This window comes from Camellia sinensis, chromosome 4 (genome assembly GCF_055761805.1).
Source record: "Camellia sinensis isolate YWXY chromosome 4, ASM5576180v1, whole genome shotgun sequence".
NCBI classification, from domain to species: Eukaryota; Viridiplantae; Streptophyta; class Magnoliopsida; order Ericales; family Theaceae; genus Camellia; species Camellia sinensis.
The window spans coordinates 124,898,314-124,970,402 of record NC_138964.1 but is presented as its reverse complement, the minus strand read 5'-3'; the positions used below and the strand labels follow the sequence as shown (position 1 = coordinate 124,970,402).

Genomic DNA, 72,089 nt, shown 5'->3' with positions numbered 1-72,089 from the left:
CACTTGCAGTCACCTCATTCACCGGTACGTCCGGTACCAGCTCATAAGCAGCCAGATATCCACTCCGAGGCTACATAAATAGTTGCAACAGAATCGGACAGCTGTCAGTCGGTTGTCGACGGTATGTGGTGGGAATACGACGACTTACGTCTTGTCCACACTGACGAAGATTGGGGACAGAACCAACCGGATGACACCTGATACGCTGAGGAGGTTGACCACATGACCAGGAGTGGGCGGTATTTCAAGTCCCCACACTTGGATCAACTAGAGGCGTCCGGAAAGGACAAAGAAGCGGAGAGGCAGGTGGAAAAACTGCTTGAGGAGGAGGTTGTGTTGAAACAGCTTAAGAAAATCCAAGCAGACATCTCCATCTGGGGACTGCTTATGGCCTCAAGAGTTCACAGACAAGCTATCTTTTCTGCAATGGACAGGGCCAAACTTTCAATCGATACCACGCCCGAACAGTTGGTAGGGTTGGTTTTCCCGTGAGGAGCTTCCCTGACCTTGACCTTCACTGACAAGGAACTGTCGCCTGAGGGCTCAGATCATAACAAACCGCTCTATATCTCTGTCGAGTGTAGAGAGAAATGGATACCGGTGGTCCTTGTTGGCACAGGATTTGTTATCAATGTGTGTCCGTCAAGAATGGCATATGCTATCAGGTTGAAGCCCGTGAATTATGTGCCTACCGCCCAGGTGATAAAGGCCTATGATAATACCAGCCGAGAGATGGTGGGGACTGTACAGATTCGGACTCAGGTTGGTCCAGGGTAACAAGATATTGATTTTCATGTCTTGGATGTTCCCGCAACCTTCAATCTACTCCTGGGGTGGTCGTGGCTACAACAGGTGAAGCCCGTCTCTTCCACCCTGCACCAAATGCTGAAGTACCCCCACGGGAAGGGGGTGACAATCGTTTTTGGGAATTCTTCAATCCATCCACTGCCAGAGGTTTCTACACCAGTTCTGGAGATTGAGCATCGCGTGGAGGATGTGTTTTTGTTAGGATTTACCCTAGCTAAGGCCCAGGTTGTACAAAATATCCTAGCTGTTGATGAGGGGCTATACGTCAGTGCACAGTCTATCTACCTTATGAACAAGCTTCAACACATCCCAGGGATGGGATTAGGGCGAAGTGGCCGGAAAGGCATTACAGTATTGGCCGAAGTGCAGCACAGCCCATATACCTTTGGCTTAGGTTATCTGCCTACCAAAGAGAATTAGGCGAAGAAAGGAAAAGAGATGGCCGGAAGAGCCAGAGCCAAGTAGGTCGGGAAGCATTATGAGTTGATGCACTGACATATCTAGGGCATCATGAACAGACGCTTTGTCTGGGAGAGGGAAGCCTTCCCGGTCTTCGGCTTTCCAGAGCCATGGCTAAATGCAGAGAGGCGGCGCTTGCTGGGATTTGAGATTTTCTTTGACTTGCAATTGTCCGGGGATGACGTTGCCAAAGAGTAGACAGACCCACCAGCTGAGGCTGAGCAGTGCAAGGAGGAGGATTCCAAGAGCACCGAAGTTGAGATAGGGGTAGCACTGGCTTGTCTACTCTCAGATCCTCAGATCATACAGGAGTGCTTGGGGAATAACTTCTCAGTTTCCATGATCGGGAATAAAGCTGCTGTGAGCCCATCTTCAAACATTCTGGATGCATCCATCGCACCCTGCCTCGTCTAGCAATACGAGGAGGGCTTTTTATCGGGCAGCATCGGGTCAGGTTGTGAGCCGGAATCTGATTCCACCGAGTCTGTGGAGTCGGAATCAGGTTCCAACTCGTCTAAGTCTGAGTCTGGTATTCTTGGAGGTGATAACCCGGATGCCACTGTCCTGTCCAGGTTGTCTTTTTCTTTTTCCTTTGAGTCTGTTGTAACAGAGGAATCAGGTGGACTGGATGTAATTAATGAGAATGGTACGGCTGTGGCTTCCGAGTGCTTTTCTGTGCCTTTAATTTATTGCATTAATCAGGATTTTCAAAATTTTGATGAAAACGATGAGGAAGAAATTCCTCCAGTTTTGCAATATTTGATTGATCAAGAGCATGAGAGGTTTGTAAAACCCTTGGTTAATGAAATCACCACAATTAATGTTGGTACTGAGAAGGATCCGCAGCTGGTCCAGATCGGGTCCACGTTGTTTTCGGAGGAGTGCGAGCGCTTAGTCGCTTTATTAAAAGATTTCAAAGATGTTTTCGCGTGGTCCTACAAAGACATGCCTGGAATCGATCCTGAGGTTGTACAGCATCGGATCCCTCTTGACCCAGAGGCCCGACCTGTTAGGTAGAAGCTCCGAAGAATTCACCCGGACTGGGCTCTGAAGATCAGAGAAGAGGTCACCAAGCCGATTGACGCAGGGTTCCTGTTGGTATCTGAATACCCTACTTGGTTGGCCAATATAGTTCCGGTGCCGAAGAAGGACGACAGAATTCGGGTATGTGTGGACTTCAGGGATTTGAATAAAGCCAGTCCGAAGGACGACTTTCCTTTGCCGCATATTGACGAATTAGTGGACTTTACCGCTGGGCATGCGTTGCTCTTGTTCATGGATGGGTTTTTAGGCTACAATCAGATATTGATGGCACCCGAAGACCAGGAGAAGACTACTTTCACCACCCCGTGGGGAATCTATTGTTATAGGGTGATGCCGTTTGGGCTGAAGAACGCTGGGGCTACGTATCAATGGGCTGCGACCACAATTTTGCATGATATGATCCATAAAGAGGTTGAGGTGTACGTGGATGACATGATTGTGAAGTCCAAGGAAAGAGAGGGCCACTACACCGCCTTGCAGAAATTCTTCCAACGGATTAGAGAGTATCGGTTGTGGCTGAATCCTCAGAAACGTACGTTTGGTGTTACAGTAGGGAAAATGTTGGGGTTCTTGATCACACAAAGAGGTATCGAGGTCGATCCTTCCAAAATCAAGGCCATCTTAGAAATACCACCACCGAGGACTGAAAAGAAGGTGCGAGGCTTTCTGGGTAAAGTGTAATTCATAAGACAGTTTATTACAAAATTAACCTTGACTTGTGAACCACTCTTTGGTCTCCCGAAGAAAGGAAAGAAATTTCAATGGGACGATCGATGCCAAGTTGCTTTCGAGCAGATCAAGCAATATTTATAGAACCCACCTGTGTTGTCACCGCTTGAGCCGAGGAAACCGTTGATTCTGTACCTATCAGTGACTGAAACTACAATGGGCTGCATGCTTGCACAGGAGTTTGAGGACAAAGTGGAGAAGGCTATCTATGACCTGAGCAAGAAAATGTTGGAATACAAGACCTGTTACACGCCGCTGGAGAAGGCTTGTCTGGCCTTGGTATGGGCTACCAGGAAGCTGAGGCACTACATGTTAGCTCACTCTGTAATACTGGTTTCAAGATTAGATCCCATCAAATATCTCTTCGAGAAACCAGCACTTACGGGTAGGCTAGCCCGTCGGTTGCTTTTGCTTTTCGAATTTGATCTAAAGTACATGACGCTCAAGTTAGTGAAAGGGAGAGCGGTAGCAGAGTTCCAAGCCGATCACCCAGTTGAAAGGGATGAAACAGTTGAGTATCTGTTCCCAGACGAGGCCATTCTGTATGTCGAAGAAGAGACTTGGACGATGTACTTTGACGGAGCATCAAACCAATACGGGTATGGGATAGGGGTGTTGCTAATAGGACTCGACAATTCCCATATACCTTTAGGATTCAAACTCTGGTTCAAAGTGTCGAACAATGAGGCAAAGTATGAGGCATGTATTGCTAGACTAGAAGCCGCCCTGGAACTAGGGGCAAAACGGTTGGATGTCATCGGGGACTCGAACCTTGTTGTATCTCAGGCTAAAGGAGATTGGAAAGTTAAAGAAGAAAATATGAGAATCTATCATCAGACCTTGGACATGCTGATTCCTCGGTTTGAAAAACTGAATTTCGCTCATCTGTTAAGAGAGAACAACAGGTTCGCTAATTCATTAGCAATTCTATCTTCTATGATAGACATTCCTTTTAGAGTCTGGATGCGTCCGATCATCATCGAATAGAAATTTGTGCTGGCCTACGAGCTGATTGCTTCCATAGATGAGGTACAAGATCAAAACCCTTAGTATTACGATATGTGGAACTTCTTAGAAAAAGAGGCGTATCCACCAGAGGCAAATGCCAAAGATAAGAGGGCAATTCGAAGAATGGCTGCTCAGTTCATCGTCTGTAGAGGTAAACTATACAAGAGGGGTCATCTCGGGATGCATAAGCTATGCGTTGATGTTGAAGAATCCAAGCGCCTGATGGAGGCCATCCATGGAGGAGAGTGCGGCGCGCACATGAGCGGGGTGATGCTAGCCCAGAAGATCCTTAGACAGGGTTATTACTGGTCTACCATGGAGGAGGATTGTATTGGCTTTGTCCAGAGATGCCACAAATGTCAGATCCATGCAAATCGCATGAACATTCCGCCGTCGAAGTTGTACAACATGACTTCGCCATGGCCGTTTTTAGTCTGGGGGATTGATGTAATTGGGGCTGTCACTCCGAAGGGGTCCAACAGGCATGAGTGTATTCTGGTAGCGATAGAATACTTCACGAAGTGGGTTGAGGCCCAATCTTACGCGGTGTTGAAGGCATCGCATGTTGCTAAGTTCATCAGAAACAACATCATCTGTCGCTATGGGGTCCCAAATGAAATTATTTTGGATAATAGTTCCCACTTCAAGAAGGAGGTGATCGACTTGTTGGAGAAATACAACATGGCTTTTCATAAGTCATCTACATATTGGCCGCAAGCCAATGGAGCAGTTGAGGCCGCCAGCAAGAACATTAAGCACATTTTACACAAGATGGTGGAAACCTACAGGGACTGGCCAGATAAGCTGCCATTTGCTCTTTGGGGCTATCGGTCTTCAATTCGAACTTCTACTGGAGCAACTCTGTATTCCTTGGTTTATGGGATAGAGGCTGTTTTGCCTATTGAAGTTGAGGTTCCGTCATTACGGGTATTGGCTGAGTGTTAGATAGCTGAGGCAGATTGGCAGCAAAGCAGGTTCGAAGAACTCATGCTGTTTGATGAAAGAAAGCTGAAAGCACTGTATCACGTCCAGGGTTATCAACGAAGAATTGCCAGGACTTTTAACAAGAAGGTTAAGTCTAGGAATTTGAAAGAAGGGGATCTAGTGCTCAAAGACAACCGAGCTCCCATCCACGACCCTAGGGGCAAGTTCAAACCCAATTGGACTGGCCCTTACATCATCAAGTCTATTTGGTCTGGTGGAGCTGTCGTTCTGATGGACCTAGATGGCCTAGAGTTCTCCCAGCTGATCAACATGGACAAGTTGAAGAAATATTATTCCTGAGTGGCTCGCTAGGCTGAAAACCCAAAAGGGCGACCTAGGCAAAAGTTAGAGCATGAAAAATTTAAAATAATAAAAACTGAGCTCGCAAGGTTGAAAACCCAAAAAGGGCGGCCTTGGCAAAAGTTAAAGCACAAAAGGAGAGTGTTAATACACGAGTGAACCAGAACCGAACTACGTAAGGCTTGATTCCCATCTTCGGGATATCTAGGCAACTTCATTCTGAAGTCCAGCTATAAACACTTCCAAATCAACTTTGTCCATGTGATCATGTTGGTCATCTTTGTCTATTCTGCATTTAAGAGCTCGGTTATGATCTCCAGTGCAGTGCTATTCAGACTAGGGGCAACTTTCCAGTTGCTAGATCCGGGGTTGTACATCTCAGTGATCGATCTCGGACGTGTCCAGTTGTGATCCATGTCGAAAATGGTTTTGAAAAGTTTTAATAAAAGTTGATTTTGCTCAAATTAATCTTTTTACGACTTAGACCATTTTTGGACCAAATGGAAATTCTTCAATACCCACAACCTTCAATTACATTGATTTCAGTACAGAGTTCTCCTACTCTTGAATACAAATTGAAGTTGCTTTTTATTACATTCATAAAGAAAATTTGAAAGTATTGATAAAACAATAAATTCGGGGCATAGTCAGGTGTTCCTGCACCCCCTCCCAGAGCTTGTGGAAGCCTCTGATGCCAAAGTAGGCATATCCTGCGCCTTTTCATCAAGCCAAGCTATGCACTCATCAAAGAGGGTACAACTGAAAATAGGAGCGGGGACCAGAAGCTCTCTCGTTCTCCATGCTGTGGCATACCGAGCTAGTTGTGCGCCTCGGATTGGAAATGCAGCAGGGTACTCTATCCCCTCTTCCGGGCAAGTTTGATCTTGTTCGAATTGGCACCGGATTCGAATTGGGAAATAAAAGACACAGTGTGTCAGGCCGATCAACTGAATCCCAGGCTGGCAAGTCATGTTGTAGCTCATTACCGGTAGATTAAGCCAAGGGTAGCACCAAGCAACGTTCACAGCGGACAGACTGCACATCCATTCGCACCACCATCCCTCATCAGGGGCATCGACTAGATGTCATGGAAAAAATAGCCGCGAGCTGAATATGCTGGGCATGAGTCTAGAACCTTCAATTTGTCCATCAACCATATCTGGGAAGGGATAAAAAAAATGAGAGATTAAAGAATAGAGAGGTGTACGTGGAGAGAAAAGTGAGAAAAGGGTTTTTGAGAGAAAAATCAAGTCTGAGGGCCGATGGTGGTGACTGTCGAAGACAGAACCGGGATGACTTTGGAGGTAGATGAGAATGTTGATTTAGAGCCTGAGGGGTCTAGGAGCTTTGCGTACAACCCGAGTGGTTATATCACATCAACAGATCAGGTTAAGCCGAGAGTAGAGTTGCCAACTAGCGCAGAAATCAGTGTGGTCCAAGAGGATGGACTTGGTCAGGGGCTAGATGACCTAGCAGAGCTGGAAGAGGACATTGCAAATCTGCAGTTCTTTGAAGAGCAGGACTCAGAGGATGTAAACATCAACTGGTTCGATTTGGATGGATCGGCAGAGAATACGGGGTGGCTAAGTGACCAGCCAGATGTTGTTGAAGAATCTCAGCCAAAACAGGGACGGTCAGAGACGGGAACATCAACAGTGGCCGAAATGGCCGAGAATGCAAGTATCGCCGGAGAGCACCGGTGCGAAGAATTTTGCTTGGGATTCGAGCAGTTTGAGTACAGTAGATAGTAAATGGGAGGCTGCATTGAAACGGCTTGAGCAAGAAAATATCGAGGATCTTAAGAGGGCTAGGAAGGCCAAAGCCCCTGCAGGGACGGAATGTGCTGTGAGCACAGAAACAGTTACCACGAAGCCGGACATCTATCTGTCAGTTGCCGACAAGATGTGGTGGGAAAATGACGACTTACGTCTTGCCCACACCGACGAAGACTGGGGGCAGAACCAAATAGATGACACCTGGTATATTGAGGAGGTCGACCATATGACCAGGAGTGGGCTATACTTCAAGCCCCTACACTTGGACCAGCCGGAGGCTTTTGGGAAGGACAAAAAAGCGGAGAGGCAGAAGGAAAAACTGCTAGAGGAGGAGACTGTACTGAAGCAGCTTAAGAAAATTCAAGCGGACATCTCCATCTGGGGACTGCTTATGGCCTCGAGGGTTCATAGACAAGACGTCCTTACAGCTATGGATAGGGCCAAGCTTTCAATCGATACAACTCCAGAGCAGTTGGTAGAGCTGGTTTTCTCGGGAGGAGCTTTCCCGACCTTGACCTTCACCGACAGAGAACTACCGCCGATGGCTCAGATCATAACAAACCACTCTACATCTCTGTGGAGTGTAGAGAGAAATGGATACCGGTGGTCCTGGTTGACACAGGGTCTGCAATCAATGTATGTCCGTCAAGAACGGCGTATGCTATCGGGTTGAAGCCCGCAGACTTTGTGCCTACGGCCCAGGTGATACGAGCCTATGATAATACCAGCCGGGAGGTGATGGGGACCATACAGATTAAGACTCAGGTTGGTCTGGGGCAACAGGACATTGAGTTTCATGTCTTGGATGTTCCTGCAACCTTCAATCTACTCATTTGGCGGCCGTGACTGCATCAAGTGAAAGCCGTCTCTTCCACCTTACACCAAATGCTGAAGTACCCCCACGGGAAGGGGGTGGCAATCGTTTTTGGAAATTCTTCAATACATCCACCGCCAAAGGTTTCTACACTGGTTCTGGAGATTGAGCATGGCACGGAGGATGTATTTTGTAAGGATTCACCCTAACTAAGGCCTGGGTCGTACAGGATATGTTAGCTGTTGATGAGGGGCTATACGTCAGTGCACAGTTTGTCTACCTTATGAACAAGCTTCAGCACATGCCCGGAATGGGATTAGGGTAAAGTGGCCGGAAGGGCATTGCAGCGTTGGCCGAAGTGCCGCATAACCCATATGCCTTTGGCTTAGGTTATCTACCTACCAAAGAAGATTGGGCGAGGAAAGGAAGAGAGATGGCCGGAAGAGCCAGGGCAAAGCAAGTCGGGAAGCATTATGAGTTGGTGCACCGACCTATCCAGGGGACCCTGAACGGACGCTTTGTCCGGGAGGGGAAAGACTTCCCATTCTACGGCTTTCTGGAGCCCTGGATGAATTCAAAGAAGCAGCGCTTGCCCAACTTCGAAATCTTTTTTGATCTTCAGTTGTCCGGGGATGAAGTTGCCGAAGAGCAGATAGACCCACCAGCTGAGGCTGAGTAGTGCAAGGAGGAGGATTCTGAGAGCACATAAATTGAGATGGGGATAGCACTGGCTTGTCTCCTCTCAGATCCTCAGATCGTACCGGAGTGCTTGGGGGATAACTTCTCAGTTTCCATGATCAATGATGAAACGGCTATAGGCCCATCTTCAGGCATTCTCGATACATCCATCGCATCCTTCCTTGTCTGGCAATACGATGAGGGCTTTTTATCGAGTAGTTCCGGGTCAGGTAGTGAACCGAAATCTGATTTCACTGAGTCTGTGGAGTCAGAATCAGATTCTAGCTCTTCTGAGTCTGAGTCCGGTATTCTTGGGGGTGATAACCCGGATACCACTGTCCTGTCCAGGTCGTCTTTTTCGTTTTCCTTTGAGTCTGTTGTAACCGAAGGATCAGACGGACTGGATGTTATTAATGAGAATGGTACGGCTGTGGCTTCCGCGTACTTTTCTGTGCCTTTAATTTATTGCATTAATCAAGACTTTCAAAATTTTGATGAAAATGACGAGGAAGAAATTCCTCTGGTTTTGAAATATTTGCTTGATCAAGAGCAAGAGAGGTTTGTAAAACCTTTGGTTGATGAAATCACCACAATTAATGTTGGTACTGAGAAGGACCCACGGCCACGTTATCTTCGGAGGAGCGCGAGCGCTTAGTCACTTTATTAAAAGATTTCAAAGATGTTTTTGCGTGGTCGTACGAAGACATGCCCGGAATCGATCCTGAGATTGTACAGCACCGAATTCTTTTTGACCCAGAGGCCCGACCTGTTAAGCAGAAGCTCTGAAGGATTCGCTCGGACTGGGCTCTGAAAATCAAAGAAGAGGTCGCAGGATTCCTGTTAGTATCTGAGTGTCCAACTTGGTTGGCCAATATAGTTCTTGTGCTGAAGAAGGACAGCAGAATTCGGGTATGTGTGGACTTTAGGGATTTGAACAAAGCCAGTCTGAAGGACGACTTTTCTCTGCCGCATATCGACGAATTAGTAGACTTCACTGCTGGGCATACGCTGCTCTTGTTCATGGATGGATTTTCAGGCTACAATCAGATTTTGATGGCACCCAAAGACAGGGAGAAGACTGCTTTCACCACCCTGTGGGGAACCTATTGTTATAGGGTGATGCTATTCGGCTTGAAGAACACTGGGGCTACGTATCAACGAGCTGCGACCACGATTTTGCACGATATGATCCATAAAGAGGTTGAGGTGTACGTAAACGACATGATTGTCAAGTCTAAGGAAAGAGAGGGCCACTACACCGCCTTGCAAAAATTCCTTCAACGGATCAGAGAGTATCGGTTGCGGCTGAATCCTCAAAAATATACATTCGGTGTTACAGTAGGGAAAATGCTAGGTTTCCTGATCACACAAAGGAGTATCGAGGTCGATCCTTCCAAAATCATGGCCATCTTAGAAATGCCACCACTAAGGACTGAAAATGAGGTGCGAGGCTTTCTGGGTAAAGTGCAATTCATAAGACGGTTTATTGCAAAATTAACCTTGACTTATGAACCACTCTTTGGTCTCCTGAAGAAAGGAAAAAAGTTCTAATAGGATGACCGATGCCAAGTTACTTTCAAGCAGATCAAGCAATATCTACAGAACCCACCTGTGTTGTCACCGCCTGAGCCAGGGAATCCATTGATTTTGTACCTATCAGTGACCAAAACAACAATGAGCTGCATGCTTGCACATCAGTCTAAGGACAAAGTGGAGAAGACTATCTACTACCTGAGCAAGAAAATGCTGGATTACGAGACCCACTACATGCCGCTGGAAAAGGCTTGTCTGGCCTTGGTATGGGCTACCAGGAAGTTGAGGCACTACCTGTTAGCTCACTCTGTAATACTGGTTTCGAGATTAGATCCCATCAAATATCTCTTCAAGAAACCAACACTTTCTGATTTTGATCTGAAGTACATGACGCGCAAGTCAGTGAAAGGGAGAGCAGTAGCGGAGTTCCTAGCTGACCACCCAGTGGAGGGAGATGAAGCAGTTGAATATCTGTTCCCAGACGAGGCCATTTTGCATGTCGAAGAAGAGACTTGGACGATGTACTTTGACAGAGCGTCAAACCAGTACGGGTACGGGATAGGGGTGTTGCTAATAGCACCCGACAATTCCCGCATACCCTTAGCATTCAAACTCCGGTTCAAAGTATCGAACAATGAGGCAGAGTATAAGGCATGTATTGCTGGATTAGAAGCCGCCCTGGAACTAGGGGCAAAACAATTGGATGTCATCGGGGACTCGAACCTTGTTGTGTCTCAAGCTAAAGGAGATTGGAAAATTAAAGAAGGAAAGAAAAGAATCTATCACCAGACCTTGGACGTTCTGATTCCTCGGTTTGAAAAACTGAACTTCGCTCATCTGTTAAGAGAGAACAACAGGTTCACTGATTCATTAGCAACTCTATCTTCTATGATAGACATCTCTTTTGGAGTCAGGATGCGTCTGATCATCATTGAACAGAAATTTGTGCCGGCCTACGAGTTGATTGCTGCCATAGATGAGGTACAAGATCAAAACCCCTGGTATTACGACATCTGGAACTTCTTGGAAAATGAGGCATATCCACCAGGGACAAATGCCAAAGATAAGAGGGCAATTCAAAGAATGGCTGCTCAGTTCATCGTCTGCGGGGGTAAACTGTACAAGACGGGTTATCTCGGGATGCATAAGCTATGCGTTAATGCTGAAGAATCCAAGCGCCTGATGGAGGCCATCCACGGAGAAGAGTGTAGAGCGCACATGAGCGGGGTGATGCTAGCCCGGAAGATCCTTAGGCAGGGTTATTATTATTCAACCATGGAGGAGGATTGTATTGGCTTTGTCCGACGATGCCACAAATGCCAGATCCATGCAAACCGCATGAACATTCCGCCATCGAAACTGTACAATATGACTTCACCATGGCCTTTTTTAGTCTGGGGGATTGATGTAATTGGGGCTGTCACTCCGAAGGGGTCCAACGGGCATGAGTACATTCTGGTAGCGATAGACTACTTCACGAAGTGGGTTGAAGCCCAATTTTACGCGGTGTTGAAGGCATCGCATGTCGCTAAGTTCATCAGGAACAACATTATCTGTCGCTACGGGGTCCCGAATGAGATTATTTCGGATAATGGTTCCCACTTCAAAAAGGAGGTGATCGACTTGTTGGAGAAATACAACGTGGCTTTTCATAAGTCATCTACATATTGGCCACAAACCAACAGACCTATTGAGGCCTCCAACAAGAACATCAAGCACATTCTGTAGAAGATGGTGGAAACCTACGGGGACTGGCCAGATAAGCTGCCATTTGCTCTTTGGGGCTACCAGACTTCAATTTGAACTTCTACTAGGGCAAGTCCGTACTCCTTGGTTTGTGGGATGGAGATTGTTCTGCCTATCGAAGTTGAGGTTCCGTCATTACGGGTATTGGCTGAGTGCCAGATAGCCGAGGTAGATTAGCAGCAAAGCAGGTTCAAAGAACTCATGCTGTTTGATGAACGAAGGCTGAAAGCACTGTATCACGTCCAGGGTTATCAACGAAGACTTGCCAGGGCTTTCAACAAGAAGCTTAAGTCCAGGAATTTGAAAGAGGGGGATCTAGTGCTCAAAGACAACCGAGCTCCCATCCACGACCCTAGGGGCAAGTTCAGACCCAATTGGACTGGCCCTTACGTCATCAAGTCTATCTGGTCGGGTGGAGCTGTCGTTCTGATGGATTTAGATGGCCTTGAGTTCTCCCAGCCAATCAACATGGACAAGTTGAAGAAATACTATCCCTGAGTGGCTCGCTAGGTTGAAAACCCAAAAGGGCGACCTAGGCAAAAGTAAAAGCACAGAAAATTTGAAATAATAAAAACTGAGCTCGCAAGGTTGAAAACTCAGAAAGGGCAGCCTTAACAAAAGTTAGAGTGCAAAAGGAGAGTGTTAATACACGAGTGAACCTTAACCGAACTACATAAGGCTTGATTCCCATCTTTGAGATACGTAGGCAACTTCATTCCGAAGTCTAGCCATAAACACTTCCAAATCAACTTTGTCCATGTGATCGTGTTGGTCATCTTTGTCTATTCTGCATTCAAGAGCTCAGTTGTGATCTCCAGTGCAGCGCTGTTCAAACTGGGGGCAACTTTCCAATTGTTCGAGATTCGACGTTGTACATCTCAGTGATAGATCTCGGGCGTGTCCAGTTTTGATCCATATCGAAAATGGTTTTGAAAATTTTTAATAAAAGTTGATTTTGCTCAAATTAATCTTTTTACAACTTAGACCATTTTTGGACCTAACGAAAAATTTTCAGTACCCACAACCTTCAATTACATTGATTTCAGTACAGAGTTCTCTTACTCTTGAATACAAATTGAAGTTGCTTTTTATTACATTCATAAAGAAAACTTGAAAGTACTGATAAAGCAATAAACTCGGGGCATGGATAAGTCAGGTGTTCCTGCGCCCCCTCACAGAGCTTGTGGAAGCCTCTAATGCCAAAATAGGCCCAACCTGCGTCTCTTCATTGAGCTAAGCTATGCACTCATCAGAGAGGGTGCAACTGAAAGTCAGAGCGGGGGCCAGAAACTCTCTCGTCCTCCATGTTGTGGCATACCAAGCTAGCTATGCGCCTCGGACTGGAAATGCAGTAGGGTACTCTATCCCCTCTTCCGGGCAAGTCTAATCATGGCTGAATTAGCGTCGGAATCGGAACGAGAAGTAAAAGATACAATGTGTCAGGCTGATCAACTGAATCCCGGGCTGGCAAGACATACTGTAGCTCATCGCCGGTAGATTAAGCCAAGGGCAGCGCCAAGCAATGTTGACAGCGAACAGGCTGCACATCCATTCGCACCACCACCCCTCATCTGGGGCATCAACTAGACATTGCCGGAAGAAATATCTGTGTGTTGAATATGTTGGGCATGAATCCGCTACTTTCAATTTGTCTATCAACCATATCTGGGGAGGGATGAAAAATTAGAGATTAAAGAATAGAGAGGTGTACGTGGAGAGAAAAGTAAGAAAAGGGTTTTGACAGAAAAATCGAGCCTGAGGGCCGAGTGATGTAAGAAATATATGTGAGATAGGGTGGGAAACATTACCTGCAGTAGTAGTGGACTCCCCGCGAATCTAGTAGTCTCCCGGCGATAGAAGGCATCCAAACCCATCAGTGTCTCAGCTAGTGTCATGGCAACACAGCTCTTGCCCTCTTTTAAACCTTGGGCAACCTCAATCAAACGGACGCTAGACCCTCCAGAGCCTGGGGCAAGCAAGAAATGAGACAACATGCACAAGCAAAACGCATGTCACCAAAAACCCTGCTAGTGATGATCGTCGAGGTCACCAGCATCAAAAAACGACGAATCAAGCTTGGAATGTTCAGTTCTCCATCGCGAATTCTCCGTCGCGAATTAAAGACCGAGCGTCATGCAAAGTGAGCCCGCACATCCGTCCTAAGGCTTGGATATGGCCGAAACGGAATTGGGGCAAGATCTCTTCCTCGCGTCGAGACTCCATCAAAGCTTGGAAATCTTCAAAAGTGGGACACATCTTTTGTCCGCCAAAGCTAAAAACATGAGTTACCGGATTCCAACACCTAGCCGCAGCATAGAGGAACAGAAAACGCAGCGGGGTGTGGCTCAGCGTGAATAGTGCGTTTATTCCGAAACCCCAAAAATTTAACATTTTCAAGCCATCCAAGCTTGCAATCTAATTTGTGAGGTTTTGGGCAAGAAATGCTTCCATTTGAGGCAAAAATGGAGTTAAAATGAAGGCACCACGAAGCTGGAACCTTCATAGAACATAAGGTCGTGAGTGGAGGACAGGTGTTGACGTTTCGGAGAGTCTGCCATCAATGGCCGGCACTTGCTTATTGATAGCCGGCAGTGGCTCATTAGTGGCCAGCAGTGGCACACTGATGGCCGGCAAGCCATACCCCATGGCTAGCAGCCTCTCCTTCAGACTCCCTGACCTCCTCGGTAAAGATCCAATTGTTTGCTGCAGTGGAATCCTGTTATTTGCACCTTTTAAGGTCTTGTTTTGATCCTTTTTCGGCTTAAGTTTGTTTGTTTAAGTTGTAATCATTTGGTGTTTGGGAGTTGTATTTTGTTACTGATCGAGTTGTTATAATTTGCTTATCGAGTTGTAAACTTGTTAAGGTTTTGCTTATTGAGTTGTGTTGTTTTTGTTTATTGTGTTGGTTCACTACCTGACTTGGCAATACACGGATGTTCAATATTCATCAATCTCACTTTTATGTAAAATAGTGCAATGCGATGCTTAGAATATAAAATCCAACACTTTTTTCAACAAAAAAGCTACTTTCATTCCATCCTGGATTCTATTTACAAAAGAGCACAAGTTTTAAAGAAAATAAAACTACCTGAGGCTATACAATGTGCTAAAACTACTAGTAAAAAGAGAATAAAGCAAAAACATCTGAATCGGTGCTATCTAGCTCAAGATCGGAAAGCCCTCTTCACCCTCTTCCTCAGCTGAGCAGACCCTGTACCCTCACCGTCGGCACCGCTGTCTGACCTGGATCCGTCGTCGTCTCCCTCCTCGGATGACTCGGACTGTCGAATCGCCGCCTCAGCCTCCTCATTCATCTCATCATCATCATCACTCGGCACGGGCTCTGAAGGGCCACTCTCATTGTGGATGCCTATGCCTCTACCTCGGCCGTATGTCTGAGCCTGTCTCCCTCTCCTCTCTACTGATGGAGGAGGTGCTGAAGGACCCGCCTCTACTCCTACTGGGGCATCTGGTGGGCCTGGCATCAGGAAGGGAATCTGAAAAAGGCAGTTCGCCAAAATGCATTAGTAATGAAATGTATCAGATGCAAAGAATAATGTGCTGTGAGCAGTGAGTGATCTGCAGTGTATGTATGCCATAAGTAGTGTATAGGAGCAATGTATCAGATTAGTGCAGTGTGGAACTGTGCAAATGCTAGTGTCTCAAGAGAAGACTTTGTGGCATGAAGTGTAGTTTGAAAGAACTCACCGGGGATCCTGTAGAGACTGAGCAGATCCAGACTCGTCTCTATCATCTCTATCAAGGAGGCCACTAGATCAATGGCCTGCCCTATGTACTCTATGGGTGCCTCCGAGTGCATCAAAAAGAGCAGTATCTGATGAAGCATAATTGAAATGAAGTAAATATGCAAAATGTGGGGTTTAGTACATACCGGAGTCGGGCCTCGAATCCCGGCGAATGCACGTGCAGCTGATGCTGGCGCAATGGGGATCTGATAAGTCTCCCCAGAATGTCTCTAATAAGTCAATGAAGTAGGCAGCTCTGGCCATCCAATCTCCTGCCTCTCCTCAGGATCTTTCCTCCTACGGGATCTGGTCACTCTACCTCTCCCTCTTATAACCGGAGCTCTTGCCCCCTCACCTCCACGAACACCAGTCAGAGACGGCATCAGATGCGTCTGAATGAAGGTCGCGTAGTCGCCCTCCATGCGAAAATAGTCCGCATCCAGTCCTACCATGAATTGAATCACCTGGTCGGCAGACAGCCTGTGTGTCTCCCTCATAGATGCAAGAGGTGCCATCGGTATGAACTAGGCAAGTGATCTCAAGGTCTGGTGTACGAAGTGCTCACTCAAAAACCAAGCGTGATAGATCGGGCCCTCGAAGAGGATGTGGTAGCGAGAGACAATCCGGGCAGCGTTGTACTGATCTCGGAGTCCTGACGGTATCGCATTCCACAGCTGCCACGTGATCTGAGGAATAGAGAATAAACAAGATGATCAGTCGTCAAATAACTAATGTGGGTGCATCAGGTGAATTGAAATAATTTCATTACAGAATTACCTCGCGCGCCGTGACCGAGTCGAAGTACTGCCGAAAGAACACAAAGCTCTCTCGAGTCCTACGACAGAGCTGGCCGTTGTATACATCAGAGAATGGGACTATCGCCAGCGTCTCCTCCACAGGCTCCGGAGCAAGTGTCGGGAAGTATGCGTACACCCACAGCTATAAGGAAGATGTAATCAATATAGTGTATGAACAGAGTATAGAACATGCAGAAAGCAGAATGCAGTACAATGCATAAGGAGTGTAGGTCTAGAGCAGAGATTAGACTTTGTATGTGCAGTGTATGGTATGCAGTGTGCAGTATGTATAGTGTACAAAAAATGCAAAGCAGAAAGCATACAATGCAAGAGTAGATACAAAGAATGTAGAAAGCACAAGTGTTGAACAAAGTGAAAGCAGAAAATGCTAAGCAAATAATGAAAAGGGGAAACTAAGCTGTGTACCTCCCGAGCTCGCCAGTAGCTGCCGACCAGGGTCCCGCACATCCGAGAGGTCGAGTTCATGTATCCATACAAAGTGGTAAGGCCGGCTACGCCCCAATCATAGAAATGGACCCGCTGGAGCACCACCAGGGCACTCAGAAGTATAAACCCGCGGTAGTCCACCTGTTCGAAAACAAGGTGGTACCGAAAAGGAACAGGAGGAAGCCCCTGGCGTACTGCTCTACCTCCTCATCAGTCTCGGGATTCTTTCCTCTGTAGTCTTCCTCGAACCAGGTATATCTAACCATGCATGCTTAAAGTGTCGGTGGATGCGCTCCAAGTAGTGTATCGCATGTAGCCACCTACTCTCCCATGTCGGGATCGAGAGGAAACGGGTCACCTCCTACGCCCAGGCCAGTGATCATGGCGAAGTCGAAGGGAGTCATCTTCATCTCTCCCGTCGAGGAGAAGTGGAAAGAGTTGGTGGTGTCCCACCACCTCTCCATAAGAGCCCCTAGGAGAAGGCAACTCGCTATGACCCATGTCAAGTTGGAGTAGAATAGGCCGAAGCCGATCCCGTCTATGATCTGGAGGACCCTCGCAGGAAGCTCGTCATACCAATCCCGAGCTGTCGTCGCACCATAACCTCTGAATGAGTGGGATCCGTCCTGTGGCAGTGCATGTGATGTAATCAGATCAAGTGACAAAAGTATAATTGAAAGTACAGTTGAATGCAGATTAGTGATGTATTAAAAATACAGTTGAATTCAGAGTGGTGATGTATTGAAGATATAATTGAATTCAGAGTAGTGATGCATGAGGTACAGTTGCATACAGTACATGCAGAGCAGTGATGTGTGAAGTACAGTTGAATGCAGAGCAGCAATGTATGCAATACAGTCAGATCAAGGCATGTGATGCAATTAGATCAAAACAGTGTAAGAAATACAAATAGTTGACAGTAATACTGTAGAAAAGTAGAGTTGGTTCCTCCACAGCAATGGCCGACAAGTGAGACATGGGCTCTCTCAACAAGAGGTCGTCTGGCGCCTCCTCATCGAAATCAGCGAAGGGGTGGATGCCTCCCACCACTGGTATAATATGAGTCTCCGGGTGATACCTCGCGAGATCAAAGAGGCGTACGCTCGGTGGTAAAGACTGAGGCTTAACCCCCGGCTCAGCCGCAAAGTCTACAGCAAGCTCTACCGGAGGGAGTGCGGGCAAGCCCCCATCGTGCGGGATATCGTCAGCTAGGCCTGTAAATGGATCGGATTCGGATCGGATCTGTCAAAATCCGAATCCGAATCCGATTATGCCAAACCCGAATCCGATCCGAATCCGTTTAGTCTATATCCGATTATAGATATCCGAATCCGAATCCGATGATTTCGGATATCCGATCCGATAATCCGATCCGATCCATTTATTTATTTATTGAGCTATAATTTTATATAATTTGATTTTTTTTTCATTTTGTCTTTTTTTTTCATTCAAATTGATAATACTCGGATCGGATTATCGGGTTATCGGGTCGGATCGGATTTTTGCAGATTCAATCCATTTAATAAATGGATTAAACGGGTTCGGATTATCGGATTATCGGATCGGATTTTTTTGTAAACGGATTCGGATTATCGGATCGGATTCGGATCGGATTCGGGTTAAATCCGATCCATTGACAGCCCTATCGTCAGCCATCTGAGATAGATGCAAAAATGAGAAAAGATGAGCAAAATGGCGAAACTTTGAAAAAATCAAACCCTAAGAGAGAGGAAAGTCAAAGAAAATCAAAAACCCGAGAAAAGTGAACTAACCTTGAGAGAAACACGGGGGAAATGATCCTTGAATGGGGGAAATGACGAAAGAGGCCTCATAATCAAATTCTAATCGGTTCAAATCGAAGAGAACAAAGGGGTTTTAGCGATTCAAGGTTGTTGGGAAACCCGTAGAACGCACGGATCTAGAGAGAAGGCACACCTAGAAAGAAAGGGAAATGTTTTTTGTGCAAGGGTTTGTAAGGAAATGGGTTGATTTTGAGTGTATATGAAGACCCACGGCCAAAAAGACCAAAAAGCTCGAATCTGCCATCGATGGCCGGTAGTGGCACATTGATGGCCAGCACCCCTTCATTGATGGCCGGCGGATGTCACCGATGGCCGGCGGGTGGCCGGCGGCATTCCCCTATGGCCGGCAGGGTCCTACAAGCTTCCTAGGCCTCTGTTTCTTTGATATGTGTCATTGGATTCCAAATTATGCAAGATATGTGCAAAATTTGATTCAAAGTGCCTCCACGGAAGCTCAAAATGGCGTTTATGATGCGCAATGGCCATCACTCATCAAACACATGCGAGGTGTATCCTTTTTAACATGTTGTAACTCTCCGATAGGTAAATTGGAAGCTCCCGTTGAGTGTCCTCTTTCATGCGCGCTTTGGTCGCCGCAAAAGGGTGTATATTGCTTTGTTGTTACATTGAATTTGCATTTTGAATCCTTGCATTGCTATGCTTGTTCCACTTGCATTGTTGTATACCTCTTCACTTGCATTGTTTTGCATCTTTTCATTTACACCATGCATATACACGCATATATCTTATCTTGAAGTGATATCTTGATATAACGTTGAATATGGGTTTCTACTATATTGTACCTGTCAAAGTTCTCTTTTGTGCAGGCACGATATTGTATGTACGGTTCATTTAATGCTGGTACAACCAGGCGATATTGGATGTGCGGTTTATTCAGAGAAGTTCCGTTTAAGAATGCTCGTTTAGTGTATCTATCACACTTTCTTCACTTAGTGTATCTATCACACTTTGCTCATTTAGTGTATCTATCACACTTTGTTCACTTAGTGTATCTATCACACTTTGTTCATTTAGTGCATCTATCACACTCTCTTCACTTAGTGTATCTATCACACATTGTTCACTTTGTGTATCTATCGCACATGTTCGCTTTGTGTATCCATCACATTTTGTTCACTTTGTGTATCTATCGCACATATTCGCTTTGTGTATCTATCACACATGCTCGTTTAGTGTATCTATCACACTTTCTTCACTTCGTGTATCTATCGCACATGTTCTCTTTGTGTATCTATCACACATGGTCGTATAGTGTATCTATCACACTTTCTTCACTTAGTGTATCTAACACACTTTGCTCACTTTGTGTATCTATCACACATGCTCGCTTTGTGCATCTATCACACTTTGTTCACTTTGTGTATCTATCACATGTTTGCTTTGTGTATCTATCACACATGCTCACTACGTGTATCTATCACACGTTCGCTAAGATTATATAATTTTCTTACATCCTTTCTGCATGAAATGTAGTTCAGTCTGTAATTCTCACGCATGGCATGTTTACTTACTTGTTTATGTATGAGTTTGCTGTAGCATTGCTTTGCATAACATTTGCATCTGGATGTTTCATTACAACTCTCTTTGCATAATCATAAGTTATGCTCTTATATTGTGCATGTCATTTGCATTTTGCCCCTGCCTGCGGGCACATCTTTTTGTTATCTTACATGTTTGTCTAAGTCTTTGGCCTTGTCAAAAATGGGTCGTCTCTGGGCTTTGACCTTCACTCCCGCCATTTCATGACTTCCGAGTTCTGTCAAAGAAGGGCAGCTGTAGACACCCCATTTTTTACCGTACTCAAGACTTAGATGTGCTTGCAGGTACATCCAATTACAAGTTTGATTGCTCGCTGAGCGCTCAACTTTTGCAACGGAATGTCAGGTTTGCTCTTTCCAAACCCTATTTCCATTCTGTCTCATTTTTGGACCATGTCTTAGTCCCTCCATATCGATCTTTGTGATGGCCTTCCAGCCATGGGGAAGGGGCTGCCGACCATGGATTTGGCCCTGCCGGCCATTGATAAGGCCTGCCGGCCATCAATGAGGCACTGCCGGCCACCACTGATGGCCGGCAGGACACCTTGTTTCAGCAGATATTATGTTAGATCTTTTGAGCCAGTTGTTTTTCACTGAGCCATCCTCCATGCATGTGTATGGAGGGATGGAGGCCATTTCAAGCTTGTCAAGCAAGCTTTGCATGGCATTGCTCTATATAAGGGGAGGCTCCTCCGCCTTTCCAGAGGTTCAGCATTTTTCAAAGCTAAAGAGATCCCTCTCTCACTAGAATTCTCCTTCTCTCTCTATATATATATATATATATATTTGTGCTATATTGCCTCAAAAGTGTTGTTTCTTTATACTTTTGCACACAAACACCTAGTAAAACACCACCATCATTGAGCTGAGGTTCTTGGGAGTGTTATTTGAGTTCTGAAAGCTAGTTTTAGGCTGGAGAAGCTGCTGTTCTTATTGTTCTTCAAGGGTGAGTCCTATTCCCCCTTCTAAGCTTTGTTCTGGTTGCATATTTGGCCAGATTTGCATGCTTTTTTTGACCTAAGTTTCAACATGAAAAAAGTTCTGTATTTAAGTGCTTAAAATGGTTGTTTAAGGCTTTGTTTGAGTTAGGGGTGGTTTACCCCCTTTGGTGGCTTGTTTGGCCTTGCTTTGTGCCATCTCTTAAGGCTTTTGAGGTCATCTTTGTTTGGACTTTTAGCCACTGAAGTCCAGTGGATTTTCAGTGGTAGAAATGTGATTTTGAGGTCCAAAATGAGAGGGGGTGGTCCCCTCTCCTCTTGCCTTGTTTGCTTGCCTTGTTGGCCTAATTATTGAGCATGTGTTTCTAGCATGTGTTGGCTTGTTCTTAGCCAATTTTTGGCCTTATTTCAGCATGGCACAACTCTATTTTGGCTTGGTTGAGTCACCTCATGCATGCTTTTTACACTTGTAGTGTAATCTTGCCATTTGGCCTTGTGTGCTCAATGCTTTGATCCATCATGCTAGCCTATTTTGGTTCTATCTCAGCATGTTTTTGGTGTTATTTTAGCATGCATTAGCTCTGTTTTGGTTGGTCTTGGCCATGTGAGGCTTGCCTTGTATGGTTGTAGTGTAAGTGGCTTTGACTAGTTTTGAGTGTCAAGTCTCTAGCATGCATTACTTGAGTTGTTTGCATGCTTTGGCCTCATTTCTAACATGATTTCAGTGTGTGTAGTGTAGTCATACTCTCTCATGTTTCACACATTCAATGCTTTTAGAGAGTTGTGCCTTATGTCTTGATCATGGGCTAATTTGTATGCAAGCTTGCCTAAGCTTTTGGGCTACCATCTCAGTCTGTTTTTGGTCTTATTTTGCCATGATACAACTCTATTTTTGGTTGGTTAGAGCATCCCTTATTTGCTTCTTACACTTGTAGTGTAATCATGCTCATTGGCCTAGCTTACTTGGTGTTTTGGCCTTTTATTCTAGCATATATTGGCTATGTTCAAGCATGTTTTTGGCCTTATTTTGACATGTTTTAGGACTGTTTTGAGTAATCTTGGTCCTTTGAGGCTTGCTTGATATGGCTATGGTGCAAGTGCCTTAACTAGTCTTGAGTTTTGAGCCCTCTAGCATGCCTTATTTGAGATATTTGGATGATTTGGCATCATTTAACACTTGATTTCAGGGCATATAGCATTGCCATATTCTCATGCATATCACTCTTTGATTGTGTTTCAGAGTTGTGTTTAATGCCTAGCTTGCGAGCCAATGCATGAGCATGTTGTTGTAGCTTTTGGTGCTTCATTTCTAGCAGGATTTTGCCACTGTTTTGGCATGCATGGGGTCTATTTGGTGTTGGTTTAGTTCATCGAGCATTGCTTTGCATGATTCTAGTGTTGTGTCTTTCATTAGCTTTTAATGCTTAAGTATTCTAGCATGTTGTGCATGAGTGTTTGCATGTTAGAGTCTTGCATTTCATGCCAAGATTAGCATGTTGTTTGCATGTCATGTTGCTTGCTTTGCATTGTGTTCAATCGGATGTTGTGTTGAACACAAGGTGGATTAGTTCATTTCATACTTGAAGTGATGAAGTGAGCCAATCACCCTTGGTCTCCATTGCCTTTGATTTCTCATGATAGGGAGATGGTCTAAGTGTCTTGTTTGTCATGCATTTATTGAATTTGTACATGTTGGATCTTTGACCATCATTCATTGAGATGCTTGATTGATGGTTTTGGATCCAACGGTTTCTCTCCCTTGATGTTTTGAGGTGATATGGAGCGGCATAGTACGTACATACCTTTGGAAGACCCTCCATTTCCTCCGTTTTGTGCTCTGTCGTAACTTGGTGTTACAGCACGCCAGTGGCCGACAGTTTTTCATTGTTGGCCGGCACCCTTTCATCTGTGGCCGGCATTGTGCATCCTTGGCCGGCAGGAGGGTCAGCAGCAACCATTCATGGCTGGCAGGCACTGGTGCACTCCTTAGCACTGTTTTGGTGAGATCCAGTAACAAGTTCTTGAAGACACCCTGCAAACAGAGCCTCAAGAAAGCGACCGGAGAGCTTTTCAGGGCAGCAACCGAGCATGCATCCTCTTCTTCTTCAAACAGAGCTGGAGCAGCTTAGTTTAATGCTCACTTGTTAGTTAGTATCAATTTGTAATTTAATTAGTTAAGTATTGTAATAATTAGTAATTGGTTTGCTAGTTATTCGATTTGGTTGTGTAATAATTACTCTAATTAGATTATTAGATTAGTTAAGTAGCTTAGCTTAGAATAGCTTAGCTTTCATTCGAATCCTCCGTCGAGAGGGCAAATTTTGTAATAAGTGTGTGTGTGTGTGTGTGTGATGCATGTCTTCCAACCCCACATCTTTCTCCCTTTTATTTACCATCTTTTGATGGTTAGTTTTAGGGCATGTTTCAATTAGCATACTTATGCTTTGCATGTGTGCATCATTCATTCGTATTGCATGCACCGGGCTTGGCGCATCATTCAAACTGCATTGAATTTCGATACATTTACTTGAAAACGTGTTTCAAAGCATGTTATCAAGTGTAGCATTCATATGCCATCTTAGATAGCCGAGCCTATTTTAGTTACATTTTTGCATGCGTTGCATTAGGTATCTTATATAGTTAGGATCATGCATGATTTCTAATTAGCTTCTTTTTTGTCTCAGAGTACACTGTGAGTGTTTATGCTTTAGCATCCTTGCATGTGTGTAAGTGACTGCCATGATAGCATGCTTGCCATGAGGCTAACTGCTTAAGTGTTTAACTGCATGAATGCCTGTGGATGAAGGCTTCACTGCTTGAATTGGAACAATTCATTAAAAATGTGAGTTTTAAGCCCACTTGAGAGTGGCAAATCATGTTTTCTAAGCCCACTTGAAGGTGGCAAATCCGCGTCTTAGCCTACTTGAGGGTAGTATCTTTCAAACCATTTTCGAAAAATAAACATGAGATGTTTTGTTCCAATTCTTACAATTGAGTCTATACTTGTATGATGTACGCATCACATAGTAAGTTAGCCAATAAACCGGAATAAGAACGCATGTGTTTTCAAAAACAACATATCATGTTAGTAGAGGCCGATCTTTGATCGGGCGACCGGGGGTGCTCATTTCAGGACCTTCCCCTCTCGTACCCAAGTTCCCGAGCCGAGGAAACTTTGGTGATGACGGACATGTGGCCTTTGGCATGAGTCAAGGTTTCCTAAATTTCTCAAAACAAAATATTTAGGTGGCGACTCTGAAATCTAGCAAAGCATTCCATGTTTGGCGCTTTTTGATTCAAAATTGATTTTTCAAAACCAATTGCCGAATTTGGACTTTTGGTGATTTATCAGTCTTACATTGCACTTTGTGAGATTAGATTCAGAACTGTGACAGGAGTCCGAACTGTAGTAGCTAGAACTACAATTTGTGCCCTCTCCGAAAGGGGGGGCGCGCAGCGAGTTCAGGCGGTCTACAACTGGACTTGTCATATTGGCAGAATCAAACTCAGATTGGAACTAAGTACATATCAGTCAGATTAACCAAGAGGCCGAGGTTTGTTACCTCGGCCAGTCTTTGTTTGAACCTGACCTCTGCAACAAGGTCAAAGCCCCAGGCTTAATTGAGAACCCAAGTGGAACTTAGGTTTACATTAGGGGGCAGCAGGCTAGAAAATGATGCTTAACACTTGTTGAAATTTGAGAAAAATTTACAAGTTGAAGTTAAACCGAGGTCGTGTTTAATACTTGTTGAAATTTAAGAAAAATTTACAAGTTGAAGTTAAACGGAGGTCATGGTTAAACACTTGTTGAAATTTTTTAGAAAAATTTACAAGTTAAGCCAAGGTTGTAACGAAAAAAATACTTGCGTACTTGCCAAGATGAAAGCGTTGGTTTGTTTAAAGAAGGTGTTATACCCCGAGAAGATTGCACAGTCAAGGTGTATATTGATAACTGCATTCAGATAAGGAAGTTCAATTACAAAAAGGCACTTCAGCCTGACATTAAAAAGTAGTTGTTCAGACTGCAAAGGTGGCATGTCGGCCAAATTAAAGCTTACACTGTTTTAAAGAGAAAGAAAAAAGTACAAGGTACAGAACAAAAGTAGAAAAACATCAAACTAAGACTGTTCGGCGTCTCTGGCTGGTTGGGTCTGGAGTTTAGAAGACAGCTGAGAAGACATCTCGGCGATCCGCTCAGCCACGAGCTCGGCATCAATTTCTTGAAGAGTTTGGTTGAGGCTCTTGTCGGCAATAGGCGCGTCCGATATTGCCTTCTCAGGAGGAGCGTCTTTTGAGATCTCACCTTCCTCATCCTGAGTCGAGTCCAAGACTTGCTCATTCAGAGTAAGGGATTTGGCCCAGTAGCTTCCTTCGTCTTCTTGACCAAAGCTTCCTCCTCAGACTCAGAATCGTCTTTGGATTGGCTTGGAGTAAGGGGGAATGGCAAATTGAGGTCGCCGGCATTCTTGAGGGGGGAGTCCTCGGGGACATCTAGCTTTTTTAGGGCAGCCATCCAACCAAGGGTAAAACCCTTGCTGCATGCCTGCCTCACTTGCTTCTTGTAGTCCTCCTTGATGTCGACCGCCCCCTCGGCGTACGCCTTTTCATCAACAGCCTTGATCTCGGCCTCTTTGGTGGAAAAGACATCTTGAAGCTCCTTTTGGGTCTCGACCATCTTTTCTTCGGCTTCTTTCTTTTCGGCCGTAAGGACCTTGGCAATAGCCTCGGTAGCATTAGCCTTTTCCTCGGGCTGATCCTTAGCTCTAATGGCTGCCGTAGCCTGGTCTGATAAAGTTTTCATCTTGGCCTCAGTCTTCTTGATGGTCTTTTGCAAACTAGAGACCTCCCTGATCTTGTCGGCCAACTTCTTCCTCATTTCAAAAGCCTGCATTGAAAAGGAGTGGGCGTGCTGGATCGCCTGAAAGAAAATGAACAGAACAAAAGTTAGTAGAAGTTCAAAAAGTATGGAAGAATAGAGAAAAAAAGATACCAAGTGTAAGGAACTTACTTGAACGGAATGCTGCAGCATCAAAGCGAAGTTTTCATACTCGCTCATCTCGGCGTTACGATCGAGATCTTCAAGAAGGAGCAAGGTTGTTGCAAGGGCAACGCCGACGTTAAGATCGACGGTGCTGTCGCTTACTCTGACCAACCTGTCCTCTATTGTGATTGGGGGAGCCTAGGGGGAGTCAGACTTTAAAGAACCCGAAGTTGTCGCCAACTCTGACCTCGTCCTCTGAGACCGATTTGATTGAGATGGTTCGGCCTCGGCGGGCCTCTTCTCGAGGACAGAGGTGGTCTTCCCGCTCTCGGCCAATTTTGAAATTGGCAAGGTGTCCTCAGTGTCAATCTGAGTCACCGTTGCCTTAGACTAGGCCTTTTTCATTCTTTTGGGTTTTGGCTTTGGTTGAGGCTAGGATTGTGCTGGTTGAGCTGTGACAGTATCAAGGATATCGGCTAGGAGATCTTCTGCAACTACCTTCTTGCGACCCATCTCAGCAGGAATTATAGTTCGGCGTCGGTGTTGGGATGGAGGGATCAGCTATGGAGCCGAGGTAGATGGTTGTTCTGCTGGATCTGAAGTTGACCCCTGATCTGGCCGAGATGATGAAGTCACTGGTGGAGTTATGGCAGAAGGAGGAGACTTGCTTTTCTACTTCCTTAGGACGTCGGGAAGCACCGACTTGTAGGTCGGGATGAAGTTGAGCAGTAAAGGAGCTCTCCGCCTGTGGACTGGAAGATCCAACAACTTCTTAAGATCCTTGCTGGAGAAGAAGGACTTACGAAAGTCTTTTGGTGGTTGTGGTAGAGTTGCAAGAAAAATAGACGTTAGAACATATGGAAAGAACAAAGAATTAAAAGACTTGGAAAAAATACAACACTTGACTCTTACCATTACCCTCTACGAATACTGTTCGGCTGAGAGGGTAGAGGTGAAGGACGTCATTTGGAGCAAACTCCCAGTTGCCCGAGATAATGAAGTAATCATCCCTGGCTCCCTTGTTGGAGTCTGGGTGGTCGGCAACAAGTTTGCACTCGGTGGACCTCGATTTGAGGTAATAGATATAGCCTTTTTCTAACTTGAGGCCACACATAGTGTAGCAATATTGAATGTCGGCCAAGGTTACCCTAGCTTTTTCTTGGCATGCTAAGGCAATTATACCATTGATAACTCGATAAGAGTTAATGGCAAGCTGCATCGGGTTTAATTTGTAATAATGGAGGACTTCTCGGAAAAGGATGTCTAGTGGAAACCGAAGTCCGCACTCAATAAAGGCGACGACTGGGAAGGGCATGGAGTCGACTGTGGGCATAATGGAGTCGTCTTCCCCAGCCAACCTAAGATGAATGTCGGCTGGGATAAAAAATTCTTGCCTAAAGTATTCTAGCCTGGTTGAGGTGTCTACCCTATGCTTCCACATACCCATGATGTCGGCTTGGGGAAGGGTGTAGGATTTCAGAAAGAAGTGTTTTTTAAAAGGTTTTGAAGGACCTCGGCTAAAACCTAAATAGGTGCTGGGGCAAAAATTTGTGGGGATCTAAGGGGAATTCATTTCAGTTTTTCCTAAAATTTGTGGGTTCTACAAACAAGTCCCAAACCTAGATCTATGGAAACAAAGGTTGAAGGCACGAATCTGGAAAAGACACAGAAAACAGAAAACAAAGAACGTGTTTCAGAATCGAGAATGGTGATGAAACCATCAAGAAACGCAAGACAAAAGTTTGCACAGGTGTGTAAGGCCAAGAACAGTGACAAAAATCAACAAATGTGTGATCAATGTGTATATATTTTAGAGCGGATTGAGCAAAACGGAACCATGGAACAAATATACTTAATACGTGGGTCGAAATTACAAGCACAAATGAAGATCCAAGAACATGAATACAATCACAGTGGCGATATACAAACGTAACGATATAAAGTGAAATAAGAAATTGAATCAAAGAAAAGAACAGTGACTCACCAAAGAGAAATAAAGCCGAAGTAAAGTTCGCCGGGATCAAATGGTGGCCGAAAGCAAGGAAATGCAGTAGAAGCCTCGCCGGAGGAGAGAGTGAGACTGGTTGCAAAAAAAACTTGACAGAAGCAACAATGGGGAAATTTAGAAGGTAAGAGAGAGAGAGTTTGAACAAAGATGATGATGTGAAGTGAAAAGATGAAGAGAGAGGGAACAAGTTTTGTCAAAAACGCGAAGAGGCGGCAAAATGCAATTGATGTGCCTAGAACGACGTATTTGTCAGACAACGCACGCAGGCGTGAGGCGACTTAATGGCGCGTATCAGACACGGTCCAATGGGGGACAATCGCATGGTAGAAACGGTTGAAATGTTGTGCGTAACAGCTTATGCGCGTAATAAAACTCTTGAAATTCTTGATCTAATGAAGCAATGACCTCAGCTGGTAGGAATATCTCGGCTAAATAACTTGAACAAACTAGGTTATTGGCTCTCAGGCCTTGATGAGACAGAATACAGGACCTGGTCATGTGAAGCCAACGAATTATGACCTCGGTAATGAAGGACAGAGCCAGCTTAGCTGACATGCTAATCAGTTTGCAGAGATAGGTTCCATCACCTTAGGATGCCGAGGTAATAGAACCTGGGGGACAGTTATGGAGACATATTTTTCTAATACCAACACGCGGCCAAGGTGACGCCAAAGTGTCAGCCGAGGTGCCACGTGTCCTGGTCATGACGCCAAGGTGATCTCGGATAGTCCGAGGTTATCTCCAAAGATATTGGAATCCGGGATAAGCGGATAAGGGAGAAGAGTCCTAGAATGGAAGAAGACTATAGTTTGGATAAAGATAAGACTCTTAGAGAGTTTTATCCCAATCCTACTGGGAGTCCAAGATTAGCAGTAATCAGAATCTATTGGGACTAGATTTGTGTTGGCTATAAAAGAGAGGCACCCTCATGGGCCTAAGGTATGTTTTTTGTATTCCGAATAGTGAGTTAAGCAATTTTGCTATCTTTGAGAGATAACTGACTTGATCGTCGGAGTGCCCCCGGGTAGACGAACCACCACCGGAAACTCTTCTTTTTGTTGACAGATCGTTCAAGCTTAATCTATTCTGTCAGTTTTCTCCAGTTGAATACTAATTTGGTAGTGTAGTCAGAAATTCACTCACACATAAATCATAATCCAACCAATTAAACATGCGGATAAGATACTATGACCCCGTAATTCGGGTAAGTTTTTTTGACAATTTTTTTTAGGCCTCTATGTTTTTTAAAGATCTTGACATTTGTCATAATTATCGTGTAGTGGATTTTAGAGTGCAATGAGATCTGGGGTTCAACTGATCGAGTCATTTGATACATAGTGTATTGCGTGGGGGAATCAATTGTTTGTCCCCCACCTAAAAAAAAAAAAAAAACGTATGATTTTTAAATGCACCAATGATAGGTATCATGAAAAATCTTTCATGAAAATGATCATGAAAGATTTGTGACCTTTGGATTACACTTACAATAAAGCACCACACACTAATCAAGGTAATCTAAGAGTCACAAATTTTTCATGATCATTTTCATGAAAAAAATTTCATGATCCCTAACATTTCTCTTTTAAATGAAACACATCACAAAAAAATATAATAAAGAAAAAAAAGAAAAGAAAGTATGTTCCTGCCATTTTGAAAGGATTAAAGAATCACTTAATCAACAACAAACACCTTTTACCATTATAAGGGAAAGGTTATTATATGTATTGTTTTTTTAATACATCTTATGTAAAAAGTATAATTTTTATCATAAAATATATAATTTTTTTTTACATAAAAATTATAAGTTTAGTTATATATAATTTTTAGGTGGACATCATAATTTTACAATTCATAATTTCATCAGAAAAAATTTATAATTTTTCTCACAAAAATGATGCAAGTGGACATTATAGCATTTTCATATTACAATTAGGGAAATTCTAATATGCACACCCTTAAAAGGGGTGTACCATATGTACTCTTAATTATGTCATTTTCTTGTTTAGTTATGACATTATTTTATGACTAATGAAATTTTTAGTTATGGCTCATATATTGTATTTAGTTATGATAGTTTTTTTTTAGTTATGACTCAAAAAATATGAAATTATATTATTTTCTTCTTTAATTATAAAGTGCATATGGTACACACTTCCTTTGAGATGAGTAGCATAGTTTTTCCCTATAAATTAACTTTCCTACTAACATTTGGCAAGTTGGGTTTGGACTTTTTATTAGCTAAAATTTTACAAAAAGATAAAATAGGTTAAAATAGTCAATAAGATAAAATGTCACATTAAATCTATAATCATTTTACTTTTTCTCTCATAAACATTATATCCAATTATAAAAAAAATTCAATCTTCCCAAATACAATTATTTTAGCCTACTAAAATAATTAAAAACTAATATAACCTACTAAAATAACCAACATTCCAAATGAGGCCTACATTGTAAATAAAGAAAAATTCTACTATATACACCACAACCTTATGCACTCTTAAGTTATGCAATATTCTTCTTTAATTATGATTTTATTTTAGTTATGACTCGTAAGATCTTTGATTATATTTCATGTGTTATTTAGTTATGATTTTTTCATTTTAGTTATAACTCAAAAAGTATAAAATTATATATTTTTTAATTATAAAATAGATATGATACATACTTTTTGATGTATATGCCATAATCTTTCCCGTAAATAAATTATTGAAAGAAAAAGAGAAAAAGAATTCTGAAAACCCAATTGATCAACCCCCCTCCATTTTTAATAAACAATATTATGCAGACTGTTTCTGTAGCCATGAAGCTCATATTCTATGGTGGAAATGTGAGTTTAGGTTAAAATAAATGAGGAAAAAATATGTTAAAATAATTAATAATATAAAATTTTATATTTAAATAATAATATTTTTTAATTTTTTTTTTCTCATAATCACTAAATTAACTATAAAAAAAAAGTCAATTATCATCTTAAACACAATTTTTTTAATAAATTAAAATAATGAAAAAAATATATATATTTAAAGAACCAGCGTATTTTCAAACGGCCCGGGGCCTTGTCTCATCTTCCCTTGCAGGGTTGTTTCTTGAACTCGCCGGCAGTCATCTATGTATATGTATATATATATTTATGTCTCTTTCAATCCAACCAAAAAAAAAAAAAAAACACGGCATTTGGAACATAGTCGGCCATGTCCAATTTCAAAACAAGAAGGTTAAAAAAGGACTCTCTCTCTCTCTCTAACTAACCAGAGACAGAGAGCTACCATTGATGCAAGATTTTTTTATTTTCTTTCCTGTTCTTGAACAGAGAAACCCAACAAGAAACAGAGTCAAAGACATTATTATGTTCTCTGTCAAATCACCGTCTTTTCTTCTTCTACCAGTCTTCGTCATATTCTCTTCAACCTTGTTTTATTCATTCTCTGATGGAGCTTCTCAGAATCTTCACCTTCAAACCATTCACATTTCAGGCAATTCTTCTATTCCTTCTTCTTTACACATCCATTAACTAATTTCTTTTTGAAAAAAGATGTATAATCGATTGCGGTGTTTTTTAATTGTAGGAATAGCCAATGAGAGTGAATATGGAGTGGTTTCGTGGGGATCGAGGTGGTCTGTTCTTGAGGGACCATCTTTGTTTTTGGCTGCTGAGAGAACTCACAGGAAAGATCCATTTGATAATTTCAAGTACTACACTGGTGGATGGAATATTAGTGATCATCATTATTTCTATGTAAGTCTTTTTAAACCCTTGTTTCATTTCAGTATCATGGTTTCTTTTCTTGTCTTTGATATTGTGATGGTTAATGTTAAATTCTAGATCAGTTATCTCTTATGGGTTTTGTGTATAAATAAGGTTTCAGTTTATTTGATTCTTTGATTTTGGCTGGAGTTGTAATATTCTTAGAAATTTTGTATTGATTGAGTTGTTCTTTCACTTGGATTTCCCTCTTTTCTCTTTCTTTTAATTTTACATGGATGAAAAATTTTAGAGTTCCTCAATAGAATCCCTCATCTTGATTCTTTCAGACCCATTTAACAATTTTAAGTACTACATTGGTGGATGGAATATTAATCAAACTATTTCTATTAAGTCTTTCAAAACTTTGTCCCATTTCAAATCAGTTTTCTTCTTTTTCTTTTCAAGGGTTTTTCATAATTTTTGTGCTTATACAACCTTGTTTCATTTCAATATCAGTTTCCCCCCCCCCCCCCCACTGATTTTGTGACGGTTATTTATAAGTAAAATTCTACGTCATTTGTCTCATAATGGTTTTATGTATTAATAAGTTTTCAGTTTATTTGATTCTGTAATTTGGGTTTTGGCTGGAATTGTGACATGCTTAATTCTTTAATTTTGGTTTTGTGTATTTCAGTTTTTTGATTCTCCAATTTGGGCTGGAATTGTGATATGCTTAGAAATTTTGTATTAATTGAGTTGTTCGGGTTTCCCTCTTTTCTCTTTCTTTGATTTTGCATAGGCGAAAAAATTAGACGTAAATGTTTTGCATCTGTCATCTCGTATTGTCATCTTCTATGTGTGAGCTTTTGCTGTGAAATTCACTTTTGTAATCAATGATGAATAGCGATTTTGGTCCTTCTCACTTTAATGTGGTTACTAACTGGCTATTTGATTCGTTTACTACATGTTCTTTAGCCAGACCCCGCTTTGGCTCACGCATCGTGCATTGAGTCGCCTTTCTTTATTTTCTTTTATATAACATGAAAATTCCTTACCCTGAATTATTTCTCATATTTACTGTTTGGCACTCTTTGTAATACGACTTCTCCTTACAAACAAACAAACAAAAAAAAAAAAAAAAAGGAAAAAAGAAAAAAAAGAGTACCGATATATGTTGACAAATTTAGCACATTCTCTCTCTAAAAGTTGTTCTCAATGCAGTCTGTGGCTTTTACTGGTACTCCCCTATTTGTTATTGCTGCAATCTGGTTTGTGGGATTTAGCCTTTCTCTGCTCCTCCACTGTCTCTGTTGTTGCTGCTGCCAACGTCGATACTATGGCTATTCTCGAACAGCTTATGCGCTTTCTCTCATTTTTCTCACGTTGTTCACCATTGCTGCAATATATATATATATATATATATCTCTCTCTCTCTCTCTGTCACACACACACACACACACACACACACACACACACACACACACACACACAATACCTGTTAAAACCTACCACTACCACCTACTCCACCTACTACACACCTACCTACCTACTACCACCTACTCCACCTACTACTCCACCTACTACATACCTACCTCCTCTAATCTTCTATATATAGGACTCATTGTAAACATAACACATCAATCAATAATACATCAATTTTAACATGGTATCAGAGCAGGTTTAGAACCTAGTATTTTCGCTTCACCGGCAGGCAGCAACCTCACCTTGGCCGCCCGCCAGACCTCAACCTAATCCGCTAGAATTTTCTACACATACCTTGAAATTTATTCGAGTCCACCACCACTGCCCCTCCTCTCACTGTTGTCCTCCCATACACCACCGTCTCGGTCGTCTTCATCTACCACCACTGTTGACCTTAACCCGTCGCTTCAGTCCCTTCACTCTGATCAACGGCTGGACACACACACACTGCCGGCACCATCGCAGCCACCTTCGGCATGGCCAACCTCATCACTCGCCCCTTCGGCGGCTTCGCTTCCGACTACTCCGCCAGATTCTTCGGCATGAGAGGTCGCCTATGGACCCTCTGGATCCTCCAAACACTCGGCGGACTCTTCTTCTTCCCTGTTTCCTCATCTGTGATCCGCTGGAAATCCAGGTTCAGATGCTTGAAATTGCGAGTCAGCTTCCCTCTAGGTCCCTCCACTTCGATCATCTTCGCCTTCACTTTGATCTTCACCCCATCTGGGATGTCCATGGTCTCCGACGACAAAATCATCTTCATCTCGCACTCTCTCTCTCTGTGTGTGTTTGTTTGTGCGAAGATCGCCATCTCCATGATGATCCTCTTCTCCGCCGGCGCTCAGGCCGCCTGCGGAGCTACCTTCGGCATCATCCCCTTCATTTCTCGCCGTTCTCTTGGAGTCATTTCTGGCATGGTCGGAGCCGATGGGACTTTTGGGTCTGGTTTGACACAGTTGATCTTTTTTTTCACAAGCTCCAAGTACTCCACTCACATAGATTTATCTTAGCTTGCTCAGATGCTATCTCAATGGAAAGTTTTCACTTTTTTTACTAAAGCCACTGCCTTACACACAACCACTTTTTTTTTCATTTTATCATCATCATCATCATGTACCCCACTCTCTCTCTCTCTCTCTCTCTCTCTCTCTCTCATTTTTTTCACTTTCCAACCCACCAGCGCACCTGCTTTCCTCCTTAATATATTATTGTTATTATTATTATTATTATTATTATTAACCCACAAAAAAATATATATATATACCGAACCCCATTATCGATTTTCACAAAACAGTGGGACAAGAAATCACGTGAACCACTTTCCTTATTTCCCCCATCTTTCATTTTGATTTCACATTTATTCTTATTATTTCTTTCTTTATTTTTCTTTCACATTATTTTTAATCTTTTTCAAATTCCATTCATACCATATAGCTTTGCACACCAAACCATCTTTTATTCATCTCAGGGATCAACCCCGATCACAATTTTAAACACACAAAAAAAAAAAAAAAAAAACCACAAACAACCAACCAAAACACAACACCCAAAGATTTGTTTTCTTTTCTGCAGCCGGCCACCCACCGACCTCACTTCTTCGCCTATTCCGCCGGTCTTTTCTTCTTGCCTCCGTCCTGGGCGGCCCTTGACGGTGTTGCCTCCGTGTTTCCCACTCCACTGGGCACGATCACTCCACCCTGCTCCTCCACTACAGCATATGGCGGACCTCCAAATCGGAACATAACGGTGGCCTTCCGCTTTAGCTCCTTATTTTCCGTCTTTAGCACACTTATCTCTGCTCGCGCCTCCTTATACATGCGCTGGAGCAGAGCCAGTTGGGCGTTTAACTGCTGCACCTCATTTGTCCTACTCTGCAGCCGGTGCAACAAGTTTGTGACCGCAGTCATGGATTCCACACATGACTTCAATGTATACTGATTGGCTTCAATATCCGTTTGCACTGCCATTTTTTGTTCCACAGACCGCATCGGAAAGTTCAACGGCGCAAAACCAGTGGCGCTTGGTTGCGGTTCAAGGGCCACCGCACCAGTTATTTCTCTTGTGGACTCGTTGAGGTCTGGAAAGAGAGTGAGCAGACCACGGGAAGAAGAGGCCATTTTCTGGGCAACCGAGTGTTACAGAGTCTCTCTCTCAGAAAACGAAGAGTTTTTCAGAGGTTTTTCGCAAGTTTTTGTCTTCGCCTCTGCCTCAGCCTCAGCCTCCGTCTTGGTTAAATAGCCCAGGCCGACACGCGCATCGTGCGCCGCTCGGCGCTAGACGACAACATGGGCGCGCAAGCCAAGTCACGCGCATCGCCATAATGTCCGGCACACCTTTTTATGGATTGGGCATGCCTTTTGATGGCACGCCTTTTGAAAGATTGGGCACACCTTTTGAGGGTGCGACTTTTACAACGGTCCGGCATGACCCCATAAAATTGTCCCGACATTGATTCCGGTTAGCTTTTCCAGCGGTCCGGCATGACCCCATAAAACTGTCCCGACATTGATTCCGATTAGCTTTTACAACGGTCCGGCATGACCACATAAAACTGTCCCGACATTGATTCCGGTTAGCATCTCCATCGGTCCGGTGTGACCTCGTCAACTGTCCAGACTTTATCTGCTACAACGTTATGACACAACCATCCAGTGTCCTCTACAACGTTATGACACAACCATCCAGTGTCCTCTACAACGTTATGACACAACCATCCAGTGTCTTCACCAACGGTCTGATACGACCATACAGTGTCTCCTATCCTCTTTTATTTTATATATTAGTCTATTTTCTTGTTTTGCTCCTCTCTCCAAACTCACGTTGGTTAGTTCCTATCCCCCTTGAGTTTGCGGGGGGCTGTTAAAACCTACCACTACCACCTACTCCACCTACTACACACCTACCTACCTACTCCACCTACTACTCCACCTACTACATACCTACCTCCTCTAATCTTCTATATATAGGACTCATTGTAAACATAACATATCAATCAATAATACATCAATTTTAACAATACCTACGAGTTTAAATTGAATATTTGGATTTGGATCTATTTATCTGAGAGTCCATTGTTGTTCTATGTTTTTGATTTCAGCATTGGATGCGTTGTTTTATATACTGGACAAGGGAAGTTCCATACTAGCACATCGAATACATTGGACTATGTCGTGTGGCAAGCTAACACCACCGTTGAGAGTCTTGGGAGTGTATTGGATTATCTTGAAGCAGCTAAGCATATCAGAGCGGATCAACTTTTTTTGCCTCCTGATGTTCAAAACAACATCAACAAGGTCGAAACTGACATTAATACTGCTACTACAGCTCTTGAACATGAGGCAAGGAGGAACTAGAAGGATATACAGAGCGTTCTGAACTCCATGTGAGTAGATCCTTACTATATATATATATATACACTAGAAGATGTTCATGCTGTTGGTTAAATATCCCAACTACTTTTGAATTTGGTACTTAGTCACACCTAACTCAAATAATTTTATTCCAAAAAATTACTTACAAAAATTCTCTTTTTTTACAAGTATAAAATGATTAAGAGATGTAAAACCCTTACAATTTTGCTTAAGCTCTCAATAAGTTTTCTCACAAAAAATATAATTCAATGAAACATAATATAATATTTGAAAATATTTTAATACCACCTATTTTTCTCTTCTTCACTTCTAATTTTTTTTCCAATCAAAACACTTTTATCTATACCAAAAAATTCTTCTCATTGAGAGAGAAGAGACGCTCCTTTTCAGTCTTGCATGTCACGTAGAGACAGAACCTAGGCCCCTATTTTTGACTTGTTAGCTTGAGCATGCGGAGGAAATACACGCGAGGCAACCATTAAAAGATGAATAGTAATTTCAATATTTTCAAAATATTTGTCGTAAAATTAAATGATGCACAGTGACTGTATAGTAACTTTTCTATTAAAATATTTGAATGCATAGTGACTTCTTTATTAAAATATTTGCATGCACAGTAACTTCTCTATTAAAATATTTGAACGCACAGTAACTTCTCTATTAAAATATTTGTATGCACAGAAAAATCTATTTAAATAACATTTAAATTAAAATTTATATACTCCTTTTAAGCTTTTTGTAATTATTGTAGAGATTTTAGATACAATCTAATAAAAATAACCAACCATCCCATGTGAGTACATCAAATTTTATCAAAAGAAAACAATTCATCAATATCACATTTGTCAAAAGATAAATAGTGACCAACCGTATTTTTCAAAATGTGAATAGTAAATGTTATAAAATATTTTTTGTAAAATCAGATCTTGCACAGTTATTTCGATTTAAATAATATTTATAAAAAATACATCGAACAATATATATTTTAAACATATAATATTTTGTGTCAAAGAATATAAAATATGTAAAAATCCCAATTTATCTGATAATATCTTAGATATCATCAAAATTAAATCACATAATTAACATTATTAATTTTAGAATATTTATACTAAATTAAAATAATCCTAATCAAATAATATATCAAAATTATAAATTCTTAAAATATAAATATCTCTAATATCTTGTCCAACATCATAATCTTTCTATACAACAATGAAATTGTCAAAATTGTTAATTAAAAAAACTATTAAAAATTATTTGTTGACTTGACGATTGATTAATGAAAATGATTATTTGTTATATGACTAGAAATTTTAAAAAGTAAAATATAATTTTCAAAATTATAGAAATAATTAACATTTTAAGTAAATCTCAAGAGTCACATTTGTAATTTATCCTAATATTTAACTATCCATCCTATTGTTTGTACTATCTATATTGTACACTGAGTTGGTGTCTAAAGCATTTCCTTTTCTCCATATCACGTGAAATTTTATACTTCTAAAATAACCATTATCATTACTTAAAATTTCACTTAATTTTTTTTTATTTTTTATTGTTGTCGTCATTGTCTATGGTAAATTTCTTTTAGAATTTTTCAATTATTTTTTATAAACTTTTTAAACTTTTCTACACTCGATGAATCTGAAAGCTAAAATATATTACACAAATTTGAAACGAAAAGTAAACAATAAAGACAAAAAATTCAAAAAAAATGACTTTTTAAAGCAGATCCTAATACATGTTTTAAAAACATCTTCATATATTTTCACAACAAAAAGTCTAGTGTAATAAAAATTATTTCATGAAATCTGTCGCAAAGTCGTGTCGGTTAACCTATCAGTTGATCCTAGTTTGCCAATTGATCGGACGATGATCTCACGACAATTTTTATTAAACGTTTTTCGTCATTTGCAGCATTGTTATTTTCACAAAAACCCATTCTTCCACTCTCATTTTTTTTATTAACAAAAATCAATTATTAATCGATAGATTAATTCTTAAACCCCGAACCTTTCTGTTGTAAATTCTTAAATACTGCTACCATGCTATCATACCACTAGATCACGAGGACATGTGTTACTTTCATTTCTATATGTATCCGTACCCGCGTTAGGATGACTTAGGTATGAGACTCTACTACTCAAAGTGTCCTTTATGCTGTGTTTAGTTGGAAGATTTGGGGAGGAATTTGGAAAGGGAAAGAGAAAAGGTATGTGAAACTATGTGAAATTTAAACATATTTTATTCTTATTTCACCTACCTTAAAAAATTCGGAAGAGACTTCACGTTGGTGGTTAGAATGAAGCCAAGTTTAGGGTTTTAACCCCATATGCAGCTAATAAGAAAGAAAAACATGGCACAAAAGAATTGAAACAATGGAAGCAACCTCAACACACTGTCGTCAAATGTTTTCAAAAGCAAAAACAAAAAAAAAAAAAAAAAAAAAAATTATATCAGGAAATAGAAATCAAACTGGTAAATGTTGAATGTTCATTTGGAAGGAAGTGCATCAAAAACGAGGTTCATTTTTAGCAACCACGAGGAAGGCAAGTAATGTTCATTTCCCTTTGTCTTGAAGTCAAAGATTTATATATATATATATACTAGTGAAAGGCCGCGTGCAAAGCACGCTAACTAATGGCCAGTTAGTGCCCATTACATTTGTGTATTTAAATGAGTTTTGAGCTATTGCATAAACACACAAAATTAGCAACTCAATCATGAATATAAGACCGACTCAACAATACAAAGTTTTTAACAAAAACTATTACTTATACAAAAATAAAAAATAAAAAAACCTATTGCAAGATCTATTTTCCCAACAAAATTGTCATTCCTAAAAATATGATGTAATAAAAATAAAGCAATTGTTTTCTCTATTTGACAAATGAACAAGTACTCAATCATCCTTAATGGCAGGACTTGAAATCCCTCATCAATTGTGAATCCACTTTTACTTGGTATATTATGAGTAAGATGAGCCAAACCATGCTTGTATGTAATGCTGTGAGACCTACCACATCATCTCCTCCATGAATTGAATTTTCTATTAAATCCTCAGCCAGAGTTGCTCTGCATTATATTTGTTAGAAAGAAATATCTAGTTTTCATAATTTAGCATTTCAAATCAAATACTACCTTTTAGATCCCATCAACTCCTTCAATCTAAATGTATACCAAATGGATCACGATCATGTGAATAATCAAACATGATTTGTTTGCAAAACTTTTATTCTACTTGCTTAAAGCATAAAAAAAAAAATTAAAAACAATAATAGAAAGGTTATCAGCCCTTCTTATTTAATAGTTTAATGGGGACAAAATAAAAAATAAAAAAACAATACAAAGGTAGACCATAATAACTATTATCAAACATCCTTATTTGCATGGATTGGAGATAAGATAAGTAGCTAATCATCTACTTGAAAAGAAGGAAATAGAGAACATACCTACAAGCAAATTCTTACGAGGGTTAGATTCAAATCATTGTGTTTTATGCAGTTCAAACATAGCGCATGCATGCAAATTAAATCATTCAAAATTCAAAGAGAAAATTAATCAGCAAGATGGTGCAAATTACATAGCGAGGGAATTTCACATCTAAAAGCTAGACCAAACCCACAAGCTTAGTTTTTTAAGCCTTTCATATTTGATAATTAGCTTTTGGTAACATTTCTTGTTTGCTATTAGATGTTTTTAGCAACTTGCATTCACTAAATTGGATCACAGATGGTCATTCCACAACATCAGTTCTAGATTAACAAGAAGCAGAAATAAATCTCACATTACTAATTTACTTTTATTAAAAACAAAGAAAAAGAATTATGAAATAAAAATGAAATGAAACAATAAAAGTAAAAATGGTTGTTAGCAACAACACTTACATTCAAACTGACAAAAGCAACAAAACCCACCATATAATGCAAAGAATGTACATTTCAATAAAAGGTCTTCAATCTCATTAAATAAACAACCATGCAAAGTATGCAATGTCAAATGAATTGAGTATCAAATGTTGAATCATTTATCACAGAGAAGGTTCCTGCCCGTTTTTGGCTCTTGTACATGAGAATAAATTTGCAAAAGAATTGCGATTAATATTGGATATTAAATATGATAATTTGAAGAATTCTTTTCAAAATGAATTTTTTTAGTTGACTGGAAAAAAAAATCTCAGGCTTGTTCATAATAATAATTATGAATGAAGAATAGTGTATTCTTCTGTTATATAAACACCTGAAAAATCTAGAAATCCCCTAGATTTTGATTTGTGATTATGTATCAATTTTAAGCAGAATATAACAATCCCAATCAAACAATCAAGACAAAAAAACACAACGATTTAACGTGGAAAAAACCACAATTGGACACCTCCAACTGTGATCAAAAAACCACGGGCAACAGCCACAAGAACAATCCACTAAGAAGATTTAAAGGAATTACACAGGTATACTCTCAATTACCTAGCGAATCCACAACGCCTAATTGAACCAACCTCTATGTGCCTCTTCCAACCCCATCTTCACCACGGAATTGTCTTTCTGATGAGCCACTCCGGATTCCACCAAAGCTTCAGGCTCGAATTCTTCAGAATCCACAACTGAAGAATAACTCTCTCTTTTGTGTATAACAAACAAACCTTTGATGTACTCTCTTTAAATCATGAGTTGAAGACTCAATAAAAACATCAAAAAAAAATAAACAAAATATCCCCAGATATAAACCTTAAGAACCAAAAAGAAGATCTGGAGGACTTCAATCAATCACCTAGTTTTGGGAGAAAACCAAGTATTTATAGAGAACCAAAAGTAATCCTAGATTTGGAAGAAAACAAACTTCTTGAGAAATCCGGATTCTGAGGTTCGCTCGAGCGAAGCTTTTCTGGCTCGAGCGAGCAGTGTATTTTTCATGATTTCTACTAGTGCCTTGGCTCGAGCGACGGATCCTTGGCTCGAGCGAGGAATACACTCTTTCAGGTTTTTGTATGGACGCAATCCTTGGCTCGAGCGCGCATTCCTTGGCTCGAGCGAGCAAGCCCTAGCTCGAGCGAGAACTCCTTGGCTCGAGCGAGCAACGACGGACATGCAATTTTGAATGCAATTTTGCATTTTGTTTCGGCGAAGTGGCAATCTTGAAAGCATTAACATCACAAACTTCTCTGCATGGTTCGATTCGAGTTTGGATTCGCATCTAATAAACTCATAGCCTCACTGAAATAAAAAGTGTGAAAAAAAATACATCTGAAAGGAGTTTTGTCAAACGGGATTGCCAAGAATAAAACCTAACAACACCTAACATGCAAAAGGTAGTAATATTAAGCCTCAAGTTCAACTAAACAAACAACAAGGGAAATTGAAGGACTGTATTATATATATTGTTGGGAGGCTTCACAATTGTTAACAAAAAATACACATTATCTACATACACAAATGAAAAAAAAAAAAAAATGAAGCAAGTAACAAAATTTACTAAAGATAATAGAGGAAATTATAAAATTTATTACAAACTCACATCACAAAGAATTATGAAACCACTAAATATGAAGCAAACCATTGGCCAAGACTCCAACAGCTATGTGTAGTTTTCCTCACATTTGTATTTAACCCTCCATAGTGGCCCAAGGCACTGAGCCCCAATCAAATTAAAACATGATTCATACCAATGTGTTATATAGCGAACCCGGTTCTTTCTCCTTTGGTTGTAGTATTCGGACTTAGTTCCGTGGATTCCGGTTGTCGTTTTGAACTTGTTTCTGTCCTTTAATTCTTTAAATTTAAGTTATTGAATGTTTTGGACTTGTCCGTTCCAGGTTGGGTGTGTATGGGAGCAGGTGGTTGCTGCCCAGGTTTTTAGTCCTTCGCTCGAGCGAGATGTCTGTCGCTCGAGCGAGCGTGGAGTTTTGTTTCTGGTGGCTCGAGCCAGGGTTTCTTCGCTCGAGCGAGTGTTTGCGTCTAGTATAGACCTGAGAGCAGTGTTCCTTCGCTCGAGCGAGAGTTTCTTCGATCGAGCGAGCTTCTGGGTTGCAGACCTGAAGCATCGAGTTTTTGGCTCGAGCGAGCTTTTCTTCGCTCGAGCGAGGCTTTCCTGTGTCTGGTCGCTCGAGCGACCAAGTCTTCGCTCGAGCGAGCCTATCCAGTTTAAATAGGCAGCAGCGGGTTTTGATCAGTCTTTTCATCCTCTTCTAGTTTCCAAACCCTAGGTACGACTTCTCTCTCTCTAAACTCATCTTCTTTCTAGGTTTTCATCTACTTCTAGTGTGAATCCATCCTAGGTCCTTTGTTAATAAGATAGAGGGCGGCTTGGGCTTCATTCTAATCTGAAAAATAGTGGATTTGGAGCACTTGGATTTCGGGTCATCATCTCTTTTTGAGTTCTCTTTTGAGGTAGGGATTCTCCTTGTTTCTTTTCAATACTTCGTCTATAGATAGACATGTGGTAGTTTTTGTATTGCATAAAAATTGTATCATGTTGGATTTGTGAAAATCATGGGGACTGAACCTTGGGTTGGTTGTTGAATTTGGGTTTATTATCATTAGTTGTGGTTTGGGCTAATTGGAGTGTTAATTAGCATGTAGTTGTTGAAAGGAGAGGAAACCCTAATTTCTTTTATTTGATTTAATAAATTAATTGAGGGGTTTTGATCTTTGGGAAAATATTTAGGTATTTTGAGTCTTAATTGTGGTTATTGTTGTTTGTTGATGTTAATTGGGCCTTTTTGGTCAATATTGAGAAAGAGGAAGGAAAAACCCTAATTTATTGTTTATGACTTAATTTGCATAATTAGTTCGAAATGGCTTTGAAAAGAATGTAGTGAATTTAAATGAGTTATGGTTTTTGTCCTTGGGCATGATTTTTGTGAAAACAAAGGAAGTGGAATTCATTTTGTGAAATGGGAAAGGTATTTTGAAACAAGTATAAGAAAATTGGAATGTTGTGTCATGAGTGTTGAACACACTTGCGTGGAGTATAGCTTTAACTACCATGATCATGTTGTTGCTGAGTTTTGTACTCTCATGTTAGTTGGGTCTGTTAATAGATGTATAATATGCATGCATCTGGATATTTTGGTCATCGGTGGAGGATGATAAGGTTGTGTTGAATTGTTGTGTATGTATTACACCATTGTTGATTGAACATCATATGTAATGAAATGCTGAACTACATTATATTTGTATACTGGTTGAGGAGAAGAGAGGGGTTGTACTCCAGTGTGTGTGAGAAGATAGGTGATGAACTCCACACACTTATGTGTTCAGCGCTTATAATCAGAGGTATCATACCCTTCTAGCTAGCGCCTGGAGAACTGACGCGCTGATAATCTAAGGTACCATACCCTTCCAGCTAGCGCCTGGTAAACTGGTAGATTGTTGTGAGAAGTGTATCTTTGGCTTACTACGCATATAGCTAGTAGTGCATTGTTGTTTTGTTATTGTTTCAGTGTATCTGGAAACATTGTGGATTGTATTTGTTACAGTGTTGGAGGGACGAGTTGACTCATTGATTGATTTTATGTATGTAGTTGAGTTGTTCTCTTTTTATAGAGGTGTGCATGGATAATTATGATATAATTGGAATTGCATTGAAATGCCAAATATGTTTTGAAAAGGCACATCTGTTGTATGTGTGGCAAATGAAAGAGTAATGGGCTTAGTGAATCTATGTTTATAAGTAGTTGTTAATGTTATAAAAGATTGGGAACGGGGGTTAATGAAAGGAAAAAGGAAGGAGAAATCGCTTATAGCGGTGAATTAAATGATTGTTTTCAAGAAAAGTTCATATATATATTCATATATATATTTTGTATAAACTGTCACATTATTATTCTAGTATGAGAATGGGTGTTCATGATCATAGCTATCTGTAATGTTGTTATTGTTAAGGAGCATGTTGAGTTCCCTACTGGACTATATGTTCATCCCACGTTGTTGAATCTTTTTCAGGTGTTTAGCAGGGTGTACTACAAGTTTTGGATCTTTTTATTTGTTGGCCACGGGGCCTCAGTTATGTTGGCGGAATGCCATTGTTGTAAAGGGTTACACCCTTCTTCTTGTACTTTTAATGATGTAAGCCCAAGGGCAATTTATTAAGTTAGCTCATGTAATATTTACTTTGCATACGAATGGGAGTATTGTTAGTCACTTCTACGGATTGAATATATGAGTTTATTTCCGCATGTTATCTCTGAAATTGAATTAAGTTAAAGAATTTGGTAATGACTCCGAGTAATAAAAGTGGGGCGTGACATGTTATAATTCTCTTTTATGAATGAAACTCAAATAAAAGTCATTTCCAAACCTAGGGAAACAAAAGAAAAAAAAAGCAATGAAGAGAAAAGATTGGACCTTTAACCATTCAAATTGACGTTTAAAAGTGATCTTAAGAAATTGTTGAGGTTTATTGAACTTTTCACACAAATGATATATGTTTCAATTTAATCAAAGGAATAAAATTAGTAATAAATTTTTAAAAAAAAGTATGGCAACTTTTTGCAAACCCATTTCACAAAAGACACCTAACGAGGCAAAGAAAACCATTGGCCAAAAAATCTTCTCTACTTTCACTGGTATTCATTTCACCCATCAATTGATCACTATGATCCACAGTTTCTATTTTACATTCTGATCTTCTCTCTCTACTTTATCTTTCTCTACAGACCATCACATACCTATATATTTTTCTTCTTTCTCTACTCTTTTTTCTTTCCACACTCTTTACCGGCCATCACTCACCTCTCTATTTTTCTTTTTCTCTTTTCTCTTCCACATCTCTTGAAGAACCTATTACTCACCATGAGGGATCTTCACATCATCAAAAGTCATAACATAATCGCAAAATTTCCTAAATCACCCAATTCAATTTTCCATGTAAAGCCTTGCAATGGACACACTACCAAGCAATCGTCACGAAAACTTCGACACACTATGTTCTACAAAACAAATTGCAAAAGCTAAGCACTTCCACACATCACTGGAACAACTACACATCAATGGAACTACTGTAGCTAGTTCTAGTGATATTCAACAAAATACACACACGAAACCAAAAAGAAGGAAAATGATAATGATGATGTGAGAAAGGAAGAGACACATATGAGAGAGGAGAGAGAAAATCTATAACAAAATTAGGAACAAATGAAGAGTTGTGTCAGTTGGGTTACCGAAAGTGTATTTTTGTACATTGAGATTGTAGTTCTATACACACATTTCGAAAAATCCAAACTGCATTTGGAGCGATTCATTTGAAATCAAGAAAAATTCAACCATTTGAAATCAAGAACATTAAGCCCTCTATTTGAGGGTTTTTAAAGGTGAAAAAGTTTGACCCCATTGAATTTTGCAATCTTTTCACAGCAAAATAGATAAATGAATAAAAAAGCTTCCTGGTATGTATGTGCATAGAAAATACTAAAAAGAGAAGACCACATAAACAACAACTCAAGGAAAATTTATATGATGGTCTCCAAAATCACAATTTCATACTAATAAAAATCAGGGTTTTAGGGATTTCAAGCCATACCTCTTCAATGAGGACTCTTTCGAACCAATAAGCTACTACAGAAGACAGAGCTCTCGAAGAACCCTTCAAAATCAAGAGACGAAAGTGAGAGATGATAAAGAGCAAAAGAACGGACAGAAAAATCAGAGAGAGAGAAACCATAGATTCGGAGCAAATAGGAGAAAAATTTAGGTTTTAAGAGCCATACCTGGTCTCTTCAATCCTTGCAACTTCGATCTCCACAAATGGAAACAGGGAAGAGACAACCCGAGAAGAGAGAGGGGTTTTTCGTGATGGAGTGAAGCAAACAAACGAGGGAGAGAGCTGCGTATACTATGATCCTTTGATAAACAACTGTAAGGAATTTAAAGTTAGTTTTCCATGAATAGCCTTGCATCCAAATAGGGATGGCAATTTAAACCCGGCCCGACGGGGACCCGATCCCCCGACCCCAAAATAAGTGATTTTTCCCCGAAAAATATCCCCACGGGGACGGGGATGGTATTAAAAAATCACTCCCCGATCAATTTCGGGCCGGGGACGGGGATGGGCTCCTAAGCCCCGGCCTCGGCCCGGCCCCGCCCCGAAATTTCCCCGCTAATACCTGTGTTGGTGTTTAGTTGTATTATAATAAATATGTAGTGTAATAGTGTATTATTATATCTGTTTGACTCACTAGTTGTATTATAATATATATCTAGTGCAATAGTATATCGTTATATCTATCTAACTTCATTATATCTATCTGACTCACTCTCTCAACTCTATCACTCTCTCGTTCTTCTCACTCACCCTCTCGTTCTTCTCTCTCAACTCTCTCTCTCACAGTCGGCGTGTCCCACCACTGCCGTTGATCTCGCCACAGCCACAACCACAGCCACAGCCACAGCCGCTCGTTCTTCTCACTCACCCTCTCGTTCTTCTCTCTCAACTCTCTCACTCTCACAGTCGGCGTGTCCCACCACCGCCGTTGATCTCGCCACAGCCACAGCCACAGCCACAGCCGCTAATACCTGTGTTGATCTCGCCACAGCCGCCATTGATCTCGCCACAGCCACGGTCTCTCAGATCTGTTACTGTTAGATCTGTATCAGATTTGTTATCTCTTTCTCTCTCTCGCTTTGATCTGATTGTTGGTACATCTATTTTTTTTTCTCAAATTTTTTTTTTAGTTTAAATCTGTTGAGATGATGATTATGTATATATATATTTTTTCAGATTGTTTTTTTTTTATAAATTAAATCTGTTGATGATAATGAAAACATATTTTTTTTTCAGATTAATTGTTTTTTTAATTTAAATCTGTTGATGATGATTGTTGGTACTCAGATCTGCTATGTTGATTTGTTGTTCTTGAACAAAATAAAAAAAAAATTAAAAAAACCTCGGGGATTTTTCGGGGTCGGGGAAACCCGATCCCCGTTGGGGACGAGGATGGGGAGTGATGAGTTTCCCCTCGCCGGGGATCGGGGACGGGGACGGGGGTATTTTAACCTTCGGGGATCGGGGACGGGGAGTGGGGTCCCTGGTCCCGCCCCGGCCCGTTGCCATTCCTACATCCAAAGAAGAAAAGCTATAAAGCATAAGGCCGACTTTTCAACTATTCAAAAAATACTGTTCATATTTGGCTGAAATTACTGTTTACTTTGCATCCGTGGTTTATATATATTGTATAGATATATATATATATATATATATAAAAAAAAGGGGTTGTTTGGGATGAACTAAATAAGTGTACTTTTTGTCTTTTTATGAAAAGATGTGTAGAAAAATAGAGATGAAAAAAAGATAAAAAAATGAATTATTTTGTAGTAGCCAACTTGACCTAAATATTAATAGTCAATGCTATGGGTTTAAAAAAACGATTCCTCTAAATTCTCTAATTCTGGGACCATTTGGGAATATACAAAATAAATAAATAAATAATTAAAAGTCAATTTTTATCTATTTTAAATCACATCACCTTTCATATAAAAAGGTCAAAATAAACTAAAAATGTCAAAAAATTAAATTTTAACCAACTTCTTAAATAATCGTGTCTCCCTATTGACGTAGTTAAGATTCATTTGAAGTGATTCATTATCTTCTTCTTATCTTTAGTTCTCTCTGATGTCACACCATTAAAAGTGAAATTGAGACTATGGGAAAATTAAGCGGATGAATAATTTTTCTTAAAAAAATTACTAAAGAAGTTGTCAAAAATGGGTTAAATGTGATACAAACGTGAGTGTGACTCATATCATATGGAGGTGTTTGAGTTTGACGTTTTTTGGTATTTTTTTTTTATTTTAGTTTTTAAAAAAGTTTTACACTTTAGGTTCTATTTGAGTAGACGGTTCAGAAAAATAATAAATGAAATAAAAAATTTGAAAAAAAAATCATTAAAGATTAAAAACAAATAGTAACTTTTTTTTTTTGTGACTTTTAGCGAACTTCTTTTTGGGTTTTTTCGTGTTTATTTTTTAATACTTTCTAGATTCTTCCAAACTAGACAAATCAGAAAAGTAAAAAATTTAGGCTCAAATTTCAAATTTTTTTTTAACTAAAGATGAAAAAATTAAAATTAAAAATAAAAATAAGAATGACTTTTTTAGCTAGATGCCAAACCTCCATTAGAGAGAATCTTATGACACACGCCTATTTTTAGGGTATGTATCATACATCCGATTATGTCCCTGGTGGTCTTTGGGTATTACTTTAGAGTGACTAATTATGTGACAGTTTCCGAACAAGGTTTTACACTATTCTAATTTTGATATTTGTCTTGGTGTCACCAAAGAACCAACGTCATCTTTAACGGTTCGCCAAATCCAACATCAAATTCAAATTTAATGAAAAAAAGTTACTTTTTGTGCTCTAACGGTTGCACCAAAACAGTATCAAATTGAGAAAACATCAAAAGTTTCATCAAACTGAGGACGGCTCGCTCCTTTCACAAAATCAATGTGCATAGCTGTTAAAGCAGAAATTTGTAAAAATTTTACACATGGTGGTCGACCACTCGGTTGACCAACCGGTCGACCAACTCATGCAAAAATTGGTAGGTTCAAACAGTTCAAAAAAATTAAAAAAAAAAAAAATTAGCCTAATCGGTCGACCAACCGGTTGACCCATGAGATGGCCCTTCTTTTTGATGCACCGTTAGACCAACTGATATCAGATTAAGAAAATGAGCCATTTTTTACTCAAATTTGGTGAAAAAAATACTGAACTGTTGAAGATGCTCTAACATGGCTCTATTTGGATGTTAGGTTTAGTGGCTTTTTTTTAGCTAAAATAATCAATAAAAACAAAATAAGTTAAAATAGTTAATAAGACAAAATGTTATATCCAAATTATAATAATTTCATTTTCTTTCACAACCATCAAATCAATTATATATATATATATATAAAATCAACTATCATCTAAAACAAAAAAAAAATTAGCTAAATTAAAATTGCTAAATAATTAAAAATTAACTAAAATAGTTAAGTTTCTAAACGAGAAAGCCATGACTTTTCTTATCATAACCAATGAAATTCAAGTTGTGGTAACATTATTTGCCAAAAGAGTAATAAATAATTTTCCCTGCTGTATTGATGTTTTGTATGCCACATTGTGATTCAAAACAGTTGTGAGGCAACTTATATGTCAAATTACAAAAAGATGATACCTTAATGGTGTTTAGTTATGGCCTGTAGTTGTTGTTGGTTATAATTCATAATGATTGTTTTTTTGTTATGAATCTAGCAGTGTTTAGTTATGATTAATAATGCTGTTACTTATGCATCAAATTAATGGTTTAAATTCATTTTTAAAAGATCTAATAGCTAAAAATGTTGGTGTATGTAAAAAGGAGTGTGTATAATAGTTTCTTTCATTAAATTTAGGAAAAATTACAATCCAATGATAACTTCTAAAAGTAACAGATTTATGAAAAAGTTTAGGGATACTTACGTGTAGGTCCTAAGTGGACTTATTGTCTAATAAGTCCTATGAAAAAAATTTGTCATGAAAAAACGTCACTAATTATAAGTTTTAAAGACAATTTATAAAAATCATGACAAAAAAGTCACAAATTGTCAATTTTTAGCGACATATATAAAAAATTATCACAAAAAAATTATTTTTAACGACAATTTTACCGAGACTTATTTTCAATAGGACTTGATGAGAATTAAGTTCAACTATTAGGACCTATTAGTAGTTTAAGATTTTGTTATTAAAATTTGTAAACTTTATCATTGATCTATAATTTTTTCTAAAACCTGCACTGTATTGCTATTTCTCCTTAAATTTACATCACACATTTTATTTTAAAATAATTTCTCAAAATATTTTTTCAAAATTTCCAACTTTTTTTCATTATATATCCACACTAGTAGAAGTGACCAAAAAAAAACAAAACAAAACAAAAACAAAACAAAAACAAAAACAAAAACAAAACAAAACACAAAAACAAATTAACAAAATCCTCCTTTTTTTCACAGCTATTATGTATACATCTATTTCACATCATATATATATAAGTATAGTGTTTTTCTTTTTTAATGTGTTACATTCTGAAGGCTTATTTTAAAAATAAAAATAAAAAGTTACATCATGTCTTTTCCATTTACATATAAAGTTCTACATAAATTTAATTTCAATTATAATAACTAATTTTATATGAACTCTATTTGAAAAATACTTATTTTCCATATATATAATTATAACTTAATTATTATGATATTTGAAAAAAAAATTATTTTTATATCTATATAATAAGATAGAATGGTTTTTGAAAATGTCCAAAATGTATCCGAGATACATTTGGTTTTAATAGTCTAGATCAATCCTAAGTATATATCAATGGTTCAGATGCATTTAATTCCCACCCAAATGCTCATCTCTCTCTCTCTCTCTCTCTCTCTCTCTCTCTCTCTCTCTCTCTACCCCACGTCTGTCCATTCTCTTTAACTCCCTCTCTAGACGTTCTCTCTCACGTTCTCTCTTCAACTCCCATTATGGTGGATATCTCTCATCACCCATAATCTTCTTCAAGGTGTTGTAGTACAGAGAAAGAGATGGGTGTTGTGTTCTAGCTTGAGATCAACCAATAGAGAAAGAGTAGATGCTGTCACTCACCACAACTACCGCTGCTCATCATCATCGTTGCCATTGATCAACATCAGTCTACTGCCATAACAACTCTGCGACTGTCCACCACCATTGAAGAGAAAGATCGAATTCAGCAAACAGCAAAAACACAATTCAACATACAGATTCATACACATACATACATAAATCAGCGTCTTCTACTTCGCTACCAACGTTGCTCGCGAACTCGGCTCCCTTAGAACTCGCACTCACAAGGTAAGATTGAGAATTGTTTTAGTTTTTTTTTTTTTTTTCGCTTGAGAATTGTTTTTGCCTCTCCCCTTCTCTCTCCATTTTTGTTTTTGGAATTTCCCTTGTTGCAATTCAAACCCCAATATCGTCTTTATTTTTGATAATGGCTTCAAGGTTTTGATAATGGCTTCAATCTTTCAACACCAAAACATAGGTATTTTACATTGTCTCTTTATTTCTCTCTCTAAAAATTCGCTATCTTCATTGTACATTTTAAGGGTTATTTATATTGTTTATGGGTTATTTAGATTGGGCTCCATACTGTTATTGATTTGATTCTTTTGAGAGTTTATTTTAGAGTTTTTAATGATTGTGTAATGCAGAGAAATTTCCTTTCGTTCAGATCAATGTTCCAAGTAAAATTGATTTTGTGTGCATGAGCTCCATACTGTTATTGATTTGATTCTTTTGGGAGTTTATTTTAGAGTTCTTAATGATTGTGTAATGCAAAGTGAAAAATCTAAAAATTCCGGAGATATTGATTTGTGATTATGTATCAATTTTAAGCAGTAAATAACAATCACAAACAAATAATCAAGACAAATCGACATGACAATTGTAATGTGGAAAAACCATAATTGGAGCGCCTCCAATTGTGATAGAAAAACCACAGGCCAAAACCACAAAACAATTCATTAAGAAAACACAAAGGAATTACACAAGTGTACTCTCAATTACCTAGCGAATCAACGCCCGAATCGAACCGACCCCTATGTGCCTCTTCCAGTCCCGCCTTTACCTCGGAATTGTCTTTCCCAAGGTTGAATCCACAATGCCGATTTCGAATCCACAACGATGAGCCACTTTGAAATCCAACAAAGCTTCAGGCCCAAATTCTCCGAAATCCACCAAAGAACAACTCTCTCTTTTGTATTGAATAAATAAAATAAATAAACCCTTTGATATAATCCACTCAATTCATGATGTAAACTCTCACAAATATCAAAGAAAACAAGTAAAGAAACTTTAGAAGAAAACCCTAATATCCAAAAAAAAAAGATCTAGAAGTCGTACCCTAAAACTTGACTGAACCGCAACTTTTATAACAAACAGATTTGCGATCTCCGCTCGAGCGCAAGAATGAGCGCTCGAGCGGAGTGACTAAAATGCGTGTGACTAAGCAAGGTCTACACTTGAGCACAGGAATGGCAGCTCGAGCAGAAAAAAACAACTCCCAATACTTTTGCAAGCAAATGAAACTTCTAAAACATCTCTACAAGGCACAATTCGGGTTGGATTCGCATCTAAAAACTCATAACCTCACTGAAATAAAAGTTGAATAAAATTATAACTAAAAAGAGTTTTGTCAAACAGGATTGCCAATAACAAAAACCTAACACAGAGGAATTTCCTTTCATTCAGATCAATGTTCCAAGTAAAATTGTTTTTAATGATTGTTTTAATGAGCAAACACTTTGGGTGTTTTTCAAGTTTTGTTTAAGTTGTTTTAAACTCTTAATTCATCTGTTTTTAGTTCTTTCTTTCTTTCTTTCTTTCTTTCTTTTTTTTTAAGTTTATGTGTTTATTTATTTTTGGGGTTCTAATTTTTAAGTTGTTGCTTATAACTTTTCCTTTTTGGTTCTAATTTTTGGGCTAGTTATAGGATTATGAAAAAGTTGGGGCACTTGCAAGGTCAATTAGGAAGATGGAATAGTGAAGTGTTTGGTAATGTGGATGAAAATTTGAAAAAAGCTGAGGATGAATTGCATGAGTGGGACCTAAAGGCTGAGTCCAGAGAATTGCAGGAGTTTGAGAAAAGTTGCAGAAGAGAGGTGCTAAGTTCAGTTTGGGACCTGAAGAGAAAAAAAGAAAACATGTGGCAGCAAAAATCCAAGTTGCTTTGGGCTGAAAATGGTGATAAGAATTCAAGGTTTTTTCACATGGTGGCTAGCAGAAGACAGAGGAAAAATTTACTTGATTCTGTGGCAGTAAATGGGTCTTTGGTGGTTCAGCTAGACTTGGTTAACCAGGTAGTGGTGGATTTTTTCAAGAAGTTGTTTTCAGAGGAGTGGGAGAGTAGGCCTACATTAGTTGGTATAAGTACTAAAATAAGTGAAAAAGCAGTAGCTATGTTGGAATCTAAATTTACAGAGGAAGAAATCTGGGTTGCTGTGAAAGAATGTGATGGGAATAAGGCTCCTGGGCCGAACGGGTTCAATCTAGCTTGTTTCCAAAGGTGATGGTCCATAGTGAAGGATGAAGTTATTCAGGTGTTGAAGGAATTCCACTTAAATGGGAAGTTGGCTAGAGGTGTAAATAGTTCGTTTATTTCACTCATTCCAAAAAAGGACTACCCTGTTGGGTTGGCTGATTTAAGGCTTATAAGTTTGGTCAACTCAGTGTATAAAATTCTTGCGAAGGTTTTATCTAGACGATTGAGGCAGGTTCTTCCACAGATTATTAGTGAAGCTCAGTCCGGTTTTTTGAGTGGTCGATGTATTTTCGATGGAATTTTAATTGCTAATGAGGTGGTGCACTGGTGGAAAAAATCCAAGAAGAAAGGAGTTGTTCTTAAATTAGATTTCAAGAAAGCATATGACTCAGTGAATTGGGGGTTCTTGTGTTCCATTATAGCGACCCCGGTCTTTTCCCATTTAATTATTGTATCCGGACTGTTCCGTAGATTCTGTCATTGTATAATGGTTGTTGTTGTTATTCCTTATTTTCTCTTTTGGAATTATAGGATGTGTTGGGTAGGTTTGTTCAGGTTGGTTGGGTTTAGGAACCAAGTGTTGTTGTCCAGAATTTTGGTTATTCGCTCGAGCGAGGAGTTTGTCGCTCGAGCGAGATGTTGTTTTGGTTCTTCGCTCGAGCCGGGGGTTTGGTAGCTCGAGCGAGAGTTTGTGTCTGGGTTGGACCTGTAGCTTTGCATTCTTGGCTCGAGCGAGCTTTTCTTCGCTCGAGCGAGTTAGTTTGTTCTTCGCTCGAGCAATAGTTCCTTCGCTCGAGCGTGAGTCTGGTTTCAGACCTGAGGGTTTGAGTTCTTCGCTCGATCGAGCTTTCTTTCGCTCGAGCGAGCTTTTGGGTTGTTGGCTCGAGCAAGGCTTCCTTGGCTCGAGCGTAGATTCTCTGTGTCTGGTCGCTCGAGCGACCAAGTCTTCGCTCGAGCGAGCCTGTCCAGTTTAAATACACAGCAGCGGGATTTGATCAGTCTTTTTCATCTTCTTTTGATTCAAAACCCCAGGTTCGACCTCTCTCTCTCCCTACTCACCTTCTCTCTTAGGTTTGATCTGTTTAGAGAGTGTTTCAACCCTAGTTGCTTTATTAAAAAGATAGAGGGGGTCAAGAGCTTTCATTTAATCTGAACATTTGGCAATTTGGAGCATTTTGGTCTTTGGGCACTCATCTCTGTGTTCACCATTTGGGTTGTTTTCTCTGAGGTAGGGATTTCCTACTCCATTTTATAGGTTATGTTCTAAGTTTTGGTATTTTAATATGTTGGGACTACTTTGGTAAATTTTGGGAAAAACCCTAATTGAATTGATTTGTATAAGTAATTCATGGAATTGGGGAAAGGTGGTTAAATTCATGGAACTGGGGAATTCATTGATTAAATGGCATAATTGGATAATTTGAATCATTTGTCTATTGAATTGTGGACATAGCTATTATCAGTTTAGAAATAACTATTTTGGGCTATCGGTGGAGGATAGTCGTGATTGTTGTAGACATTGCATGTGGATTAGGAATAACTGGAACTAATCACATTGGTTAAGTCATTAATTTTGACTGGGGCATTGACACAGAAAATACATGTATTGGTTGAGCATTGCATTTGCATACATTGTTTTGTGTGTGGGAGGAGATAGGGGATGTACTCCACGGTTTAGGGGAAGATAGGGGATGGACCTCTAAACCGGATTTTGTTTGGGAGGAGATAGGGGATGGACTCCATTAGCATCACTTTTATGTGTGCTTATTTGTATAGAAGTGTTTTATTGATACAGCACTAAAATGTGTATCAATCTGGAAGTATGAAGTGTTTGATTTGAGCTTGAGTCTCATTTGTTTGTTGATATTGGAAGGATGTGAATATGATATATGTGATTCACTGTTGTAAGTTTGGCCAGGTTCTGAGCCATGTTGATAAAATTGGAAAGTAAAACGTATCTTAGACAATAGTGTCATGAGACTGTAAGATGAAGTAATTGATTATCTTGGTTAACCATCTGTTGAATGCTATTGCTTTATTCATTGCTTATATGTGGTTTAGTATATTTCTACTGGGCTGTGGCTCACCCTTTATGGGAACATCATTTTCAGGTTCAGAGGATAAGCTACCTCCAAGGACTTAGCTTGGAAGGACTTGGATTCCGAAGACTATTTTTCTGTTGTTTGCTTTTATTTGTTAGTACATGTAAAAACTCAAGCTTAGGGCTTTTCTTGTATTGAGTTAGAACTCGTATTTTTTTGTATTCAAGTGTTGGCTTGGAAAGATGTAAGCCTATAGGGCATTTTATTCGATTATTTAGTAGTACTCTGATGAATGAATTAATAAAATGTCTTCTTTAAATAATGCATGTCAATGATATATTATGGGTTATTTTTTGAGGGCGTTACAACTTGGTATCAGAGCGTACCGGGTTTGAATACTTTGGGTACGTGGGAAGTGATTAGTATCACATTGGGTTCATCTCGTTTTGATAGAGACTTAGTGTAATGTTATATGCTTATGTGATAACATGTTTATGTGATTATGTGGGTATGGAATGTAGTTTCTAGGATGTTGATTGGACCCTTGAGTTTCTAGTAGTCTTGTTGGAAAGGCACTTGATCACTGCTGCTTCCAACCGGAACTATAGTAACGCATTGGGACTATCATTATCCGGGAATGAAATTCGAAGGTGCTTATGTGATTATGTGCTTACGTGGATTGAATTATTGTTGTCCATTGTATTAGGACGCGAGTGTTTAGCTTCGGCACATTTATTAATGTGCTAATGTCTTTGTTTCCTTTATTAGGATGTCAGGACGAGGACGAGGACGCGGTAGGCGTGGTAGGCCGGGTAGGCAGGAGGTGCCTGTGCCAGAGGAGATTCCGGCAGTTCAAGAGGGAATTGGCCAGGCCAATGTGGCCGAGCCAGTAGGCCAGCAGGCTATGGGCGCTCTAGCCCGAGAGATAGCAAGGGCATTCAGGGAGTCAGTAGGCATTCTCAGAGCTGAGAATCAAGCTCAGGATGTTATTGCTGATGCAGGACCTTCCTTTCTGAAGAGGGAGTTCTTCCGGTCTAATCCGGATGAATTTGTGGGCGATCCTAAAGAGCCACTTAAGGCAGATGAATGGCTCAAACAGATAACGAAGACGTTTGAGATGCTTGGCATCGAAGACGAGGGGTTGAAAGTGACCTTGGCATCTTTCCAGTTGAAGGGGGATGCGGGTCAGTGGTGGAAGTTTACTAAGGGGCGTATAGGAGGTACGTGGGAGGCTTTTGTGAATGCATTCCAGGAGAAGTTTTTATCTCCGGCAGTCAGGGAGAAGCTGCGAGACCAGTTTTGTCAGCTTAAGCAGGCGAGTTCTTCAGTGGCCGAGTTTGAGGCTGCATTTACTAGTTTGTCCAGGTTTGCACCTGAGTTGGTGGCGTCTGAGGAACGCCGTTGTATTGAGTTTGAGAAGAAGTTGAGGCGTGGCCTCAAGCTGAGAGTTGAGGGAACTATGATTCGGGATTATGGGCGTATGGTTGATGCTGCAGCCCATATGGAGATCATGATGCAGGAGGAGGAGGAAGGGCAGAAGGGCTCCAAGAGGAGTCAGGATAGTCAGAGTGATGGTAGGAGACAGAAGGGTTTTAATCCCCAACAGTCTCAAGGTAGCTTTGCTAGATCGACTTTTCCTGTACCGAGTGCTAGTTCGGGGAAAGGCAGTCAGGGAGACATTACCTGTTTCAAGTGTGGCCAGCTGGGCCACAAGTCTCCAGTTTGTCCTCAGAGGGGAGGAGTTCAGAGAGCAGCATCATCTTCGGCTCGATCTCAGAGCCAGAGTCAGGGTAGAGGTCAGCCACTCTCGTGTTATCAGTGTGGTCAGCCAGGGCACATGAAGAGGTATTGCCCACAGTTGGGTGGCACACCTGGTGCATCTGGTTTGAGGCCGATTCAGGGTCAGCAGCCAGCTCAGTCGGGTCAGGCCTCGAGGGCTAATCAGGGGGCTTCATCGTCCCAGACAGTGCAGCAATCTTATGCTCCTAGGGGAGAGCAGGTTGATCAGAGGTCGTCTGGGCGCGTGTACGCTGTTACCGCGCAGGATCTTGTACCGACTCCATCAGTTGTGAGAGGTACCTTCTTGTTTTGCAACTCGGTTGCTAATGTTTTGATTGATACGGGTGCATCTCATTCCTTTGTGTCTGCTGCATTTGCATCTGTTTTGGAATTGGAGTTAGCACAGTTAGCATCTCCTATATGTGTAGTGTCACCTCTTGGGGGTGAATTGATTTTGAAACAAGGTGTTAGGGGTTGTGATATAGAGGTTGATTATCATAGAATCCCATTTTCCTTTGTCGTTATGCCTATGAGGGGTTTCGATGTTATTTTGGGTATGGACTGGTTATCGTCATACCGGGCAGTTATTGATTGCTATCGCCAGAGGGTCACTTGTTGTACCGTGAGCGGAGAGTATTTTCATTTTCTGGGGGACCGGGTTGGTGATGTGTTGCCACCGGGGTATGTTCCGCGAGGAAGGAGTGAGCTTAGTGGGCTACTTGCTAACCTTTTGATTAGTGAGGATAATGAGACTCAGATTGTATTGCCAAGGGTGGTTTGTGAGTACTCGGATGTCTTTCCCGAGGATCTTGTTGGTTTGCCACCGCATCGGGAGATTGAGTTCTCTATTGACCTAGTGCCTGATACGGCGCCGATTTCCATGGCACCTTATCGTTTTGCCCCAGCCGAGTTAGTTGAGTTGAAGATCCAACTCCAGGAGTTGCTAGATAAGGGCTTTATACGTCCTAGCGTTTCGCCGTGGGGAGCACCGGCCCTCTTTGTTAAAAAGAAAGGTGGTGCTTTGAGACTTTGTATAGATTATCGGAAGTTGAATCGAGCTACGGTCAAGAATAAGTACCCTATGCCCCGTATAGATGACCTGTTTGACCAGTTGAAGGGTTCCCGTTGTTTCTCTAAGATAGACTTGAGATCGGGTTACCACCAGTTGAGGGTCAGGGAAGAGGATATTTCGAAGACGGCATTCCGTACGCGGTATGGCCATTATGAGTTTCTGGTGATGCCATTCGGACTCACCAATGCACCGGCAGTCTTTATGGACTTGATGAACCGGATCTTCCGGGAATTCTTGGATCGGTTTGTAGTCGTTTTTGTGGACGACATCCTTATCTATTCGCCTTCTGAGGAGGAGCACGAGGCACACTTGAGGGTGGTGCTTGAGTTACTTAGAGCCCATAGGCTGTATGCCAAGTTTGGGAAGTGTGAGTTCTGGCTGAGAGAAGTCAAATTCTTAGGCCATGTGGTATCCGGTGAAGGAGTGTCTGTTGATACATCCAAGGTAGAGGCAGTGCAGGATTGGGCACGGCCTAAGAGTGTATTTGAGATCCGCAGTTTTCTGGGATTAGCTGGGTATTACCGTCGGTTTGTGAAAGATTTCTCCAGGTTAGCATCACCGTTGACTAGACTGACTCGGAAGGGAGTCAAATTTGTATAGAGTGAGACTTGTGAAAAGTCGTTTCAGGAGTTGAAAGTTAGACTGACTACCACTCCAGTATTGATTATTCCAGAGAGAGGATTGGGTTATGCAGTCTATTGTGACGCCTCACGAGAGGGTCTGGGTTGTGTACTAATGCAAGAAGGGAAAGTAGTTGCCTATGGTTCACGTCAGTTGAAAATTCACGAGCAAAATTACCCTACACATGATTTAGAGTTAGCAGCTGTGATTTTTGCCTTGAAGATTTGGAGGCATTATCTTTATGGTGAGAGGTTCGAGGTGTTCTCGGATCATAAGAGTCTGAAGTATTTGTTTACACAGAAAGACTTGAACTTGAGGCAGAGAAGGTGGATGGAATTTATAGAAGATTATGACTTTGAGTTGCATTATCATCCGGGAAAGGCCAATGTGGTGGCCGATGCCCTTAGCAGGAAACCTGTTGGTGACATAGCTTGTATTGCCATCCGAGAATGGGAGATGTTGGGTGCACTTGGGGAGTTTGATTTACTTCTGGGCGAATCCGTTGAGGCTGCGGCCTTGTTTTCTGTTATTGCACAGCCTTCACTTGTGACTCGAGTGTCAGAGGCTTAGAGAGGTGACTTTGAGGTAGAATCTCTCCGTGAGAAGATTTCCGGTGGGAAGGTTGAGAAGGGTTTGATGGTATTTTCCGACCTGAGTGTGAGATACCGTGACCGTCTGTTTGTGCCGGAGTCTTGCCGAGAGGAGGTACTCCGAGAGTTTCTTCATTCACGCCTTGCGGTGCATCCGGGAGGCACTAAGATGTATCGGGATTTGGGTCGCCAGTTTTGGTGGCGGTGTATGAAGAGAGATGTGGCAGCTTTCGTATCTAAGTGCCTTACTTGCCAGCAAGTGAAGGCCGAGCATCAGAGGCCAGCGGGTTTGTTGCAACCCTTGCCTATTGCCGAGTGGAAGTGGGAGCATGTCACTATGGACTTCGTTGTAGGTCTTCCGAGGACTCAGCGGGGTAGTGATGCTATTTGGGTGGTTGTAGACCGGTTGACTAAGTCGGCGCACTTTATTTCTATGCGCGTGAGAGATTCAGTAGATCATCTTGCCGACTTGTATATTCAGGACATAGTGAGATTGCACGGGGTCCCAGTGACGATCGTCTCAGATAGAGATCCTCGTTTTACTGCCAGGTTGTGGCAGAGTTTGCAGAGTGCCTTAGGCACTAGGTTGACCTTTAGTACGGCTTATCATCCTCAGACTGACGGACAGTCCGAGCGTACTATTCAGATACTTGAGGATATGCTTCGGGGTTGTGTTCTAGACTTTAGTGGGTCGTGGGAGAGGCACTTACCGTTGGTGGAGTTTGCCTACAACAACAGTTTCCAGTCTAGTATCGGTATGGCACCATTTGAGGCCTTGTATGGCCGACCGTGTAGATCTCCTGTGTGTTGGGCCGAGGTGGGTGATGCACCTCTGTTGGGTCCAGAGTTGGTGAAGGAAACGACGGAGAAAGTTGAGCTTATCCGTAAGAGGCTTGTTACAGCACAGAGTCGTCAGAAATCGTACGCCGACCGTAGGAGGAGACCTTTGGTGTTTGAGGTGGGTGATCATGTCTTTCTGAAGATATCACCTAGACGGGGTTTGATGAGGTTTGGGAAGAGTGGGAAGTTGTCCCCTCGATTCATTGGTCCGTTTGAGATCCTTGAGAGGATTGGCGAGGCTGCTTATCGTTTAGCTTTGCCGCCGCAGTTGTCCGGAGTACATGACGTGTTTCATGTGAGTATGCTTCGGAAGTATGAGCCGGATCCATCACATGTGTTGGATTGGACCGATTTAGTAGTTGATGAGGATGTTTCATATGAGGAGAGACCGATTCGAGTCTTGGATAGGCGGGATCAAGTTTTGCGAGGCAAGACCATCCCTTTGGTCAAAGTTTTATGGAAACACCACGGAATGGAGGAAGCCACTTGGGAACGTGAATTGGAAGTCCGCGAGAAATATCCGGACATGTTTGTTGATTTGTAATCTTATAATTAGATTCTGTTATATTGTTGAACTTAAGAGCTTTACATATGTCTTAAGTTGTAAAACATTGAGTATGTTTTGGTAAATGGGTGTCTCTTGAAACTTGTTTCATTATAGAAAGATTAGTGTAACATTGTATATGTTGATTACATTGTTGGATGTGGTATATATATCATGCAGTTGAATATGATATGGAAATTGTTAACATTGAAAGGAATAATGCATAATAGTGGTGCAGGTTGAAATATATGTTGTTTTATATATATTGTGGGATGCCTCTTGATAAAGAGATAAAGTGACCAGTATTGGGTCAAGTTGTTTATTATTGTTATATACTATCTTTGGGTATTGAGAAAAACAAAAAAAAACCTGTTTTCAAATTTGTGCCTAATTTCGGGGACGAAATTCTTTGAAGGGGGGGAGGTTATAACGACCCCGGTCTTTTCCCATTTAATTATTGTATCCGGACTGTTCCGTAGATTCTATCATTGTATAATGGTTGTTGTTGTTATTCCTTATTTTCTCTTTTGGAATTATAGGATGTGTTGGGTAGGTTTGTTCAGGTTGGTTGGGTTTAGGAACCAAGTGTTGTTGTCCAGAATTTTGGTTATTCGCTCGAGCGAGGAGTTTGTCGCTCGAGCGAGATGTTGTTTTGGTTCTTCGCTCGAGCCGGGGGTTTGGTAGCTCGAGCGAGAGTTTGTGTCTGGGTTGGACCTGTAGCTTTGCATTCTTGGCTCGAGCGAGCTTTTCTTCGCTCGAGCGAGTTAGTTTGTTCTTCGCTCGAGCAATAGTTCCTTCGCTCGAGCGTGAGTCTGGTTTCAGACCTGAGGGTTTGAGTTCTTCGCTCGATCGAGCTTTCTTTCGCTCGAGCGAGCTTTTGGGTTGTTGGCTCGAGCAAGGCTTCCTTGGCTCGAGCGTAGATTCTCTGTGTCTGGTCGCTCGAGCGACCAAGTCTTCGCTCGAGCGAGCCTGTCCAGTTTAAATACACAGCAGCGGGATTTGATCAGTCTTTTTCATCTTCTTTTGATTCAAAACCCCAGGTTCGACCTCTCTCTCTCCCTACTCACCTTCTCTCTTAGGTTTGATCTGTTTAGAGAGTGTTTCAACCCTAGTTGCTTTATTAAAAAGATAGAGGGGGTCAAGAGCTTTCATTTAATCTGAACATTTGGCAATTTGGAGCATTTTGGTCTTTGGGCACTCATCTCTGTCTTCACCATTTGGGTTGTTTTCTCTGAGGTAGGGATTTCCTACTCCATTTTATAGGTTATGTTCTAAGTTTTGGTATTTTAATATGTTGGGACTACTTTGGTAAATTTTGGGAAAAACCCTAATTGAATTGATTTGTATAAGTAATTCATGGAATTGGGGAAAGGTGGTTAAATTCATGGAACTGGGGAATTCATTGATTAAATGGCATAATTGGATAATTTGAATCATTTGTCTATTGAATTGTGGACATAGCTATTATCAGTTTAGAAATAACTATTTTGGGCTATCGGTGGAGGATAGTCGTGATTGTTGTAGACATTGCATGTGGATTAGGAATAACTGGAACTAATCACATTGGTTAAGTCATTAATTTTGACTGGGGCATTGACACAGAAAATACATGTATTGGTTGAGCATTGCATTTGCATACATTGTTTTGTGTGTGGGAGGAGATAGGGGATGTACTCCACGGTTTAGGGGAAGATAGGGGATGGACCTCTAAACCGGATTTTGTTTGGGAGGAGATAGGGGATGGACTCCATTAGCATCACTTTTATGTGTGCTTATTTGTATAGAAGTGTTTTATTGATACAGCACTAAAATGTGTATCAATCTGGAAGTATGAAGTGTTTGATTTGAGCTTGAGTCTCATTTGTTTGTTGATATTGGAAGGATGTGAATATGATATATGTGATTCACTGTTGTAAGTTTGGCCAGGTTCTGAGCCATGTTGATAAAATTGGAAAGTAAAACGTATCTTAGACAATAGTGTCATGAGACTGTAAGATGAAGTAATTGATTATCTTGGTTAACCATCTGTTGAATGCTATTGCTTTATTCATTGCTTATATGTGGTTTAGTATATTTCTACTGGGCTGTGGCTCACCCTTTATGGGAACATCATTTTCAGGTTCAGAGGATAAGCTACCTCCAAGGACTTAGCTTGGAAGGACTTGGATTCCGAAGACTATTTTTCTGTTGTTTGCTTTTATTTGTTAGTACATGTAAAAACTCAAGCTTAGGGCTTTTCTTGTATTGAGTTAGAACTCGTATTTTTTTGTATTCAAGTGTTGGCTTGGAAAGATGTAAGCCTGTAGGGCATTTTATTCGATTATTTAGTAGTACTCTGATGAATGAATTAATAAAATGTCTTCTTTAAATAATGCATGTCAATGATATATTATGGGTTATTTTTTGAGGGCGTTACATCCATGATGTTCAATTTTGGTTTTGGTGAAAAGTGGGTGGGTTGGATAAAGGCATGTATATCATTAGCTAGAGTGCCTGTGTTAGTTAATGGGTTCCCAACTTCAGAATTTTCGCCTCACAAAGGTCTAAGGCAAGGTGATCCTCTTTTTCTCTTCAACTTGGTGGCGGAAGGTCTGAATATCTTATTAGAAAGAGCAAAAGAGTTTGGTCTCATCAAAGGAGCTTCAGTGGGTCACAGTCAGTTTAAGGTGTCTCATCTTCAGTTTGCGGACGATACAATTATTTTTTGTGAGGCAAGTTGGGAGGAAATCCTTACAATGAAGAAAATATTGAGATACTTTGAAGTAATGTCTGGGCTTAAGATTAATTTTCATAAGAGTAAAGTTTGTGGGATTGGTGTTGAAGATGAATTGGTGCAGGCATTTTCCAAAAAAATGAATTGTTTAACTCAAAAATTGCCCTTGAATTACCTTGGTATGCCTCTAGGTGCAAATCCCAAGTGTAAGAGAATGTAGTAGCCAGTAGTTGACGAATTCAAGAATAAGCTAGTACTATGGAAAAGGAGATGCCTATCATTTGCAGGTAGATTAACCTTGATCAAGTCTGTATTATCTGGACTGCATGTGTATTTTCTGTCTTTATTTAAAATGCATGTGGGCATTGCTAACAAGTTAGACAGAATTCAGTCTACTTTTTTGTGGGGAGGTGATGAGGTGAAGAGAAAAGTACATCTTGTTTAGTGGGAGGAGGTGTGTAAAAATAAGTGTCAAGGTGGGCTTGGCGTGAGGAAGCTTAGTGAATTTAATGAGTGCTTGTCGATCAAATGGTGGTGGAAATTTGTAGTGGAAGACAAGGCCTTATGGAAAAAAGTGTTGTGCAGCAAGTATGGTTAGCATAGAGGTAGATGGAATCCATTGTCAATAGAGTTAGGGGGGGTTTTTGTTTTATGGAAGGATATTCTGTTCTTAGCTGCTCGAAATCCATCTTTGAGGGAGTTCTTTTTCTCTAATTTTAAGATTGTGATTGGAAATGGCATTAGGACAAATTTTTGGGTGGATGTGTGGTGTAATAACCATAGCCTTTCTCTTGTTTTCCCTAGACTTTTTTCCTTATTGATTCATAAAGATAATTCAGTATCTGATTTTGTGCAAAGGAAAAATGAGGGTGATGATTGGAATCTTATGTTTAGAAGGCAGTTGTTTGCTTGCGAAGAGGAGGATTTGGCTGACTTGTGTGAGTACCTTCGTGTTGTACCCAGTTTAAGGAGTAATGTAGAGAATCAGTGCACTTGGCTGGCTAATCCATCTGGTGTTTTCTCTGTTGCCACTGTGTGGGACTGGATGGCTTCGCATAAAGGGTGTAATCTCAGATTCGTGATGAATATTTGAAAAAATATAGCACCTCCTAGGGTACAGTTCATGACTTGGTTAGCCTGGAGAGGTAGGATGAAATCTGCTGTTTTTATGCAAAGGGTTGGGGTGCTCAAGTCTAATGCAAATATTCTTTGTGTTTTTTGCAAGTCAGATGTGGAGACTCAGAGCCATGTCTTGCTGTATTGTAGTCGTATTTGGAAAGTGTGGTTTGAGATTATTGATTGGTGAGGTTTGTGTTGGGCCATTCCTAAATTAGTTCAGTCTTTGTTTAGTTGGTGGGCTGGTTTTAAGGTGAAAAATAAGGTAAAGATATTGTGGAGAATTGTTCCTATGGTTGTGTTGTGGTCAGTTTGGGAATTAAGAAATGCTTGTTTGTTTAATAATGAGCAGCCTCATTTTGCGAATTTGGAGGAGTTGGTGAAGGTTAGAGTGGCATTGTGGGCAAAGTCCAGGTTAAAGGATCTGCATTATTCTGTGCATAACATTATCTCAAATTATGGCAGATTTGTTATTCAGTGTAATGGGGGTGATACTGGTGTATTGACTGCAAGCTGAGGCTCTGCTAGTAGGTTGGGTGTCTGGCTGCGGTTATGGTCTGTTTTGTGGCTGCTGCTGCGATTAAGCTTTAGTGCCTTCTGTTGCTATTGAGAACAAATTTCGCTTCTGCTGTTGCTGATGCTCAGCTAAGGTGTCCGCTGCAACCTGATTGATAAAGGGCATATAGGTGTGGAGTCTGATTTAGAATCAGCGTTAGTATGTTTTGGCTATCTGCTAAGAGATGGGTAAAGGTCTATGCAATTCTAAAAAAAAGGGTCATTAGGGTGGTCTTGGAAAACATAATGGTCTGCATTCTGTATGCTGCTGATATATGATGTTGCAGTTGGAGCCTCATTGATTTGGAGATGCCTTGGGCACTGGTTTGCTGTGTAGGTGTATGCTCTTCTACCTTGGGCTCTGATCTGGAGTGCTGAATGATTGAGTGGTTGCTAGTTGTCTTTGAGGTCTGCTTATTGGTGCTCAGGTCTACAGAATGATGTGTAACTGCTGGTTATTGGCTGCTCAGTTCTGCTTCAGGAGAGCTAGTGCAGTTTGCAGTATTGGATGCAGATGGTTTGAACTGTTATTCAATTTGTTGAGTGCTGCTGCTGTGATGGACTCTTCTGTTATATGGGTGTTCTGCTTCTTGGATGCACAGTTTGTTGAGTGTCGCTGCTGTGTTGGTCTTTTATGTGCTGTGTAACTGGTGTATTTGCTGTGTGGGTGTTCTATTTCCTGTTGCTGATTTTTTTTATTTGAATTGTCCTGTTATAGTGTTGTTTGCTAGTTTTGGTTTGTCTGGTTAGGTTGTTTTGGGTGTTTGTGATTGGTTCCTCACCAACCCTTGAAGGTGTGTTGGCATATGATTGGGCGGTCTTATTGGTGCCAACCTAGTTGGGATTGATATGGCTCGCTATGATGCTTTTTGCACTCATCATCTTTTTCCGTTATCTCATTTATTGATGTATTAGATTTTCCTCTTCATCAATAAAGTTTATTTTCTTTGCTAATCAAAAAAAAAAAAAAAACTTTGCCTTTTTGTTATCATTTTATTGGGTGTTTTTAGATTTTAAATAATTTGTTTTCAGCTTTTGTATTTTTTCTGTTCTAACTTTTACCATTTTTTAACTGTTAATTACGTATTTTTGGGTAATTCAGCTGTTAATGCAACTGTTTTTTTACCGGTTCTTGGGTGTTTTCTGGATTTTTTTGTTATCATTTTTAAGAAGGTTGTAAGTTATTAATTCAACTAATTTTTATCATTTTAGAATTCCATTCTCCCAAACCCACAATTTTTTTGAATCAATCTAATATATTTTATTTGAATTCCATTCTTCACAATTAATTACAATCCATCCTCCACAATTAATTAAACTCATTTCGTTCTCACTCTCATGGGTCTCTCATGGGTCATTTGTTTATTAAATCCATTCAAGCACGAAGAACTTTGTTATCCACCCGACATATAATAAGATCTATATTTATATTTGAAATTTGATAAAACAGTAGGTATGAACTGGTAGTGTATGAAGATCTGTGAAGTATTAATTCAACTAATTTTTATCATTTTTAGAATTCCATTCTACCAAACCCACAGTTTTTTGAATCAATTTAATACATTTTATTTGAATTCGATTCTCCACAATTAATTACAACCTATCCTCCACAATTAATTAAACTCATCTCATTCTCGCTCCCACGAGTCTCTCCCGGGTCATTGTTTATTAAACTCATCCAAGCACCAATAACCTTGTTATCTACCCAACATATAACTGGATCTATATTTATATTTTGAAATATTTTTTTTAGTATCTTTATCAAAAAAATGACACAAATTTCAAAAATTTCAACATTATATAAATTACAAATACATTTTGATCCTAACATTATTTATATCGTGCCTTTAGGTTTAGGCATACACTAGTAAATTAATAAGACAAAATGTGCTTAATTATGTGTATCGCACGGATCCAATTAATTTTTTTCTATATTTTATATTTTTTTTGTCTATCTTATTGATGTCTTAATATTAATTTATATTTAATTTTTTATTTATGATAAAATTAGTTATTAAAAATATTTATATTTAATTTAAATTTTATATCCCTATATACAATATGTATGTATAATTCAAAAAGAATATTAACGAAAAAATCAATACTCTACATAATTAATTTATATATTTTCTTTTTAATCCAATCACAACATATTTATATTTAACCTTTGAAATAAATTTTGTGTAGTTCTATTTCTACATATTTTTATTTTTCAAATAAATATAAAAATAAATAATTAAAATCACTTTAGTTTTATATTACAAATTCTCTTTCTAATTTAACTATTATTTTTAATATCAAAATGAGTGTTTATTTTACTATCTTATAATCTTATATATATATATATATATATCATATAGAACTATTATATGATAATTACAATTTTATAACATAATAGAACTAAAATTATCAAAATAAATAAATAATTTAACTAAATTTATTATATATAAGTATTCGAGTAACACTTTTATAAAATGATGAGGTTAAGATTATTAAAATAAGTAATTTGAATTTAAATTTTATTTTAAATTAAAATTAAAAATAAAATTAAAATTATTCTTTTATAACACATATCATAATATAAAATATAATTACATTAATTAAAGTTAATTCCATTGTGATTTTATGTCAGGCATCATATTTATAGAAGTGATTTACATATACGTGTAGCATCCAATTTGATATTAATTGTTTAAAATAATAGAACTCAATTTTTTGGTTAAATTTTTAGAAAATAAATTAACAAATATCAAATAATAAATATTATGGAGCTTTATTTTAAAAAATAATGATTTATCGAAAATGATTGTATATATTGAAATAATGGTAGGTGCGGTCGGTAGAGAGGTAGGTGTGGGAGTCTTTGGATGTGTTTTAGTCATAGTCCTTGGTCAATGGAGTTTTCTGGCATGGTTTTTTCGGCCGTAGGAGGTGTGATGGTGTTCTCGGTCAGTTCAACGAAACCCCTACAGCATATGGAGTCACTGTTGTGCGGCTTGCACAGTAACGATTGTGCAGCTTGAGGTAGTTTTTTGGGTGAGGTAGTCTTTCGTGTTTGTGGTTGGTTCCTCACCAACTCTTGCGGTTGTGCTAGCATATGATTGGACGGTCTAATCGGTGCCAACCTAGTTGGGATTGACTGGGCTCGCTATGATGCTTTCTGCACTCCTCCTCCTATCCTTTTTTGATGTAATAGTTTTTCTGTTTCATCAATAAAGTTCCTTTTCTTTGCTGATCAAAAAAAAAAAAAAAACGATTGTACAGCTTATTTCGGACTTTATTTTCATCATTTGAATTGTTTAATATTTAAAAAATATCAAGTAGAATATACTTGTAAAAAATCAAATTAATCGGATATTTAAAGACCCTTCATCAACTCACATTTGTATTTAGTTTAATACTTATATATTTATTTTTTTATATATACAAATTCATGTTATGAATGATCTATTAATATTCGATCAACTTAATTTTTTACAAATATATTTAACTTAATGTTCTTTAAAAATTAAATAATTTAAATAATGAAAATAAAATTCAAAATAATTTTCATAAGCTGCATATAGTTATTGTTGTGCAAGTCATATAACAATGACCCTGATCCCCGAAACTGCATGGTGGCAGTGATCTTTACACGTGCGTCACGATTTTTGATGTTATGGATCAGTATACTTCCGGCGTGGGGGTCTTGTCTTTGGTTTGTGTGGGGTTATTGAAAAGATTAGTGTTGTAGCTTTTGGTGGAATAAAAGAGCGTGGATTGGTGAAAAGAATAGTGATTTGGGTTGAAGAGTAGACTGTGGTTTGTTGAAAATAGGAGTGCAGCATGCGTGTTTTTTTTTCTTCAAAAATGTTTTAGATCACTAATTAGTGGTGACTCTAATGATATGACAGTGGGTCCTACTCACTGCCACATGTGTTTTGTGCCTTTTTTTTTTTTTTCTTTTTTTTTCAATTGCCACCTCACTAGTGGTGGTATTAATGATGGTAAATTAGTGGTCTATAGCATTGCTATTTTTTCTTTTGAACGAAAAAGAAAAGGGTTCTAAAGTGTCATTACGGCCCGTGAGCCCTAATCTTGGGATAACTGGTTGCCAGTGCAGCATGCGTGTTGAAAATAAGATTTTTGTTTGTTGAAAATAGGGGTGCAGCATGCGTGTTGAAAAGAAGATTTTTGTTTGTTGAAAATAGGGGTGCAGGAGCAGCATTGGTCTTTTTGTTTTAGGTTGTGTAGGTTGATTTTGTAGAGATTTATGTATTTTATTTTTTTCAGTTAAGTTTTTAATTTATTTTATTTTATTTTTTGACATGTCATCTTTTTGTATTTTTAATTTTATATTGTTAATAAAAAATTTCTTTGCTTATAAAAAAAATAAAATAAAAGGCATTTGTTGATATTTTTTGAATAATTTTTAAATAAAAATTTATAATTTATAATATTATTGATAATGCACATTCATGAATTCTCCCAAAAAAAATATGCAAAATAATTTTGCTAGAATAAAAATTTGCGATTATTATGATATGTCCCATAATTAATTAGAACGCCTTTGAGAATTGAAATTATTAAGGTTATAGAAATTTTGTACCTGATTCCCTTTGAGAGAACTGTTTATGATTTGAATTTGTAATTTTTTATGCATTAGTGTGAATAATTCTTACGATCTTATTGGTATAAGTATAAATCCTACCTTTGAGTCAACCCACCTTAAGTACTTTTTCTTGTAATAAAATACTTAAATATTATCATATAAAAATATTATAATAAATTATAATCGAACACAACTTAAAGTATAATTAAAGATCCACCACTTTAGACATAACAAAAAATATAAGAAATTAGTAAAGATCTTTTCGATTAATAACCAAAATAATACACCATGAGTTATAATCAAATCATAATTTGCATATTATAATATTTTTCGATATTTTTATTTTTTTCGGAAAAAAATATTTTGACATAAGTAGAATTCATGATTTTTGGTAAATTTGATTAACATAAATGAAGATTTTGATTTCAGTTAGAGAATACATTTTTTTTTTTTTGAAAGAAATTATTTTTATGAGCATTTAATATAGGTTCACACACAGTAATAAAATTTTTCATCAATTATTAACAAATCTGTTTATATTTAACTTTCAATTATTAAAATTTTCTACACAAAGTATTAATATTCAAAATTATTTTTTTATTTTAAAAATAAATTTTTATATATCACACGGGTCACCTACTACTGGATATGAGATACCGCGTGTTGTACCTATGAAGAGAAGTGATTACGAAGGGAGACGTAGACTTTCCAATATGTATAACATGTTCAAACCTGTGTTTCTTTACATGAGAAATGCATTTCTAATTAATTAGGTAGATATGGTGTAGACGCTTCGGGATCTATGGAAGTTCGTCATTTTACTTTTATATATAAAAGACTCACTACCTCACCTCCCCATCCTCAATTAAGTTTCTTTAAAGTTTTCATTAATTCCCCTATTATAGAAACATACAATTGTACACATCTTATTCTTTTCAAACTTTGGTAAATTTGATTAACATAAATGAAGATTTTGATTTCAGTTTGAGAATACATTTTTTTTTTAAATTTTTGAAAGAAATTATTTTTATGAACATTTTACATAGGGTGTCACACAGAGTAACAAAAATTTTCATTAATTATTAACAAATTTATTTATATTTGATTTTCAGTTGTTAAAATTTTCTACACAATATTAATGTTCAAAATTATTTTTTTATTTTAAAAATAAATTCTTGTATATCACACGAGTCACCTACTAATAAATATAACATACCGCATGTTATGCCTATTAGGGATGAGCAGCGGATATACTGATCCGTCAAAACTGACCGAACCGAACTGATCCACCGCATTTTCAAAAAATGCGTGATGACGAGCGGATGGTTGTGGATTGATTTTCTCCAATTCGCCAATTTGGCGGACGGATGACGGATTTGAGCTTCCTTTGGCCGCAACCGAACCGCTAAACTGCGAGCACCCTTAATAATTTATAAGACTTTATGTTTTCAATTTGTTTAAATATTTTGTTTGTGTTTTCAATTGAAAAATAGTTCAAATATTCTGTTGAAAAAAAGTTTTCAACTTGGATATATTTTTTGAATTGAAAAAAATAAACATATTATTTATCTATATTTTTTGGTTTTTAAATCTGACTCTAAAAGTGATAAATAGAAAATATAACATATGCTGGTTGGTTTTTGTTTTCAAAAATATATATAAATGTAACAATACAGAGAAATACAATCTCTACTATTGCTCTGCTAATGGTTTTGATGGTTTGAATTGTTTTTATATTTTAAGAACCACAGATTGTAATATTTTATGTGAATGAGACATGCAGTGATTGTGATATTCTAAAGTTTCAAACTTTCTTTCTTTGGATGATGCATGCAGTAATTGTAATACTTTTTTAAGTCATTGATTGTAATATTTTTTTTTTTTTTTTGAGGAAGTGCACAAGT

The 72,089-nt window shown here is 39.6% G+C and overlaps 1 protein-coding gene and 1 long non-coding RNA gene across 2 annotated transcripts; both read left to right on the top strand.

Moving 5' to 3' along the window:
* Positions 1 to 31,656: 31,656 nt before the first annotated feature.
* LOC114263120 (uncharacterized) lies at positions 31,657 to 44,915 on the top strand. Its single transcript, XR_014327455.1, has 3 exons — positions 31,657 to 31,894; positions 36,423 to 36,707; positions 44,643 to 44,915. It is a non-coding gene; the product is annotated as an uncharacterized LOC114263120 (long non-coding RNA).
* An 8,262-nt stretch (positions 44,916 to 53,177) lies between these two features.
* LOC114263108 (uncharacterized) lies at positions 53,178 to 53,750 on the top strand. Its single transcript, XM_028203605.1, has one exon. The coding sequence runs from the start codon at positions 53,178 to 53,180 to the stop codon at positions 53,748 to 53,750; it is 573 nt and encodes a 190-aa protein (XP_028059406.1).
* The last annotated feature ends 18,339 nt before the right edge of the window (positions 53,751 to 72,089 follow it).

Excerpts from the sequence above, each read along its gene's own strand:
- LOC114263108 (XM_028203605.1), top strand. The coding sequence starts at position 53,178 with ATGAAAAAGTTGGGGCACTTGCAAGGTCAATTAGGAAGATGGAATAGT.